This window comes from Pan troglodytes, chromosome 9 (assembly GCF_028858775.2).
Source record: "Pan troglodytes isolate AG18354 chromosome 9, NHGRI_mPanTro3-v2.0_pri, whole genome shotgun sequence".
Classification (NCBI taxonomy): domain Eukaryota; kingdom Metazoa; phylum Chordata; class Mammalia; order Primates; family Hominidae; genus Pan; species Pan troglodytes.
Genome location: NC_072407.2, coordinates 2,323,085 through 2,395,173, shown reverse-complemented (window position 1 = coordinate 2,395,173; position 72,089 = coordinate 2,323,085).

Here is a 72,089-nt window from a genome sequence, read left to right as displayed (position 1 = left end):
GTTTATACAGATGGCGGTGTAGGTATTTCCATGTTTATAGAGATAGCCAGGGAGATATTTCCATGTTTATAAAGATAGCGGTGTAGACATTTCCATGTTCATAGAGATAGCGGTGTAGATATTTCCACATTTATACAGATAGCCGTGTAGATATTTCCATGTTTATACATGTACAGGTGTAGATATTTCCATGTTTATGCCGATCTCGGTGAAGATATTTCCATCTTTTTACAGATGGCAGTGTAGATATTTCTGTGTTCATAGAGATGGCGGTGTAGATAATTCCATATTTATATAGACGGCGGTGTAGTTATTTCCATGTTTATACAGATGTCGGTGTAGTTATTTTCATGTTTATAGGGATGCCGGTGTAGATATTTACATGTATATACAGATAGCGGTGTAGACATTTCCATGTTTATAGAGATAGCGGTGTAGATATTTCCATGTTTACAGAGATAGTGGTGTAGATATTTCCATCTTTGTACAGATTGCAGTGTAGATATTTCCGTCTTTACACAGATAGCGGTGTACATATTTCCATGTATACACAGATAGCTGTTTAGGTATTTCCATGTTTACACAGATAGTGTTGTAGGTATTTCCATGTTTATACAGATAGCGGTGTAGATATTTCCATATTTATAGAGATTGTGGTGTAGATATTTCCATATTTATACAGATAGCGGTGTAGATATTTCCATGTTTATACCGATAGCGGTGTAGATATTTCCATGTTTATACCGATAGCCGTGGAAATATTTCCATATTTATACAGATAGCGGTGAAGATATTTCCATGTTTATACAGATGGCGGTGTAGATATTTCCATGTTTATACAGATAGCGGTGTGGCTATTTCCATTTTTATACAGATAGCGATGCAGATATTTCCATGTTTATAGAGATGGCTGTGTAGATATTTCCATGTTTACACAGATGGCAGTGTAGATATTTCCATGTTTATAGAGATAGTGTTGTAGATATTTCCACGTTTATACAGATGACTGTGTATATATTTCCATGTTTATACAGATGGCGTTGTAGACATTTCCATGTTTATACAGATAGCCATGTAGATACTTCCATGTTTATACAGAAAGCGGTGAAGGAATTTCCATGTTTATAGAGATAACGGTGTAGATATTTCCATGTTTATGCACATGGCAGTGTAGATATTTCCATGTGTATACAGATGGCAGTGAAGATATTTCCATGTTTATACAGATGGAGGTGTAGATATTTCCAAGTTTATACAGATAGCGGTGTAGATATTTCCATGTTTCTACAGATAGCTGTGTAGGTATTTCCACGTTTATAGAGATAGCGGTGTAGATATTTCCATGTTTATACAGATAGCCACGTGGTTATTTCCATGTTTTTACAGATAGCAGTGTAGATATTTCCATGTTAATAGAGATGGCTGTGTAGATATTTCCAAGTTTATACAGATGGCAGTGTAGATATTTCCATGTTTATACAGATCGTGGTGTAGATCTTTCCATCTTTGCACAGATTGCGGTGTAGATATTTCCATGTTTAAACGGATAGAGTTGTAGATATGTCCATGTTTATACAGATAGCGGTGTAGATATTTCTATGTTAATAACGATAGCGGTGTAGATGTTTCCATCTTTATACAGATAGTGGTGTAGATATTTCCATGTTTATACAGATGGCGGTGTAGGTATTTCCATGTTTATAGAGATAGCGGTGTAGATATTTCCATGTTTATACCGATGTCAGTGTAGATGTTTCCATGTGTATAGAGACGGCAGTGTAGATATTTCCATGTTTATACAGATGGCCGTGTACATATTTCCATGTGTATACAGATGGCAGTGTAGGTATTTCCATGTTTATACAGATGGATGTGTAGATATTTCCATGTTTATGCAGATGACAGTGTAGATATTTCCATGTTTTTACAGATGGCGGTGTAGATATTTCCATGTTTATACAGGGAGCGGTGTGGCTATTTCCATGTCTATACAGATAGCAGTGTAGATATTTCCATGTTTAAAGAGATGGCTGTGCAGATATTTCCGTGTTAACACCGGTGGCCATGTAAATATTCCATGTTTATACAGATAGTGGTGTAGATATTTCCATGTTTATACTGATGACTGTGTAGGTATTTCCTTGTTTATACAGATGGCGGTGTAGGTATTTCCATGTTTATAGAGATAGCCAGGGAGATATTTCCATGTTTATAAAGATAGCGGTGTAGACATTTCCATGTTCATAGAGATAGCGGTGTAGATATTTCCACATTTATACAGATAGCCGTGTAGATATTTCCATGTTTATACATGTACAGGTGTAGATATTTCCATGTTTATGCCGATCTCGGTGAAGATATTTCCATCTTTTTACAGATGGCAGTGTAGATATTTCTGTGTTCATAGAGATGGCGGTGTAGATAATTCCATATTTATATAGACAGCGGTGTAGTTATTTCCATGTTTATGCTGATGGCGGTGTAGATATTTCCATGTTTATAGAGATGGCCGTGTAGATATTTCTAAGTTTGTAGAGATAGCATTGTAGATATTTACATGTTTATACAGATGGCAGTGTAGATATTTCCATGTTTATAGAGTTGGTGGTGTAGATATTTCCATGTATATACAGATGACTGTGTAGATATTTCCATGTTTATACAGATGGCGGTGTAGATATTTCCATATTTATAGAGATAGCCTTGTAAATATTTCCATGTTTATACAGATAGCGGTGTAGATATTTCCATGTTTATACAGATAGCGGTGCAGATAATTCCATGTTTATAGGGATAGCGTTGTAGATATTTCCATCTTTGAACAGATTTCAGTGTAGCTATTTCCATCTTTCTACAGAAAACGGTGTAGATATTTCCATGTTTACACAGATATCGGTGTAGATATTTCCAAGTTTACACAGATAGCTGTGTAGATATTTCCATGTTTAAACTAATAGTTTTGTAGATATTTCCATATTTATAGAGATAGCAGAGTAGTTATTTCCATGTTTATACAGACAGCGGTATAGATAATTCCATGTTGATACAGATAGCGGTGTTCACATTTCCATGTTTATACAGACAGTGGTGGAGATATTTCCTTGTTTATACAGATCGCGGTGTAGATATTTCCATGTTTATACAGATAGCGGTGTAAGTATTTCCATATTTATACAGGAAGCGGTGTAGATATTTCCATGTTTATACAGATCGTGGTGTAGATATTTCCATCTTTCCACAGGTGGCAGTGTAGATATTTCCATATTTATACAAATGACGGTGTACATATTTCCATGTTTATACAGATAGCGGTGTAGATATTTCCATGTTCATGAGAATGGCGTTGTAGACATTTCCTTGTTTATAGACATGGCGGTGTAGATATTTCTATGCTTACAGATAAAGCCATGTAGATATTTCCATGTGTATAGAGATGGCGGTGTAGGTATTTCCATGTTTATAGAGATAGTGGTGAAGGTATTTCCATGTTCATACAGATAGAGGTGTAGATATTTCCATGTTTATACAGATAGCGGTGTTGGTATTTCCATGTTTATACAGATAGCGGTGTAGATATTTCCATGTTTATACAGATAGCGGTGTAGATATTTCCATGTTTACAGAGATAGCCGTGTAGATATTTCCATCTTTGCAAAGATTGCGGTGTAGGTATTTCCATGTTTATACAGATAGCGGTGTAGATATTTCCATGTTTACAGAGATAGCCGTGTAGATATTTCCATCTTTGCAAAGATTGCGGTGTAGGTATTTCCATGTTTACACAGATAGCGGTGTGGATATTTCCAAGTTTACACGGATAGCTCTGTAGATATTTCCATGTTTACACAGATAGCATTGTAGATATTTCCATGTTTATACAGATAGCGGTGTAGATATTTCCATGTATATACAGCTCCCGGTGTAGATATTTCCGTCTTTATACAGATGACAGTGATGATATTTCCATGTTTATACAGATTCCGGTGTAGATATTTCCATGTTTATACAGATACCGGTGTAGATATTTCCATGTTTAAACAGATTGCAGTGTAGATATTTCTATGTTTATACAGATAGCGGTGTAGATATTTCCATGTTTGTACAGATGGCGGTGTTGGTATTTCCATCGGTACACAGATTGCCGTGTAGATATTTCCATCTTTATACAGACGGCATTGCAGATATTTCCATGGATATGCAGATGGCGGTGTAGATATTTCCATGTTTATACAGATAACGGTGTTGGTATTTCGATGTTTATACAGGTAGCGGTGTAGATATTTCCATGTTTATACAGCTCGCGGTGTAGATATTTCCATGTTTATACAGATAGCGGTGTAGATATTTCCATGTCTATAGAGATATCAGTGTAGGTATTTCCATATTTATAAAGATTGCGGTGTAGATATTTCCATCTTTATACAGATGGTGGTGTAGATATTTCCATGTTTACAGAGATAGCAATGTAGATATTTCCATGTTTATACAGATTGCGGTGTAGTTATTTCCAAGTTGATACAGATAGCGGTGTAGATATTTCCACGTTTATACAGGTAGCGGTGTAGAAATTCCCATGTTTATACAGATGTCTGTTTAGATATTTCCATGTTTATGCAGATGGCGGTGTAGACATTTCCATGTTTATAGAGATGGCGGTGTAGTTATTTCTATGTTTATAGAGATAGCGGTATAAATATTTCCATGTTTACAGAGATGGTGGTGTAAGTATTTTCATGTTTATAGAGATAGCGGTGTAGATATTTCCATGTTTATACAGATAACGGTGTTGGTATTTCCATGTTTATACAGATAGCGGTGTAGATATTTCCATGTTTATACAGCTCACGGTGTAGATATTTCCATCTTTATACAGATGGCAGTGTAGATATTTCCATGTTTATACAGATAGCAGTGTAGATATTTCCATGTCTATAGAGATAGCAGTGTAGGTATTTTCATATTTATAAAGATTGCGGTGTAGGTATTTCCATCTTTATACAGATGGTGGTGTAGATATTTCCATGTTTATACAGATGGCAGTGAAGATAATTCCATGTTTATACAGATAGTGGTGTAGATATTCCCATGTTTATACAGACGGCGGTGTAGATACATCCATGTTTCAGAAGATGGCGTTGTAGATATTTTCGTGTTTATAGAGATGGCGGTGTAGATATTTCCATGTTTATACAGATGTGTGTGTAGATATTTCCAAGTTTATGCAGATGGCGGTGTAGATATTTCCATGTTTATAGAGATGGCGGTGTAGTTATTTCTATGTTTATAGAGATAGCGGTGTAAATATTTCCATGTTTATAGAGACCGTGGTGTAAGTATTTTCATGTTTATAGAGATAGCGCTGTAGATATTTCCATGTTTATACAGATAGCGGTGTGGCTATTGCCATTTTTATACAGATCGCGATGTAGTTATTTCCATGTTTATAGAGATGGCTGTGTAGATATTTCCATGTTTATACAGATGGCAGTGTAGATATTTCCATGTTTATAGAGATAGTGTTGTAGATATTTCCATGTTTATACAGATGACTGTGTATATATTTCCATGTTTATACAGATGGCATTGTAGACGTTTCCATGTTTATACAGATAGCCATGTAGATACTTCCATGTTTATATAGAAAGCGGTGAAGGAATTTCCATGTTTATAGAGATAACGGTGTAGATATTTCCATGTTTATGCACATGGCAGTGTAGATATTTCCATGTGTATACAGATGGCAGTGAAGGTATTTCCATGTTTATACAGATGGAGGTGTAGATATTTCCAAGTTTATACAGATAGCGGTGTAGGTATTTCCATGTTTCTACAGATAGCTGTGTAGGTATTTCCACGTTTATAGAGATAGCGGTGTAGATATTTCCATGTTTATACAGATAGCCGCGTGGTTATTTCCATGTTTTTACAGATAGCAGTGTAGATATTTCCATGTTAATAGAGATGGCTGCGTAGATATTTCCAAGTTTATACAGATGGCAGTGTAGATATTTCCATGTTTATACAGATCGTGGTGTAGATCTTTCCATCTTTGCACAGATTGCGGTGTAGATATTTCCATGTTTAAACGGATAGAGTTGTAGATATGTCCATGTTTATACAGATAGCGGTGTAGATATTTCTATGTTAATAACGATAGCGGTGTAGATGTTTCCATCTTTATACAGATAGTGGTGTAGATATTTCCATGTTTATACAGATGGCGGTGTAGGTATTTCCATGTTTATAGAGATAGCGGTGTAGATATTTCCATGTTTATACCGATGTCAGTGTAGATGTTTCCATGTGTATAGAGACGGCAGTGTAGATATTTCCATGTTTATACAGATGGCCGTGTACATATTTCCATGTGTGTACAGATGGCAGTGTAGGTATTTCCATGTTTATACAGATGGATGTGTAGATATTTCCATGTTTATGCAGATGACAGTGTAGATATTTCCATGTTTTTACAGATGGCGGTGTAGATATTTCCATGTTTATACAGGGAGTGGTGTGGCTATTTCCATGTCTATACAGATAGCAGTGTAGATATTTCCATGTTTAAAGAGATGGCTGTGCAGATATTTCCGTGTTAACACCGGTGGCCATGTAAATATTCCATGTTTATACAGATAGTGGTGTAGATATTTCCATGTTTATACTGATGACTGTGTAGGTATTTCCTTGTTTATACAGATGGCGGTGTAGGTATTTCCATGTTTATAGAGATAGCCAGGGAGATATTTTCATGTTTATAAAGATAGCGGTGTAGACTTTTCCATGTTCATAGAGATAGCGGTGTAGATATTTCCACATTTATACAGATAGCTGTGTAGATATTTCCATGTTTATACATGTACAGGTGTAGATATTTCCATGTTTATGCCGATCTCGGTGAAGATATTTCCATCTTTTTACAGATGGCAGTGTAGATATTTCTGTGTTCATAGAGATGGCGGTGTAGATAATTCCATATTTATATAGACGGCGGTGTAGTTATTTCCATGTTTATACAGATGTCGGTGTAGATATTTTCATGTTTATAGGGATGCCGGTGTAGATATTTACATGTATATACAGACAGCGGTGTAGACATTTCCATGTTTATAGAGATAGCGTTGTAGATATTTCCATGTTTACAGAGATAGTGGTGTAGATATTTCCATCTTTGTACAGATTGCAGTGTAGATATTTCCGTCTTTACACAGATAGCGGTGTACATATTTCCATGTATACACAGATAGCTGTTTAGGTATTTCCATGTTTACACAGATAGTGTTGTAGATATTTCCATGTTTATACAGATAGCGGTGTAGATATTTCCATATTTATAGAGATTGTGGTGTAGATATTTCCATATTTATACAGATAGCGGTGTAGATATTTCCATGTTTATACCGATAGCGGTGTAGATATTTCCATGTTTATACCGATAGCCGTGGAAATATTTCCATATTTATACAGATAGCGGTGAAGATATTTCCATGTTTATACAGATGGCGGTGTAGATATTTCCATGTTTATACAGATAGCGGTGTGGCTATTTCCATTTTTATACAGATAGCGATGTAGATATTTCCATGTTTATAGAGATGGCTGTGTAGATATTTCCATGTTTATACAGATGGCAGTGTAGATATTTCCATGTTTATAGAGATAGTGTTGTAGATATTTCCATGTTTATACAGATGACTGTGTATATATTTCCATGTTTATACAGATGGCGTTGTAGACATTTCCATGTTTATACAGATAGCCATGTAGATACTTCCATGTTTATACAGAAAGCGGTGAAGGAATTTCCATGTTTATAGAGATAACGGTGTAGATATTTCCATGTTTATGCACATGGCAGTGTAGATATTTCCATGTGTATACAGATGGCAGTGAAGGTATTTCCATGTTTATACAGATGGAGGTGTAGATATTTCCAAGTTTATACAGATAGCGGTGTAGATATTACCATGTTTCTACAGATAGCTGTGTAGGTATTTCCACGTTTATAGAGATAGCGGTGTAGATATTTCCATGTTTATACAGATAGCCGCGTGGTTATTTCCATGTTTTTACAGATAGCAGTGTAGATATTTCCATGTTAATAGAGACGGCTGTGTAGATATTTCCAAGTTTATACAGATGGCAGTGTAGATATTTCCATGTTTATACAGATCGTGGTGTAGATCTTTCCATCTTTGCACAGATTGCGGTGTAGATATTTCCATGTTTAAACGGATAGAGTTGTAGATATGTCCATGTTTATACAGATAGCGGTGTAGATATTTCTATGTTAATAACGATAGCGGTGTAGATGTTTCCATCTTTATACAGATAGTGGTGTAGATATTTCCATGTTTATACAGATGGCAGTGTAGGTATTTCCATGTTTATAGAGATAGCGGTGTAGATATTTCCATGTTTATACCGATGTCAGTGTAGATGTTTCCATGTGTATAGAGACGGCAGTGTAGATATTTCCATGTTTATACAGATGGCCGTGTACATATTTCCATGTGTATACAGATGGCAGTGTAGGTATTTCCATGTTTATACAGATGGATGTGTAGATATTTCCATGTTTATGCAGATGACAGTGTAGATATTTCCATGTTTAAAGAGATGGCTGTGCAGATATTTCCGTGTTAACACCGGTGGCCATGTAAATATTCCATGTTTATACAGATAGTGGTGTAGATATTTCCAGGTTTATACTGATGACTGTGTAGGTATTTCCTTGTTTATACAGATGGCGGTGTAGGTATTTCCATGTTTATAGAGATAGCCAGGGAGATATTTCCATGTTTATAAAGATAGCGGTGTAGACATTTCCATGTTCATAGAGACAGCCGTGTAGATATTTCCACATTTATACAGATAGCCGTGTAGATATTTCCATGTTTATACATGTACAGGTGTAGATATTTCCATGTTTATGCCGATCTCGGTGAAGATATTTCCATCTTTTTACAGATGGCAGTGTAGATATTTCTGTGTTCATAGAGTTGGCGGTGTAGATAATTCCATATTTACATAGACGGCGGTGTAGTTATTTCCATGTTTATGCTGATGGCGGTGTAGATATTTCCATGTTTATAGAGATGGCCGTGTAGATATTTCTAAGTTTGTAGAGATAGCATTGTAGATATTTACATGTTTATACAGATGGCAGTGTAGATATTTCCATGTTTATAGAGATGGTGGTGTAGATATTTCCATGTATATACAGATGACTGTGTAGATATTTCCATGTTTATACAGATGGCGGTGTAGATATTTCCATATTTATAGAGATAGCCTTGTAAATATTTCCATGTTTATACAGATAGCGGTGTAGATATTTCCATGTTTATACAGATAGCGGTGCAGATAATTCCATGTTTATAGGGATAGCGTTGTAGATATTTCCATCTTTGAACAGATTTCAGTGTAGCTATTTCCATCTTTCCACAGAAAGCGGTGTAGATATTTCCATGTTTACACAGATATCGGTGTAGATATTTCCAAGTTTACACAGATAGCTGTGTAGATATTTCCATGTTTAAACTAATAGTTTTGTAGATATTTCCATATTTATAGAGATAGCAGAGTAGTTATTTCCATGTTTATACAGACAGCGGTATAGATAATTCCATGTTGATACAGATAGCGGTGTTCACATTTCCATGTTTATACAGACAGTGGTGGAGATATTTCCTTGTTTATACAGATCGCGGTGTAGATATTTCCATGTTTATACAGATAGCGGTGTAGGTATTTCCATATTTATACAGGAAGCGGTGTAGATATTTCCATGTTTATACAGATCGTGGTGTAGATATTTCCATCTTTCCACAGGTGGCAGTGTAGATATTTCCATATTTATACAAATGACGGTGTACATATTTCCATGTTTATACAGATAGCGGTGTAGATATTTCCATGTTCATGAGAATGGCGTTGTAGACATTTCCTTGTTTATAGACATGGCGGTGTAGATATTTCTATGCTTACAGATAAAGCCATGTAGATATTTCCATGTGTATAGAGATGGCGGTGTAGGTATTTCCATGTTTATAGAGATAGTGGTGAAGGTATTTCCATGTTCATACAGATAGCGGTGTAGATATTTCCATGTTTATACAGATAGCGGTGTTGGTATTTCCATGTTTATACAGATAGCGGTGTAGATATTTCCATGTTTATACAGATAGCGGTGTAGATATTTCCATGTTTACAGAGATAGCCGTGTAGATATTTCCATCTTTGCAAAGATTGCGGTGTAGGTATTTCCATGTTTACACAGATAGCGGTGTGGATATTTCCAAGTTTACACGGATAGCTCTGTAGATATTTCCATGTTTACACAGATAGCATTGTAGATATTTCCATGTTTATACAGATAGCGGTGTAGATATTTCCATGTATATACAGCTCCCGGTGTAGATATTTCCGTCTTTATACAGATGACAGTGATGATATTTCCATGTTTATACAGATTCCGGTGTAGATATTTCCATGTTTATACAGATACCGGTGTAGATATTTCCATGTTTAAACAGATTGCAGTGTAGATATTTCTATGTTTATACAGATAGCGGTGTAGATATTTCCATGTTTGTACAGATGGCGGTGTTGGTATTTCCATCGGTACACAGATTGCCGTGTAGATATTTCCATCTTTATACAGACGGCATTGCAGATATTTCCATGGATATGCAGATGGCGGTGTAGATATTTCCATGTTTATACAGATAACGGTGTTGGTATTTCGATGTTTATACAGGTAGCGGTGTAGATATTTCCATGTTTATACAGCTCGCGGTGTAGATATTTCCATGTTTATACAGATAGCGGTGTAGATATTTCCATGTCTATAGAGATATCAGTGTAGGTATTTCCATATTTATAAAGATTGCGGTGTAGATATTTCCATCTTTATACAGATGGTGGTGTAGATATTTCCATGTTTACAGAGATAGCAATGTAGATATTTCCATGTTTATACAGATTGCGGTGTAGTTATTTCCAAGTTGATACAGATAGCGGTGTAGATATTTCCACGTTTATACAGGTAGCGGTGTAGAAATTCCCATGTTTATACAGATGTCTGTTTAGATATTTCCATGTTTATGCAGATGGCGGTGTAGACATTTCCATGTTTATAGAGATGGCGGTGTAGTTATTTCTATGTTTATAGAGATAGCGGTATAAATATTTCCATGTTTACAGAGATGGTGGTGTAAGTATTTTCATGTTTATAGAGATAGCGGTGTAGATATTTCCATGTTTATACAGATAACGGTGTTGGTATTTCCATGTTTATACAGATAGCGGTGTAGATATTTCCATGTTTATACAGCTCACGGTGTAGATATTTCCATCTTTATACAGATGGCAGTGTAGATATTTCCATGTTTATACAGATAGCAGTGTAGATATTTCCATGTCTATAGAGATAGCAGTGTAGGTATTTTCATATTTATAAAGATTGCGGTGTAGGTATTTCCATCTTTATACAGATGGTGGTGTAGATATTTCCATGTTTATACAGATGGCAGTGAAGATAATTCCATGTTTATACAGATAGTGGTGTAGATATTCCCATGTTTATACAGACGGCGGTGTAGATACATCCATGTTTCAGAAGATGGCGTTGTAGATATTTTCGTGTTTATAGAGATGGCGGTGTAGATATTTCCATGTTTATACAGATGTCTGTGTAGATATTTCCAAGTTTATGCAGATGGCGGTGTAGATATTTCCATGTTTATAGAGATGGCGGTGTAGTTATTTCTATGTATATAGAGATAGCGGTGTAAATATTTCCATGTTTATAGAGACCGTGGTGTAAGTATTTTCATGTTTATAGAGATAGCGCTGTAGATATTTCCATGTTTATACAGATAGCGGTGTTGGTATTTCCATGTTTATAGAGATACCGGTGTAGATATTTCCATGTTTACAGAGATAGTGGTGTAGATATTTCCATCTTTGTACAGATGGCAGTGTAGATATTTCCGTCTTTACACAGATAGCGGTGTACATATTTCCATGTATACACAGATAGCTGTTTAGGTATTTACATGTTTACACAGATAGTGTTGTAGATATTTCCATGTTTATACAGATAGCGGTGTAGATATTTCCATATTTATAGAGATTGCGGTGTAGATATTTCCATATTTATACAGATAGCGGTGTAGATATTTCCATGTTTATACCGATAGCGGTGTAGATATTTCCATGTTTATACCGATAGCCGTGGAAATATTTCCATATTTATACAGATAGCGGTGAAGATATTTCCATGTTTATACAGATGGCGGTGTAGATATTTCCATGTTTATACAGATAGCGGTGTGGCTCTTTCCATTTTTATACAGATAGCGATGTAGATATTTCCATGTTTATAGAGATGGCTGTGTAGATATTTCCATGTTTATGCAGATGACAGTGTAGATATTTCCATGTTTAAAGAGATGGCTGTGCAGATATTTCCGTGTTAACACCGGTGGCCATGTAAATATTCCATGTTTATACAGATAGTGGTGTAGATATTTCCAGGTTTATACTGATGACTGTGTAGGTATTTCCTTGTTTATACAGATGGCGGTGTAGGTATTTCCATGTTTATAGAGATAGCCAGGGAGATATTTCCATGTTTATAAAGATAGCGGTGTAGACATTTCCATGTTCATAGAGATAGCGGTGTAGATATTTCCACATTTATACAGATAGCCGTGTAGATATTTCCATGTTTATACATGTACAGGTGTAGATATTTCCATGTTTATGCCGATCTCGGTGAAGATATTTCCATCTTTTTACAGATGGCAGTGTAGATATTTCTGTGTTCATAGAGTTGGCGGTGTAGATAATTCCATATTTATATAGACGGCGGTGTAGTTATTTCCATGTTTATGCTGATGGCGGTGTAGATATTTCCATGTTTATAGAGATGGCCGTGTAGATATTTCTAAGTTTGTAGAGATAGCATTGTAGATATTTACATGTTTATACAGATGGCAGTGTAGATATTTCCATGTTTATAGAGATGGTGGTGTAGATATTTCCATGTATATACAGATGACTGTGTAGATATTTCCATGTTTATACAGATGGCGGTGTAGATATTTCCATATTTATAGAGATAGCCTTGTAAATATTTCCATGTTTATACAGATAGCGGTGTAGATATTTCCATGTTTATACAGATAGCGGTGCAGATAATTCCATGTTTATAGGGATAGCGTTGTAGATATTTCCATCTTTGAACAGATTTCAGTGTAGCTATTTCCATCTTTCCACAGAAAGCGGTGTAGATATTTCCATGTTTACACAGATATCGGTGTAGATATTTCCAAGTTTACACAGATAGCTGTGTAGATATTTCCATGTTTAAACTAATAGTTTTGTAGATATTTCCATATTTATAGAGATAGCAGAGTAGTTATTTCCATGTTTATACAGACAGCGGTATAGATAATTCCATGTTGATACAGATAGCGGTGTTCACATTTCCATGTTTATACAGACAGTGGTGGAGATATTTCCTTGTTTATACAGATCGCGGTGTAGATATTTCCATGTTTATACAGATAGCGGTGTAGGTATTTCCATATTTATACAGGAAGCGGTGTAGATATTTCCATGTTTATACAGATCGTGGTGTAGATATTTCCATCTTTCCACAGGTGGCAGTGTAGATATTTCCATATTTATACAAATGATGGTGTACATATTTCCATGTTTATACAGATAGCGGTGTAGATATTTCCATGTTCATGAGAATGGCGTTGTAGACATTTCCTTGTTTATAGACATGGCGGTGTAGATATTTCTATGCTTACAGATAAAGCCATGTAGATATTTCCATGTGTATAGAGATGGCGGTGTAGGTATTTCCATGTTTATAGAGATAGTGGTGAAGGTATTTCCATGTTCATACAGATAGCGGTGTAGATATTTCCATGTTTATACAGATAGCGGTGTTGGTATTTCCATGTTTATACAGATAGCGGTGTAGATATTTCCATGTTTATACAGATAGCGGTGTAGATATTTCCATGTTTACAGAGATAGCCGTGTAGATATTTCCATCTTTGCAAAGATTGCGGTGTAGGTATTTCCATGTTTACACAGATAGCGGTGTGGATATTTCCAAGTTTACACGGATAGCTCTGTAGATATTTCCATGTTTACACAGATAGCATTGTAGATATTTCCATGTTTATACAGATAGCGGTGTATATATTTCCATGTATATACAGCTCCCGGTGTAGATATTTCCATCTTTATACAGATGACAGTGATGATATTTCCATGTTTATACAGATTCCGGTGTAGATATTTCCATGTTTATACAGATACCGGTGTAGATATTTCCATGTTTAAACAGATTGCAGTGTAGATATTTCTATGTTTATACAGATAGCGGTGTAGATATTTCCATGTTTGTACAGATGGCGGTGTTGGTATTTCCATCGGTACACAGATTGCCGTGTAGATATTTCCATCTTTATACAGATGGCATTGCAGATATTTCCATGGATATGCAGATGGCGGTGTAGATATTTCCATGTTTATACAGATAAAGGTGTTGGTATTTCGATGTTTATACAGGTAGCGGTGTAGATATTTCCATGTTTATACAGCTCGCGGTGTAGATATTTCCATGTTTATACAGATAGCGGTGTAGATATTTCCATGTCTATAGAGATATCAGTGTAGGTATTTCCATATTTATAAAGATTGCGGTGTAGATATTTCCATCTTTATACAGATGGTGGTGTAGATATTTCCATGTTTACAGAGATAGCAATGTAGATATTTCCATGTTTATACAGATTGCGGTGTAGTTATTTCCAAGTTGATACAGATAGCGGTGTAGATATTTCCACGTTTATACAGGTAGCGGTGTAGAAATTCCCATGTTTATACAGATGTCTGTTTAGATATTTCCATGTTTATGAAGATGGCGGTGTAGACATTTCCATGTTTATAGAGATGGCGGTGTAGTTATTTCTATGTTTATAGAGATAGCGGTATAAATATTTCCATGTTTACAGAGATGGTGGTGTAAGTATTTTCATGTTTATAGAGACAGCGGTGTAGATATTTCCATGTTTATACAGATAACGGTGTTGGTATTTCCATGTTTATACAGATAGCGGTGTAGATATTTCCATGTTTACAGAGATAGCCGTGTAGATATTTCCATCTTTGCAAAGATTGCGGTGTAGGTATTTCCATGTTTACACAGATAGCGGTGTGGATATTTCCAAGTTTACACGGATAGCTCTGTAGATATTTCCATGTTTACACAGATAGCATTGTAGATATTTCCATGTTTATACAGATAGCGGTGTAGATATTTCCATGTATATACAGCTCCCGGTGTAGATATTTCCGTCTTTATACAGATGACAGTGATGATATTTCCATGTTTATACAGATTCCGGTGTAGATATTTCCATGTTTATACAGATACCGGTGTAGATATTTCCATGTTTAAACAGATTGCAGTGTAGATATTTCTATGTTTATACAGATAGCGGTGTAGATATTTCCATGTTTGTACAGATGGCGGTGTTGGTATTTCCATCGGTACACAGATTGCCGTGTAGATATTTCCATCTTTATACAGACGGCATTGCAGATATTTCCATGGATATGCAGATGGCGGTGTAGATATTTCCATGTTTATACAGATAACGGTGTTGGTATTTCGATGTTTATACAGGTAGCGGTGTAGATATTTCCATGTTTATACAGCTCGCGGTGTAGATATTTCCATGTTTATACAGATAGCGGTGTAGATATTTCCATGTCTATAGAGATATCAGTGTAGGTATTTCCATATTTATAAAGATTGCGGTGTAGATATTTCCATCTTTATACAGATGGTGGTGTAGATATTTCCATGTTTACAGAGATAGCAATGTAGATATTTCCATGTTTATACAGATTGCGGTGTAGTTATTTCCAAGTTGATACAGATAGCGGTGTAGATATTTCCACGTTTATACAGGTAGCGGTGTAGAAATTCCCATGTTTATACAGATGTCTGTTTAGATATTTCCATGTTTATGCAGATGGCGGTGTAGACATTTCCATGTTTATAGAGATGGCGGTGTAGTTATTTCTATGTTTATAGAGATAGCGGTATAAATATTTCCATGTTTACAGAGATGGTGGTGTAAGTATTTTCATGTTTATAGAGATAGCGGTGTAGATATTTCCATGTTTATACAGATAACGGTGTTGGTATTTCCATGTTTATACAGATAGCGGTGTAGATATTTCCATGTTTATACAGCTCACGGTGTAGATATTTCCATCTTTATACAGATGGCAGTGTAGATATTTCCATGTTTATACAGATAGCAGTGTAGATATTTCCATGTCTATAGAGATAGCAGTGTAGGTATTTTCATATTTATAAAGATTGCGGTGTAGGTATTTCCATCTTTATACAGATGGTGGTGTAGATATTTCCATGTTTATACAGATGGCAGTGAAGATAATTCCATGTTTATACAGATAGTGGTGTAGATATTCCCATGTTTATACAGACGGCGGTGTAGATACATCCATGTTTCAGAAGATGGCGTTGTAGATATTTTCGTGTTTATAGAGATGGCGGTGTAGATATTTCCATGTTTATACAGATGTCTGTGTAGATATTTCCAAGTTTATGCAGATGGCGGTGTAGATATTTCCATGTTTATAGAGATGGCGGTGTAGTTATTTCTATGTATATAGAGATAGCGGTGTAAATATTTCCATGTTTATAGAGACCGTGGTGTAAGTATTTTCATGTTTATAGAGATAGCGCTGTAGATATTTCCATGTTTATACAGATAGCGGTGTTGGTATTTCCATGTTTATAGAGATACCGGTGTAGATATTTCCATGTTTACAGAGATAGTGGTGTAGATATTTCCATCTTTGTACAGATGGCAGTGTAGATATTTCCGTCTTTACACAGATAGCGGTGTACATATTTCCATGTATACACAGATAGCTGTTTAGGTATTTACATGTTTACACAGATAGTGTTGTAGATATTTCCATGTTTATACAGATAGCGGTGTAGATATTTCCATATTTATAGAGATTGCGGTGTAGATATTTCCATATTTATACAGATAGCGGTGTAGATATTTCCATGTTTATACCGATAGCGGTGTAGATATTTCCATGTTTATACCGATAGCCGTGGAAATATTTCCATATTTATACAGATAGCGGTGAAGATATTTCCATGTTTATACAGATGGCGGTGTAGATATTTCCATGTTTATACAGATAGCGGTGTGGCTCTTTCCATTTTTATACAGATAGCGATGTAGATATTTCCATGTTTATAGAGATGGCTGTGTAGATATTTCCATGTTTATGCAGATGACAGTGTAGATATTTCCATGTTTAAAGAGATGGCTGTGCAGATATTTCCGTGTTAACACCGGTGGCCATGTAAATATTCCATGTTTATACAGATAGTGGTGTAGATATTTCCAGGTTTATACTGATGACTGTGTAGGTATTTCCTTGTTTATACAGATGGCGGTGTAGGTATTTCCATGTTTATAGAGATAGCCAGGGAGATATTTCCATGTTTATAAAGATAGCGGTGTAGACATTTCCATGTTCATAGAGATAGCGGTGTAGATATTTCCACATTTATACAGATAGCCGTGTAGATATTTCCATGTTTATACATGTACAGGTGTAGATATTTCCATGTTTATGCCGATCTCGGTGAAGATATTTCCATCTTTTTACAGATGGCAGTGTAGATATTTCTGTGTTCATAGAGTTGGCGGTGTAGATAATTCCATATTTATATAGACGGCGGTGTAGTTATTTCCATGTTTATGCTGATGGCGGTGTAGATATTTCCATGTTTATAGAGATGGCCGTGTAGATATTTCTAAGTTTGTAGAGATAGCATTGTAGATATTTACATGTTTATACAGATGGCAGTGTAGATATTTCCATGTTTATAGAGATGGTGGTGTAGATATTTCCATGTATATACAGATGACTGTGTAGATATTTCCATGTTTATACAGATGGCGGTGTAGATATTTCCATATTTATAGAGATAGCCTTGTAAATATTTCCATGTTTATACAGATAGCGGTGTAGATATTTCCATGTTTATACAGATAGCGGTGCAGATAATTCCATGTTTATAGGGATAGCGTTGTAGATATTTCCATCTTTGAACAGATTTCAGTGTAGCTATTTCCATCTTTCCACAGAAAGCGGTGTAGATATTTCCATGTTTACACAGATATCGGTGTAGATATTTCCAAGTTTACACAGATAGCTGTGTAGATATTTCCATGTTTAAACTAATAGTTTTGTAGATATTTCCATATTTATAGAGATAGCAGAGTAGTTATTTCCATGTTTATACAGACAGCGGTATAGATAATTCCATGTTGATACAGATAGCGGTGTTCACATTTCCATGTTTATACAGACAGTGGTGGAGATATTTCCTTGTTTATACAGATCGCGGTGTAGATATTTCCATGTTTATACAGATAGCGGTGTAGGTATTTCCATATTTATACAGGAAGCGGTGTAGATATTTCCATGTTTATACAGATCGTGGTGTAGATATTTCCATCTTTCCACAGGTGGCAGTGTAGATATTTCCATATTTATACAAATGATGGTGTACATATTTCCATGTTTATACAGATAGCGGTGTAGATATTTCCATGTTCATGAGAATGGCGTTGTAGACATTTCCTTGTTTATAGACATGGCGGTGTAGATATTTCTATGCTTACAGATAAAGCCATGTAGATATTTCCATGTGTATAGAGATGGCGGTGTAGGTATTTCCATGTTTATAGAGATAGTGGTGAAGGTATTTCCATGTTCATACAGATAGCGGTGTAGATATTTCCATGTTTATACAGATAGCGGTGTTGGTATTTCCATGTTTATACAGATAGCGGTGTAGATATTTCCATGTTTATACAGATAGCGGTGTAGATATTTCCATGTTTACAGAGATAGCCGTGTAGATATTTCCATCTTTGCAAAGATTGCGGTGTAGGTATTTCCATGTTTACACAGATAGCGGTGTGGATATTTCCAAGTTTACACGGATAGCTCTGTAGATATTTCCATGTTTACACAGATAGCATTGTAGATATTTCCATGTTTATACAGATAGCGGTGTATATATTTCCATGTATATACAGCTCCCGGTGTAGATATTTCCATCTTTATACAGATGACAGTGATGATATTTCCATGTTTATACAGATTCCGGTGTAGATATTTCCATGTTTATACAGATACCGGTGTAGATATTTCCATGTTTAAACAGATTGCAGTGTAGATATTTCTATGTTTATACAGATAGCGGTGTAGATATTTCCATGTTTGTACAGATGGCGGTGTTGGTATTTCCATCGGTACACAGATTGCCGTGTAGATATTTCCATCTTTATACAGATGGCATTGCAGATATTTCCATGGATATGCAGATGGCGGTGTAGATATTTCCATGTTTATACAGATAAAGGTGTTGGTATTTCGATGTTTATACAGGTAGCGGTGTAGATATTTCCATGTTTATACAGCTCGCGGTGTAGATATTTCCATGTTTATACAGATAGCGGTGTAGATATTTCCATGTCTATAGAGATATCAATGTAGGTATTTCCATATTTATAAAGATTGCGGTGTAGATATTTCCATCTTTATACAGATGGTGGTGTAGATATTTCCATGTTTACAGAGATAGCAATGTAGATATTTCCATGTTTATACAGATTGCGGTGTAGTTATTTCCAAGTTGATACAGATAGCGGTGTAGATATTTCCACGTTTATACAGGTAGCGGTGTAGAAATTCCCATGTTTATACAGATGTCTGTTTAGATATTTCCATGTTTATGAAGATGGCGGTGTAGACATTTCCATGTTTATAGAGATGGCGGTGTAGTTATTTCTATGTTTATAGAGATAGCGGTATAAATATTTCCATGTTTACAGAGATGGTGGTGTAAGTATTTTCATGTTTATAGAGACAGCGGTGTAGATATTTCCATGTTTATACAGATAACGGTGTTGGTATTTCCATGTTTATACAGATAGCGGTGTAGATATTTCCATGTTTACAGAGATAGCCGTGTAGATATTTCCATCTTTGCAAAGATTGCGGTGTAGGTATTTCCATGTTTACACAGATAGCGGTGTGGATATTTCCAAGTTTACATGGATAGCTCTGTAGATATTTCCATGTTTACACAGATAGCATTGTAGATATTTCCATGTTTATACAGATAGCGGTGTAGATATTTCCATGTATATACAGCTCCCGGTGTAGATATTTCCGTCTTTATACAGATGACAGTGATGATATTTCCATGTTTATACAGATTCCGGTGTAGATATTTCCATGTTTATACAGATACCGGTGTAGATATTTCCATGTTTAAACAGATTGCAGTGTAGATATTTCTATGTTTATACAGATAGCGGTGTAGATATTTCCATGTTTGTACAGATGGCGGTGTTGGTATTTCCATCGGTACACAGATTGCCGTGTAGATATTTCCATCTTTATACAGACGGCATTGCAGATATTTCCATGGATATGCAGATGGCGGTGTAGATATTTCCATGTTTATACAGATAACGGTGTTGGTATTTCGATGTTTATACAGGTAGCGGTGTAGATATTTCCATGTTTATACAGCTCGCGGTGTAGATATTTCCATGTTTATACAGATAGCGGTGTAGATATTTCCATGTCTATAGAGATATCAGTGTAGGTATTTCCATATTTATAAAGATTGCGGTGTAGATATTTCCATCTTTATACAGATGGTGGTGTAGATATTTCCATGTTTACAGAGATAGCAATGTAGATATTTCCATGTTTATACAGATTGCGGTGTAGTTATTTCCAAGTTGATACAGATAGCGGTGTAGATATTTCCACATTTATACAGGTAGCGGTGTAGAAATTCCCATGTTTATACAGATGTCTGTTTAGATATTTCCATGTTTATGCAGATGGCGGTGTAGACATTTCCATGTTTATAGAGATGGCGGTGTAGTTATTTCTATGTTTATAGAGATAGCGGTATAAATATTTCCATGTTTACAGAGATGGTGGTGTAAGTATTTTCATGTTTATAGAGATAGCGGTGTAGATATTTCCATGTTTATACAGATAACGGTGTTGGTATTTCCATGTTTATACAGATAGCGGTGTAGATATTTCCATGTTTATACAGCTCACGGTGTAGATATTTCCATCTTTATACAGATGGCAGTGTAGATATTTCCATGTTTATACAGATAGCAGTGTAGATATTTCCATGTCTATAGAGATAGCAGTGTAGGTATTTTCATATTTATAAAGATTGCGGTGTAGGTATTTCCATCTTTATACAGATGGTGGTGTAGATATTTCCATGTTTATACAGATGGCAGTGAAGATAATTCCATGTTTATACAGATAGTGGTGTAGATATTCCCATGTTTATACAGACGGCGGTGTAGATACATCCATGTTTCAGAAGATGGCGTTGTAGATATTTTCGTGTTTATAGAGATGGCGGTGTAGATATTTCCATGTTTATACAGATGTCTGTGTAGATATTTCCAAGTTTATGCAGATGGCGGTGTAGATATTTCCATGTTTATAGAGATGGCGGTGTAGTTATTTCTATGTATATAGAGATAGCGGTGTAAATATTTCCATGTTTATAGAGACCGTGGTGTAAGTATTTTCATGTTTATAGAGATAGCGCTGTAGATATTTCCATGTTTATACAGATAGCGGTGTTGGTATTTCCATGTTTATAGAGATACCGGTGTAGATATTTCCATGTTTACAGAGATAGTGGTGTAGATATTTCCATCTTTGTACAGATGGCAGTGTAGATATTTCCGTCTTTACACAGATAGCGGTGTACATATTTCCATGTATACACAGATAGCTGTTTAGGTATTTACATGTTTACACAGATAGTGTTGTAGATATTTCCATGTTTATACAGATAGCGGTGTAGATATTTCCATATTTATAGAGATTGCGGTGTAGATATTTCCATATTTATACAGATAGCGGTGTAGATATTTCCATGTTTATACCGATAGCGGTGTAGATATTTCCATGTTTATACCGATAGCCGTGGAAATATTTCCATATTTATACAGATAGCGGTGAAGATATTTCCATGTTTATACAGATGGCGGTGTAGATATTTCCATGTTTATACAGATAGCGGTGTGGCTCTTTCCATTTTTATACAGATAGCGATGTAGATATTTCCATGTTTATAGAGATGGCTGTGTAGATATTTCCATGTTTATGCAGATGACAGTGTAGATATTTCCATGTTTAAAGAGATGGCTGTGCAGATATTTCCGTGTTAACACCGGTGGCCATGTAAATATTCCATGTTTATACAGATAGTGGTGTAGATATTTCCAGGTTTATACTGATGACTGTGTAGGTATTTCCTTGTTTATACAGATGGCGGTGTAGGTATTTCCATGTTTATAGAGATAGCCAGGGAGATATTTCCATGTTTATAAAGATAGCGGTGTAGACATTTCCATGTTCATAGAGATAGCGGTGTAGATATTTCCACATTTATACAGATAGCCGTGTAGATATTTCCATGTTTATACATGTACAGGTGTAGATATTTCCATGTTTATGCCGATCTCGGTGAAGATATTTCCATCTTTTTACAGATGGCAGTGTAGATATTTCTGTGTTCATAGAGTTGGCGGTGTAGATAATTCCATATTTATATAGACGGCGGTGTAGTTATTTCCATGTTTATGCTGATGGCGGTGTAGATATTTCCATGTTTATAGAGATGGCCGTGTAGATATTTCTAAGTTTGTAGAGATAGCATTGTAGATATTTACATGTTTATACAGATGGCAGTGTAGATATTTCCATGTTTATAGAGATGGTGGTGTAGATATTTCCATGTATATACAGATGACTGTGTAGATATTTCCATGTTTATACAGATGGCGGTGTAGATATTTCCATATTTATAGAGATAGCCTTGTAAATATTTCCATGTTTATACAGATAGCGGTGTAGATATTTCCATGTTTATACAGATAGCGGTGCAGATAATTCCATGTTTATAGGGATAGCGTTGTAGATATTTCCATCTTTGAACAGATTTCAGTGTAGCTATTTCCATCTTTCCACAGAAAGCGGTGTAGATATTTCCATGTTTACACAGATATCGGTGTAGATATTTCCAAGTTTACACAGATAGCTGTGTAGATATTTCCATGTTTAAACTAATAGTTTTGTAGATATTTCCATATTTATAGAGATAGCAGAGTAGTTATTTCCATGTTTATACAGACAGCGGTATAGATAATTCCATGTTGATACAGATAGCGGTGTTCACATTTCCATGTTTATACAGACAGTGGTGGAGATATTTCCTTGTTTATACAGATCGCGGTGTAGATATTTCCATGTTTATACAGATAGCGGTGTAGGTATTTCCATATTTATACAGGAAGCGGTGTAGATATTTCCATGTTTATACAGATCGTGGTGTAGATATTTCCATCTTTCCACAGGTGGCAGTGTAGATATTTCCATATTTATACAAATGATGGTGTACATATTTCCATGTTTATACAGATAGCGGTGTAGATATTTCCATGTTCATGAGAATGGCGTTGTAGACATTTCCTTGTTTATAGACATGGCGGTGTAGATATTTCTATGCTTACAGATAAAGCCATGTAGATATTTCCATGTGTATAGAGATGGCGGTGTAGGTATTTCCATGTTTATAGAGATAGTGGTGAAGGTATTTCCATGTTCATACAGATAGCGGTGTAGATATTTCCATGTTTATACAGATAGCGGTGTTGGTATTTCCATGTTTATACAGATAGCGGTGTAGATATTTCCATGTTTATACAGATAGCGGTGTAGATATTTCCATGTTTACAGAGATAGCCGTGTAGATATTTCCATCTTTGCAAAGATTGCGGTGTAGGTATTTCCATGTTTACACAGATAGCGGTGTGGATATTTCCAAGTTTACACGGATAGCTCTGTAGATATTTCCATGTTTACACAGATAGCATTGTAGATATTTCCATGTTTATACAGATAGCGGTGTAGATATTTCCATGTATATACAGCTCCCGGTGTAGATATTTCCATCTTTATACAGATGACAGTGATGATATTTCCATGTTTATACAGATTCCGGTGTAGATATTTCCATGTTTATACAGATACCGGTGTAGATATTTCCATGTTTAAACAGATTGCAGTGTAGATATTTCTATGTTTATACAGATAGCGGTGTAGATATTTCCATGTTTGTACAGATGGCGGTGTTGGTATTTCCATCGGTACACAGATTGCCGTGTAGATATTTCCATCTTTATACAGATGGCATTGCAGATATTTCCATGGATATGCAGATGGCGGTGTAGATATTTCCATGTTTATACAGATAAAGGTGTTGGTATTTCGATGTTTATACAGGTAGCGGTGTAGATATTTCCATGTTTATACAGCTCGCGGTGTAGATATTTCCATGTTTATACAGATAGCGGTGTAGATATTTCCATGTCTATAGAGATATCAGTGTAGGTATTTCCATATTTATAAAGATTGCGGTGTAGATATTTCCATCTTTATACAGATGGTGGTGTAGATATTTCCATGTTTACAGAGATAGCAATGTAGATATTTCCATGTTTATACAGATTGCGGTGTAGTTATTTCCAAGTTGATACAGATAGCGGTGTAGATATTTCCACGTTTATACAGGTAGCGGTGTAGAAATTCCCATGTTTATACAGATGTCTGTTTAGATATTTCCATGTTTATGAAGATGGCGGTGTAGACATTTCCATGTTTATAGAGATGGCGGTGTAGTTATTTCTATGTTTATAGAGATAGCGGTATAAATATTTCCATGTTTACAGAGATGGTGGTGTAAGTATTTTCATGTTTATAGAGACAGCGGTGTAGATATTTCCATGTTTATACAGATAACGGTGTTGGTATTTCCATGTTTATACAGATAGCGGTGTAGATATTTCCATGTTTATACAGCTCACGGTGTAGATATTTCCATCTTTATACAGATGGCAGTGTAGATATTTCCATGTTTATACAGATAGCAGTGTAGATATTTCCATGTCTATAGAGATAGCAGTGTAGGTATTTTCATATTTATAAAGATTGCGGTGTAGGTATTTCCATCTTTATACAGATGGTGGTGTAGATATTTCCATGTTTATACAGATGGCAGTGAAGATAATTCCATGTTTATACAGATAGTGGTGTAGATATTCCCATGTTTATACAGACGGCGGTGTAGATACATCCATGTTTCAGAAGATGGCGTTGTAGATATTTTCGTGTTTATAGAGATGGCGGTGTAGATATTTCCATGTTTATACAGATGTCTGTGTAGATATTTCCAAGTTTATGCAGATGGCGGTGTAGATATTTCCATGTTTATAGAGATGGCGGTGTAGTTATTTCTATGTATATAGAGATAGCGGTGTAAATATTTCCATGTTTATAGAGACCGTGGTGTAAGTATTTTCATGTTTATAGAGATAGCGCTGTAGATATTTCCATGTTTATACAGATAGCGGTGTTGGTATTTCCATGTTTATAGAGATACCGGTGTAGATATTTCCATGTTTACAGAGATAGTGGTGTAGATATTTCCATCTTTGTACAGATGGCAGTGTAGATATTTCCGTCTTTACACAGATAGCGGTGTACATATTTCCATGTATACACAGATAGCTGTTTAGGTATTTACATGTTTACACAGATAGTGTTGTAGATATTTCCATGTTTATACAGATAGCGGTGTAGATATTTCCATATTTATAGAGATTGTGGTGTAGATATTTCCATATTTATACAGATAGCGGTGTAGATATTTCCATGTTTATACCGATAGCGGTGTAGATATTTCCATGTTTATACCGATAGCCGTGGAAATATTTCCATATTTATACAGATAGCGGTGAAGATATTTCCATGTTTATACAGATGGCGGTGTAGATATTTCCATGTTTATACAGATAGCGGTGTGGCTATTGCCATTTTTATACAGATCGCGATGTAGATATTTCCATGTTTATAGAGATGGCTGTGTAGATATTTCCATGTTTATACAGATGGCAGTGTAGATATTTCCATGTTTATAGAGATAGTGTTGTAGATATTTCCATGTTTATACAGATGACTGTGTATATATTTCCATGTTTATAAAGATGGCATTGTAGACGTTTCCATGTTTATACAGATAGCCATGTAGATACTTCCATGTTTATACAGAAAGCGGTGAAGGAATTTCCATGTTTATAGAGATAACGGTGTAGATATTTCCATGTTTATGCACATGGCAGTGTAGATATTTCCATGTGTATACAGATGGCAGTGAAGGTATTTCCATGTTTATACAGATGGAGGTGTAGATATTTCCAAGTTTATACAGATAGCGGTGTAGGTATTTCCATGTTTATAGAGATAGCGGTGTAGATATTTCCATGTCTACACTCATAGCGGCGTAGGTAATTCCATATTTATACACATTGCGGTGTAGATATTTCCATGTTTTTACAGATGGCGGTGTAGATATTTCCATGTTTATACAGATAGCAGTGAAGATATTTCCATGTTTACACAGATAGTGGTGTAGATATTTCCATGTTTTTACAGATGGCGGTGTAGATACATCCATGTCTCTGAAGATGGCGGTGTTGATGTTTTCATGTTTATAGAGATGGCGGTGTAGATATTTCCATGTTTATACAGATGACTGAGTAGGTATTTCCGTCTTTATACAGATGGCGGTGAAGATATTTCCATGTTTATACAGATAGCGGTGTAGATATTTCCAACTTTATACAGATAATGGTGTAGATATTTCCATGTTTATACAGATATCGGTTTAGATATTTCCATGTTTATACAGATAGCTGTGTTGTTATTTCCATGTTTATACAGATAGCGGTGTAGATTGTTCCATGTTTATGGAGATGGCGATGTAAATATTTTCATGTTTACAGAGATGGTGGTGTAGATATTTCCATGTTTATACAGATGACTGTGTAGATATTTCCATGTGTATACAGATGGTGGAGTAGATAATCCCATGTTTATACAGATAAAGGTGGAGATATTTCCTTGTTTATGCAGATCGTGGTGTAGATATTTCTATGTTTATAAAGAAAGCCGTGTAGATATTTCCATGTTTATACAGGTAGCAATGTACATATATCCATGTTTATACAGATGGCGGTGTAGAAATTTCCACGTTTATATCGACAGCGGTGTAGATATTTCCATGTTCATTCAGAAGGCGGTGTAGATATTTCCATGTTTACAGAGATTGCGGTGTAGATATTTCTATGTTCATAGAGTTTGCGGTGTAGGTATTTCCATGTGTATAGAGATAGGGGTGTAGGTATTTCCATGTTTATAGAGATACTGGTGTAGATATTTCCATGTTTATTCAGATAGCGTAGAAGTTATTTCCATGTTTATACAGATGGCGGTGTAGATAGTTTCATGTTTATGGAGATGGCCGTGTAGATATTTTCACGTTTATAGAGATGGCGGTGCAGTTATTTCCATGTTTATAGAGAGAGCGGTGTAGATATTTCCATGTTTATACAGATGGCGGTTTAGATATTTCCATGCTTATACAGATGGCAGTGTTGATATATCCATGTTTATACAGATAGCGTTGGAGATATTTCCATATTTATAAAGATAGCGTTGTAGATATTTCCATGTTTATACAGATAACGGTGTAGATATATCCATGTTTATACAGAAAGCGGTGTAGATATTTCCATGTTTATACAGATAGTGGTGTTGGTATTTCCATGTTTATACAACTAGCATTGTAGATATTTCCATCTTTATACAGCTTGCTGTGTTGTTATTTCCATCTTTATAGAGATGGCAGTGTAGATAATTCCATGTTTTTACAGATAGCGGTGTAGATACTTCCGTGTTTATACAGATGGTGGTGAAGATATTTCCATGTTTATGGAGATCAAGGTGCAGATATTTTCAGGTTTATAGAGATGGCGGTGTAGATATTTCCACGTATATAGAGATGGCGGTGTAGATATTTCCATGTTTATAGAGATAGCGGTGTAGGTATTTCCATGTTTATAGAGATGGCGGTGAGGATATTTCCATGTCAATGCAGATGGCTGTGTAGATATTTCCATGTGCATACAGATGGCAGTGTAGATATTTCCATGTTTAAGTAGATGGTGGTGTTGATATTTCCATGTTTATAGAGATGACTGTGTAGATATTTCCATGTTTATACAGATGGTGGTGTAGGTATTTCCATGTTTATAGAGATAGTGGTGTAGATATTTCCATGTTTATACAGATAGCGGAGTAGGTATTTCCATGTTTATGGAGATAGCGGTGCAGATATTTCCATATATATACAGATAGCTTTGTAGATATTTCTATGTTTATACTGATCGCGGTGTAGATATTTCCGTGTTTATAGAGATGGCGGTGTAGATATTTCCATGTTTATACAGATATCGGTGAAGATATTTCCATGTTTATACATATAGTGATGTAGATATTACCTTGTTTACACAGATAGCGGTGCAGATATTACCATCTTTGAACTGATTGCGGTGTGGATATTTCCATGTTTATTCAGATAGCGTTGTAGATATTTCCATGTTTACAGAGATAATTCTGTAGAGATTTCCATGTTTACACAGATAGCTTTATAGATATTTCAATGTTTATAGAGATAGTGGTTTAGGTATTTCCATGTTTATACAGATAGCTGTGCTGTTATTCCCATGTTTATACAGATAGCGGTGTAGATTGTTCCATGTTTTTGGAGATGGCGGTGTAGATATTTTCATGTTTATAGAGATGGTGGTGTAGATATTTCCATTTTTATAGAGATGACTGTGCAGATATTTCCATGTTTATACAGATGGCGTTGTAGTTATTTCCATGTTTATACAGATAGCGGTGGAGATATTTCCTTGTTTATAGAGATCGTGTTGTAGATGTTTCTATGTTTATACAGAGACCCTTGTAGTTATTTCCATGTTTATACAGGTAGTGGTGTTCATATTTCCATGTTTATACAGATCGTGGTGTAGATATTTCCATTTTCCTCAGATGGCAGTTTAGATATTTCCATGTTTATACAGATGGCGGTGTAGATATTTCCATGTTCATTCAGAAGGCGGTGTAGATATTTCCATGTTTACAGAGACGGCGGTGTTGATGTTTCAATGTTTATAGAGATATCGGTGTTAATATTTCCATGTGTATAGAGATGGTGGTGTAGGTATTTCCATGTTTATTATGACAGTGGTGTAGATATTTCCATGTTTATTCAGATAGTGGTGTAGGTATTTCCATGTTTATACAGATGTCGGTGTAGATAGTTCCATGTTTATGGAGATGGCCATGTAGGTATTTCCATGTTTATACAGAGAGCGGTGTAGATATTTCCATGTGTATAGAGATAGTGGTGTAGATATTTTCATATTTATACAGATAGCGGAGTAGATATTTCCATGTTTATACAGATAGTTGTGTAGATATTTCCATGTTTATACAGATAGCTGTGTAGTTATATCCATGTTTATACACATGGTGGTGTAGATATTTCCATGATTATTCAGATAGCGGTGTAGATATTTCCTTGTTTATACAGAGAGTGGTGTAGATATTTCCATGTTTACAGAGATAGAGGTGTAGATATTTCCATATTTACAAAGATTGCGGTGTAGATATTTCCATCTTCAAACAGATTGCGGTGTACATATTTCCATGTTTAAACAGACAGCTATGTATATTTTTCCATGTTTACACAGATAGTGTTGTAGATATTTCCATGTTTATACAGATTGCGGTGTAGATATTTACATGTTCATAAAGATAGCGGTGTAGATATTTCCATGTTTATACAGATAGCGGTGTAGATATTTCCATGTTTATACAGACAGCGTTCTAGATATTTCCATGTTTATACAGAGAGTGGTGGAGATATTTCCATGTTTATACAGATGGCGATGTAGACAGATCCATGTTTCAGAAGATGGCGGTGTAGACATTTCCATGTTTATAGAGATGGTGGTGTAGATATTTCCATATGTTTAGAGATAGCGGTGTAGATATTTCCAAGTTTATACAGATAGCGGTGTAGATGTTTCCATGTTTATACAGATAGCGGTTTAGATACTTCCATGTTTATACAGATGACTGCATAGATATTTCCATGTTTTTACAGATGGCTCTGTAGATATTTCCATGTTTATACAGACAGCGGTGTGGTTATTTCCTTGTTTAAACACATAGCGATGTAGATATTTCCATGTTTATAGAGATGGCTATGTAGATATTTCCATGTTTATACAGATGGTTGTGTAGATATTTCCATGTTTATACAGATAGGGGTGTGGGTATTTCCATGTATATAGAGATAGCTGTGTAGATATTTCCAAGTTTATACAGATGGCTGTGTAGATATTTCAATGTGTATACAGATGGTAGTGTAGATATTTTCATGTCTATACAGATGGAGGTGTAGATACTTCCATGTTAACAGATGGCTGTGTAGATATTTCCATGATTTTACAGATGGCGGTGTAGATATTTTCAGGTTTAGACAGATAGCGGTGTGGCTATTTCCATGTTTATACAGATAGCGATGTAGATATTTCCATGTTTATAGAGATGGCTGTGTAGATATTTCCATATTTATACGGATGGCACTGTAGATATTTCCATGTTTATACAGATAGTGGAGAAGATATTTCCATGTTTATACAGCGACTGTGTAGGTATTTCCATGTTTATACAGTTGGCGGTGTAGATATTTCCATGTATATAGAGATAGCGATGAAGATATTTCCATATTTTTACAGATAGCAGTGCAGACATTTCCATGTTTATAGAGATGACGGTGTAGATATTTCCATATGTATACAGATAGCGGTGTAGATATTTCCAAGTTTGTACAGATAACGGTGTAGATATTTCCATGTTTATACAGAGAGCGGTGGAGATATTTCCATGTTTATACTGATAGCGGTGTAGGTATTTCCATGTTTATAGAGATAGCGGTGTAGGCATTTCCATGTTTATAGAGATAGCGGTGGAGATATTTCCATGTTTATACAGATAGCGGTAGAGATATTTCCATGTTTATAGAGATTGTGGTGTACATATTTCCAAGTTTATATAGATAGCGGTGTAGATATTTCCATTGTTTATACAGATAGCAGTGTATGTGTTTCCATGTTTATGGAGACAGCGGTGTAGATATTTCCATGTTTATACAGATGGCTGTGTGGATATTTCCATGTGAATACAGATGGCAGTGTAGATGTTTCCATGTTTACACAGATGGAGGTGTAGATATTTCTATGTTTATACGGATGGCTTTGTAGATATTTCCATGTTTTTATAGATGGCGGTGTAGATATTTCCATGTTTACAAAGATAGCGATGTGGCTATTTCCATGTTTATACAGATAGCGATGTAGATATTTCCAGGTTTATAGAGATGGCTGTGTAAATATTCCCATGTTTATAGAGATGGCGGTGTAGATATATCCATGTTTATACAGATAGTGGTGTAGATATTTCCATGTTTATACACAAGGCGATGAAGATATTTCCATGTATATAATGATAGCCATGTAGATATTTCCATGTTTATACAGATTGCGGTGTAGACATTTCCATGTTTATAGAGATGGCGGTGTAGATATTTCCATATGTATACAGATAGCAGTGTAGATATTTAAAAGTTTAAACAGATAGCAGTGTAGATATTTCCATGTTTATACAGATAGCATGTAGGTATTTCCATGTTTATACTGATAGCGGTGGAGATATTTCCATGTTTATACAGATAGCGGTGGATATATTTCCATGTTTATAGAGATAGCGGTGCGGCTATTTCCATGTTTATACAGATGGCAGTGTAGATATTTCCATGTTAATACAGATAGTGATGTAGATATTTCTATGTTTATAGAGATAGCGGTGCAGATATTTCCATGTTTATACAGATAGCGGTGCAGATATTTCCATGTTTATACAGATAGCGATGTAGATATTTCCATGTTTATACAGATAGCGGTGAAGATATTTCCATGTTTATACAGATAACGATGGAGATATTTCCATGTTTATACAGATGGCGGTGTAGATATTTCCAAGGTCATACAGATGGCGGTGTAGATATTTCCATGTTTATACAGACTGCTTTGTAGATATTTCCATGTTTATACTGATAGCAGTGTAGATATTTCCATGTTTATACTGATGGCTGTGTAGATATTTCCATGTGTATACAGATGTCGGTGTAGATATTTCTATGTTTATACAGATGGAGGTGTAGATATTTCCAAGTTTATAAAGGTGACTGTGTAGATATTTTCATTTTTTTCCAGATGGCGATGTAGATAATTCCATGTTTATACAGATAGCGGTGAGGCTATTTCCATGTTTATACAGATAGCGATGTAGATATTTCCATGTTTATAGAGATGGCTGTTCAGGAATTTCCATGTTTATACAGATAGTGGTGTAGGTATTTCCATGTTTATTCAGATGACTGTGTAGGTATTTCCATTTTTATACAGATGGCGGTGTAGATATGTCCATGTTTATAGAGATAGCCATATAGATACTTCCATGTTTATGTAGATAGCCATGTAGACATTTCCATGTTTATAGTGGTAGCGGTGTAGATATTTCCATATTTATACAGATAGCGGTGTAGATATCTCCAAGTTTATAAAGAAAGCGGTGTAGATATTTCCATGTTTATACAGTTAGCGGTGTACGTATTTCCCTGTGAATACAGATGGCAGTGTAGTTGATTCCATGTTTATACAGTTGGAGGTGTAGATATTACTATGTTTATACAGATGACTGTATAGATATTTCCATGTTTTTACAGATGGCAGTGTAGATATTTCCATGTTTATACAGATAGAGATGTGGCTATTTCCATGTTTATACAGATAGCGATGTAGATATTTCCATGTTTTTACAGATGGCAGTGTAGATATTTCCATGTTTATATAGATGGCAGTGTAGATATTTCCATGTTTATAGACATAGAGGTGTAGGTATTTCCATATATATACAGAGAGCGGTGTAGATATTTCCAAGTTTATACTGATAGTGGTGTAGGTATTCCCATGTTTATAGAGATAGCGGTGTAGATATTTCCATGTTTATACCGATGGCTGTGTAGATATTTCCATGTTTATACAGATAGCGGTGTAGTTATTTCCATGTTTAAGCAGACGTTGGTGTACATACTTCCATGTTTATACAGATGGCGGTGTAGTTAGTTCCATGTTTATGTAGATGGCGGTGTAGATATTGTCATGTTTATAGAGATGGCAGTGTAGATATTTCCATGTTTATAGAGATGGCGGTGTAGATATTTCCATGTTTATACAGATAGCAGTGTAGATAATTCCGTCTTTATACAGATGGCGGTGTAGATAGTTTCATGTTTATAGAGATGGCGGTGAAGATATTTTCATGTTTATAGAGATGGCCGTGTGGATATTTCCATGTTTATAGACATGGCGGTGTAGATATTTACATATTTATAGAGATGGCGGTGTAGGTATTTCCATGTTTATAGAGATGGCGGTGTAGATATTTCCATGTTTATACAGATGGCTGTGTAGATATTTCCTTGTTTATACAGATGGCAGTGTAGATATTTCCATGTTTAAAGAGATGGAGGTGTAGATATTTCCATGTTTGTACAGATAACTGTGTAGATATTTCCATGTTAATAGAGATGGCGGTGGAGATATTTCCATGTTTACACAGATAGCGTTGTTGATATTTACATCTTTGCACAGATTGCGGTGTAGATATTTCCATGTTTATTTAGGAAGCGGTGTAGATATTTCCATGTTTACACAGATAGCTCTGTAGATATTTCCATGTTTACTCACATAGCGTTGCAGATGTTTCCATGGTTATAGAAATAGCGGTTTAGATATTTCCTTATTTATACAGATAGCGGTGTAGATATTTCCATGTTTATACAGATAGCAGTGTAGATATTTCCATGTTTATATAGATGGCGGTGAAGATGTTTCCATGTTTATACAGACGATGGGGTAGATATTTCCATGTTTATACAGATAGCGGTGTAGATATTTCCATGTTTATACAGATAACGTTGCAGATACTTCCGTGTTCACAAAGATGGCGGTGTAGATATTTCCATGTTTATACAGATGGCGCTGTAGATATTTCTATGTTTATAGAGATATCGGTGTGGATATTTCCATGTGTATAGAGATGGCAGTGTAGGTATTTCCATGTTTGTAGAGATAGTGGTGTAGATATTTCCATCTTTATACAGATAGCGGTGTATATATTTCCATGTTTATAGAGATAGCGGTGTTGGTATTTCCATGTTTATACAGATAGCGGGGTAGATATGTCCATGTTTATACTGCTCGCCGTGTAGATATTTCCATCTTTATTGAGATGGCAGTGGAGATATTTCTAAGTATATACAGATAGCAGTGTAGATATTTCCGTGTTCATACAGATGGCAGTGTAGTTAGATCCATGTTTATGTAGATGGCGGTGTAGATATTTTCATGTTTATAGAGATGGCAGTGTAGATATTTCCAAGTTTATAGAGATGGTGGTGTAGATATTTCCATGTTTATGCAGATAGTGGTGTAGATATTTCCGTATTTATACAGATGTCCGTGTATATAGTTCCATGTTTATGGAGATGGCGGTGTAGATATTTTCAGGTTTATAGAGATGGCCTTGTGGATAATTCCATGTTTATAGAGGTGGCGGGGTAGATATTTCCATATTTATAGTGATGGCGGTGTATGTATTTACATGTTTATAGAGATGGCGGTGTAGATATTTCCATGTTTATACAGATGGCTGTGTTGATACTTCCTTGTTTATAAGGATGGCCGTGTAGATATTTCCATGTTTAAAGAGATTGTGGTGTAGATATTTCCATGTCTATACAGATGACTGTGTAGATAATTCCATGGTTATACAATCGGCGGTGTAGATATTTACATGCTTATAGAGATAGTGGTGTAAATTTTTCCATGTTTACACTGATAGTAGTGTAGATATTTCCTTCTTTGCACAGATTGTGGTGTAGATATTTCCATGTTTATTCAGATAGCTGTGTAGATATTTCCATGTTTACACACATAGCTCTGTAGATATTTCCATGTTCACACAGATAGCGTTGTAATTATTTCCATGTTTATAGAGATAGCGGTTTAGATATTTCCATGTTTATACAGATACCGGTGTAGATATTTCCATGTTTATACAGGTGGCAGTGTAGATGTTTCCACGTTTATACAGATAGCGGTGTAGATATTTCCATGTTTATACAGATAACGGAGTTGGTATTTCCATGTTCACGAAGATGGCGGTGTAGATATTTCCATGTTTATAGAGATGGCGCTGTAGATATTTCCATGTTTATACAGTTGACTGTGTAGATATTTCCATGTTTATAAAGATGGTGGTGTAGGCATTTCCATGCTTATAGAGATAGTGGTGTAGATATTTCCATGTTTATACAGACAGCGGTGTAGATATTCCCATGTTTATACAGGTAGCGGTGCAGAAATTTCCATGTTTATACAGATCGTGGTGTAGATATTTCCATCATTCTACAGATCGCGAGGTATATATTTCCATGTTTATACAGATGGCGGTGTTGCTCTTTCCATTTTTGTAGAAATGGCAGTAAAGATATTTCCATGTTTATGCAAATGGTGGTGTAGGTATTTCCATGTTTGAAGAGATGCCATTGTAGATATTTCTATGTTTATAGAGATAGCGGTGTAGATATTTCCTTGTTTATAGAGATGGCGGTGTAAGCATTTCCATGTTTAAAGAGATAGCGGTGTAGATATTTCCATGTTTGTACAAATAACATTGTAGATATTTCCATGTTTATACAGATAGTGTTGTTGGTATTTCCATGTTTATACAGATAGCGGCATAGATATTTTCATGTTTCTACAGTTCCCGGCATAGATATTTCCATCTTTATATAGATGGCAGTGTAGATATTTCCATGTTTATACAGATAGCAGTGTAGCTATTTCCATGTTTCTACAGATGGCGGTGCAGATAGTTCCATGTTTATTTAGATGGCGGTGCAGATATTTTCATGTTTATAGTGATGGCGGTGTAGATAATTCCAAGTTTATAGAGAGAACGGTGTAGATATATCCAAGTTTATACAGATGGCTATGTAGATATTTCCATGTGTATACAGATGGTAGGGTAGATATTTCCATGTTTATACAGATGGAGGTGTAGATATTTCCATGTTTATACAGATGACTGTGTAGATTTTTCTATGTTTTTCCAGATGGTTGTGTAGATATTTCCATGATTATACAGATAGCATCGTGGCTATTTCCATGTTTATACAGATAGCGGTGAACATGTTTCCTTGTTTATAAAGATAGCAGTGTAGATATTTCCATGTTTATAGAGATAGCGGTGGAGATATTTCCATGTTTATGTAGATAGCGATGTAGATATTTCCATGTATATACAGATAGTGGTGTAGATATTTCCATGTTTGTACAGAAAACGGTGTAGATATTTCCATGTTTATACTAATAGAGGTGTAGATATTTCCATGTTAATACAGATGTCGGTGGAGATATTTTCATGTTAATAAAGATGGCGGTGTAGATATTTCAATGTTTATAGTGATGGCAGTGTAGATATTTCCAAGTTTACACAGATAGCGGTGCAGTTATTTCCATGATTATACAGATAGCGGTGTAGATATTTCCATGTTTATACAGATTGTGGTGTGGCTATTTCCCTGCTTATACAGATAGCAGTGTAGATATTTCCAAGTTTATTCAGATATCGGTGTAGATATTTCCATGTTTATAGAGATAGCCATGTAGTTATTTCCATGTTTATACAGATAGCGGTGTAGACATTTCCACGTTTATAGAGGTAGCGATGTATATATTTCCATATTTATACAGATAGCCGTGTAGATATTTCCAAGTTTATTCAGATGGCGGTGTAGATATTTCCATGTTTATACAGAGAGCGGTGTAGATATTTACATGTTTATAGAGATGGCTGTGTAGATATTTCCAGGTTTATACAGATGGCAGGGTAGATATTTCCATGTTTATACAGATAGTCGTGTAGATAATTCCATGTTTATACAGATGACTGTGTAGGTATTTCCATGTTTATAAAGATGGCGGTCTAGATATTTCCATGTTTATAGAGATTGCCATGTAGATACTTCCATATTTACACAGATAGCGGTGTAGATATTTCCATGTTTATACAGATTGCGGTGTAGATATTTCCATGTTTATACAGATAGCCGTGTAGTTATTTCCATGTTTATTCAGAAGACTTTGTATATATTTCCATGTTTATACAGATGGCGGTGTAGATATTTCCATGTTTTTAGGTATAGCGGTGTAGATATTTCCATGTTTATACAGATGGCTGTGTAGATATTTCCATGTTTATAGAGATTGCGGTGTAGATATATCCATATTTATACAGATAGCCGTGTAGATATTTCCAAGTTTATTCAGATGGCGGTGTAGATATTTCCATGTTTATACAGAGAGCAGTGTAGATATTTCCATGTTTATAGAGATAGCGGTGTAGATATTTACATGTTTATACGGATAGCGGTAGAGTTATTTCCATGTTTATACAGATAGCGGTGGAGATATTTCCATGTTTATACAAATGGCGGTGTAGAGATTTCCAAGTTCATACTGATGGTGGTGTAGATATTTCCATGTTTATACAGATAGCGGTGTAGTTATTTCCATGTTTATACAGATAGCGGTGTAGGTATTTCCAAATATATAGAGAAAGCGGTGTAGATATTTCCATGTTTATACAGATAGCGGTGTAGCTATTTCCAAATATATAGAGAAAGCGGTGTAGATATTTCCATGTTTATACAGATTGAGCTGTAGATATTTTCATGTTTATACAGATGACTGTGTAGATATTTCCATGTTTTTTCAGATGGCGGTGTAGACATTTCCATGTTTATACAGATAGCGGTGTGGTTATTTCCATGTTTATACAGATAGCGATATAGATATTTCCATGTTTATACAGATGACTGTGTAGGTATTTCCATGTTTATACAGATGGCGGTGTAGATATTACCATGTATATAGAGATAGCCATGTAGATATTTCCATGTTTATACAGATAGCGGTGTAGACATTTCCATGTTTATAGAGAAGGCTGTGTAGATATTTCCATATGTATACAGATTGCGGTGTAGATATTTCCAAGTTAATACAGATAGCGGTGTATATATTTCCATGTTTACAGATAGCGGTGGAGATATTTCCGTGTTTATACAGACAGTGGTGGAGATATTTCCATGTTTACACAGATGGCTGTGTCGATATTTCCAAGTGTATACAGATGGCAGTGTAGATATTTCCATGTTTATACACATGACTGTGTAGGTATTTCCATGTTTATGCAGATGGCGTTGTTTATATTACCATGTATATGGAGATAGCCATGTACATATTTCCATGTTTATACAGATTGCAGTGTAGATATTTCCATGTTTATACAGATGGCTGTGTAGATATTTCCATGTTTATAGAGATAGCGGTGTAGATATTTCCATGTTTATTCACATGGAGGTGTAGATATTTCCGTGTTTATACAGATGACTGTGTAGATATTTCCATGTATTTACAGATGGCGGTGTAGATATATCCATGTGTATACAGATAGCGGTGTGGTTATTTCCATGTTTATACAGATAGCGATGTAGGTATTTCCAGGTTTAAAGAGATGGCTGTGTAGATATTTCCATGTTTATACAGATGGCAGTGTAGATATTTCCATGTTTATACAGATAGTAGTGTTGATATTTCCATGTTTATACAGATGATTGTGTAGGAAATTCCATGTTTATACATATGTTGGTGTAGATATTACCATGTATATAGAGATAGCCATGTAGATATTTCCATGTTTATGCAGATAGCGGTGTAGTCATTTCCATCTTTATAGAGATGGCGGTGTAGATATTTCCTTATGTATACAGATAGCAGTGTAGTTATTTCCAAGTTTATACAGATAGCGGTGTAGATATATCCATGTTTAGAGATAGCGGAGGAGATATTTGCATGTTTATACAGATAGCAGTGGAAATATTTCCATGTTTATACAGGAATCGGTGGATATATTTCCATGTTTATAGAGATGGCAGTGTAGATATTTCCAAGTTTATACAGATAGCGGTGTAGATATTTCCATGTTTATACAGATATCGGTGTAGATATTTCCATGTATATACAGATAGCGGTGTACATATTTCCATGTTCATAGAGATAACAGTGAAGATATTTCCAAGTTTATACAGATGTGTGTGTAGATATTTAAATGTGTATACAGATGTCAGTGCAGATATTTCCATGTTTATACACTTGGAGGTGTAGATACTTCCATGTTTATACAGATGACTGTGTAGATAATTCCATGTTTTTACAGATTGCGGTGTAGACATTTCCGTGTTTATACAGATAGCAGTGTGGCTATTTCCATGTTTATACAGATAGCGATGTAGATATTCCCATGTTTATAGAGATGGCTGTGTAGATATTTCCATGTTTATACAGATGGCAGTGTAGATATTTCCATGTATATGCAGATAGTGGTGAAGTGATTTCAATGTATATAGAGATAGCAGTGTATTTACTTCCATGTTTATACAGATGGCTCTGTAGATATTTGCACGTGTATACAGAAGGCATTGTAGGTATTTCCATGTTTATACTGATGACTGTGTAGGTATTTCCGTGTTTATACAGATGGCGGTGTAGGTATTACCATGTATATAGAGATACTCATGAAGTAATTTCCATGTTTATACAGATAGCGGTGTAGATATTTCCATGTTTATGGAGATGGCGGTTTAGATATTTCGATATGTATACTGATAGCAGTGTAGATATTTCCAAGTTTATGCAGATAGCGTTGTAGATATTTCCATATTTATACAGATAGCAGTGTAGATATTTCCATGTTTATACAGATAGCTGTGTAGATATTTCCATGTTTATAGAGAAAGCGGTGTAGGTATTTCCATATTTATACAAAAAGCTGTGTAGATAATTCCATGTTTATTCAGGTAGCAGTGTACATATTTCCATGTTTATACAGATAGCAGTGTGGCTATTTCCATGTTTATACAGATGGCAGTGTAGATATTTCCATGTTTATACAGAAAGCGATGTAGATATTTCCATGTTTATACAGATAGCGGTGTAGGTACTTCTCTGTTTATACAGATAGCGGTGTAGATATTTCCATGTTTTTAGAGAAAGCGGTGTAGATATTTACATGTTTATACAGATAGCGGTGCAGGTATTTCCATGTTTATACAGATAGCTGTGGAGATATTTACATGTTTATACAGATGGCGGTGTAGAGATTTCCAAGTTCATACAGATGGCGGTGTAGATATTTCCATGTTTATACAGATATCGCTGTAGGTATTTCCATGTTTTTACAGATAGCGGTGTAGGTATTTCCAAATATATAGAGGTAGCAGTGTAGATATTTCCACGTTTATACAGATGGCTGTGTAGATATCTCCATGTGTATACAGAAGCAGGGTAGGTATTTCCATGTTTATACAGTTTGAGGTGTAGATATTTCCATGTGTATACAGATGGCAGTGTAGGTATTTCCATGTTTATACAGATGGATTTGTAGATATTTCCATCTTTATACAGATGACTGTGTAGATATTACCATGTTTTTGCAGATGGCAGTGTAGATATTTCCATGTTTATGCAGATAGCGGTGTGACTATTTCCATGTTTATACAGATAGCGATGTAGTTATTTCCAGGTTTATAGAGAAGGCTGTGTAGATATTTCGATGTTTATACAGATGGCAATGTAGATATTTCCATGTTTATACAGATAGTGGTGTAGATATTTCCATGTTTATACAGACGACTGTGTAGGTATTTCCATGTTTATACAGATGGCGGTGTATATATTACCATGTCTATAGAGATAGCCATGTCGGTATTTTCATGTTTATGCAGATGGAGGTGTTGATACTTCCAAGTTTATACAGATGACGGTGTAGATATTTCCATGTTTTTACAGATGGCGGTGAAGATATTTCCATGTTTATACAGATTGTTGTGTGAATATTTCCATGTTTATACAGATAGCGATGTAGGTATTTCCATGTTTATAGAGATGGTTGTGTAGATATTTCCATGTTATAACAGATGGCGGTGTAGATATTTCCGTGTTTATAGAGATACCCATGTAGATATTTCCATGTTTTTACAGATAGCAGTGTAGACATTTCCATGTTTATACAGATAGTTGTGTAGATATTTCCATATTTATACAGATAGCGTTGTAGATATTTCCATGTTTATACAGATAGCGGTGTAGATATTTCCATGTTTATACAGATAGCGGTGGAGACATTTCCATCTTTATACAGATAGCGGTGGATATATTTCCATGTTCATAGTGATGGCGGTGTAGATATTTCCACGTTTATACAGATAGCGGTGTAGATATTTCCATGTTTATACAGTTAGCGGTGTAGATATTTCCATGTTTATACAGGTAGCGGTGTAGTTATTTCCATGTTCATAGACATAGCGTTGTAGACATTTAAAAGTTTATACAGATGGCTGTGTAGATATTTCCAAGTGTATACAGTTAGCAGTGTAGATATTTCCATGTTTATACAGACGGAGGTGTAGATACTTCCATCTTTATACAGATGGCGGTGTAGATATTTCCATGTTTATATAGGTAGCACTGTGGTTATTTCCATGTTTATACAGAGAGCGATGTAGATATTTCCATGTTTATAGAGATGACTGTGTAGGTATTCCATGTTTATACAGACAGTGGTGTAGATATTTCCATGTTTATAGAGATACCCATGAAGATTTTCCATGATTATATAGATAGCGGTGTAGACATTTTCATGTTTATAGAGATAGCGGTGTAGATATTTCCATATTTATACACAAAGCGTTTTAGATATTTCCATGTTTATACTGATAGCGGTGTAGATACTTCCTTGTTTATAAAGATAGCGGTGTAGTTATTTCCATGTTTATGTAGATGGTGGTGTATATATTTCCAAGATTATACAGATGGCGGTGTAGATATTTCCATGTTTCTACTGATGGTGGTGCAAATATTTCCATGTTTATAGACATAGCGGTGTAGATATTTCCATATGTATGTACATAGCCGTGTAGATATTTACATGTTTATTCAGATGGCGGTGTAGATACTTCCATGTTTATACACATAGCGGTGTGGCTATTTCCATGTTTATACAGATGGCAGTGTAGATATTTCCATGTTTATGCAGATTGCGATGTAGATATTTCCATGTTTATACAGATAGCTGTGTAGATATTTCCATGTTTATACAAATAGCGGTGGAGATATTTCCATGCTTATACAGATAGCGGTGGAGATATTTCCATGTTTATACCGATAGCGGTGGATATATTTCTATGTTTATAGAGATGGCGGTGTAGATATTTCCAAGGTTATAGAGATAGCGGTGTAGATATTTCCATGTTTATACAGATAGCAGTGTAGATATTTCCATGTTTGTACCGATGGCGGTGTTGATATTTCCATGTTTATAGAGATAGCGGTGTAGATATTTCCAGGTTTACACAGATGGCTGTGTAGATATTTCCATGTGTAAGCAGATGGCAGTGTAGATATTTCCATGTTTATACAGATGGAGGTGTAGATACTTCCGTGTTTATACAGATGACTGTGCAGATATTTCCATGTTTTTACAGATGGCGGTATAGATATTTCCATGTTTATACAGACAGCGTTGTGGCTATTTCCATGTTTATACAGATAGCGATGTAGATATTTCCAGGTTTATAGAGATGGCTGTGTAGATATTTCCATGTTTATACAGATGGCAGTGTAGATATTTCCATGTTTATACAGATAGTGGTGTAGGTATTTCCAAGTTTATACAGATGACGGTGTAGGTATTTCCATTTTTATACAGATGGCGGTGTAGATATTTCCATGTTTATAGAGATAGCCATGTAGATATTTCCATGTTTATACAGATAGCGGTGTAGACATTTCCATGTTCATAGAGTTGGCGGTGTAGATATTTCCATATGTATACAGATACCGGTGTGGCTATTTCCATGTTTATACAGATAGCGATGTAGATATTTCCATGTTTATAGAGATGGCTGTGTAGATATTTCCATGTTTATGCAGATAGCGGTGTAGAGATTTCCATATTTATAGAGATAACGGTGTAGATATTTCTATATTTATACTGATAGCGGTGTAGATATTTCCATGTTTATACTGATAGCTGTGTAGATAATTCCATGTTTATTCAGATGGCGGTGTAGATACTTCCATGTTTATACAGATAGCGGTGTGGCTATTTCCATGTTTATACAGATGGCAGTGTAGGTATTTCCATGTTTATGCAGATAGCGATGTAGATATTTCCATGTTTATACAGGTAGCGGTGTAGTTATTTCCATGTTTATACAGAAAGCGGTGGAGATATTTCCATGTTTATACAGATAGCGGTGTAGTTATTTCCAGGTTTATAGAGATAGCTGTGTAGATATTTCCATGTTTATGCAGATAGCGGTGTAGATATTTCCATGTTTATACAGATAGCGGTGTAGGTATTTCCATGATCAAAGAGATAGCGGTGTAGATATTTCTGGGTTCATACAGTTGTCTGTGTAGATATTTCCATGTGTATACAGATGGTAGTGCAGATATTTCCATGTTTATACAGTTGGAGGTGTAGATAATTCCATGTTTATACAGATGACTATGTAGGTATTTCCATGTTTTTACAGATGGCGGTGTAGATATTTCCATGTTTATACAGATAGCGGGGTGGCTCTTTCCTTGTTTATACAGATATCGATGTAGATATTTCCAGGTTTAGAAATAAGGCTGTGTAGTTATTTCCATGTTTATACTGATGCCAGTGCGGTGTAGATAATCCCATGTTTATAGAGACGGCGGAGTAAATATATCCGTGTTTGCACAGATAGCGGTGTAGATATTTCCAGCTTTAAAGTGATAGCGGTGTTGATATTTCCATTTTTAGACAGATAGCGGTGTAGATATTTCCATGTTTACACCGATAGCGGTGTAGATATTTCCATGTTTACACAGATTTCATTGTAGATATTCTCATGTTAATACAGATAGCGGTGTAGATATTTCCATGTTTATACATTTAGCGCTGTTGGTATTTCCATGTTAATACAGATAGCGGTGTAGATATTTCCATGTTTATACAGCTCGCCATGTAGATGTTTCCATTTTTATACAGATGGTGGTGTAGATATATCCACGTTTATACAAATGGCGGTGTAAATATTTCCTTGTTTATGCAGATGGCGGTGTAGAGAGTTCTATATTTATGGAGATGGCAGTGTAGGTATTTTCATGTTTATAGAGATGGCGGTGTAGATATATCCATGTTTATAGAGATGGCGATGTAGATATTTCCATGTTTATAGAGATAGCGGTGTAGATATTTTCATGTTTCTACTGATAGTGCTGTAGATATTTCCATGTTTATAGAGATAGCGGTGTAGATATTTCCATATTTATATAGATAGCAGTGTAGATATTTCCATGTTTATAGAGATAGCGGTGTAGATATTTCCATGTTTATACCCATAGCGGTGTAGATATTTCCAGTTTATACAGATCACGGTGTAGATATTTCCATGTTCATACTGATAGCGTTGTAAATATTTCCATGTTTACAGATAGTAGTGTAGATATTTGTAAGTTAATACAGATCACGGTGTAGATATTTCCATCTATTTACAGTTGGCAGTTTATATATTTCCAGGTTTATACACATGGAGGTGTAGATATTTCCATGTTTATACAGAAAGCGGTGTTGTTATTTCAATGTTTATACAGATAGCGGTGTAGATATTTCCATCTAAATGCAGCTCGCGGTGTAGATATTTACGTCTTTATACAGATGGCAGTGTAGATATTTCCATGTTTATACAGATGGCGGTGTAGTTAGTTCCATGTTTATGAAGACGGCACAGCAGATACTTTCATGTTTATATAAATGGCGGTGTAGATTTTTCAATGTTTATACAGATAGCGGTGTTGGTATTTCTATATTAATACAGATAGGGCTGTAGATATTTCCATGTTTATACAGCTCGCCGTGTGGATATTTCCATTTTTAAACAGATGGCGATGTAGATATTTCCACGTTTATACAGACGGCGGTGTAGGTATTTCCAAGTTTATACAGATGGCTGTGTAGATAGTTCTATGTTTATGGAGATGGCAGTGTAGTTATTTTCATGTTTATAGAGATGGCGGTGTAGATATTTCCATGTTTATAGAGATAGAGGTGTATATATTTCCATGTTTATAGAGATAGTGGTGTGGGTATTTCCATGTTTATAGAGATAGCGGTGTAGATATTTCCATGTTTACAGATGGCTGTGTAGATATTTCCATGTGTATACAGATGGCATTGTCGATATTTGCATGTTGATGCAGATGGTGGTGTAGATATTTCCATGTTTGTACTGATGACTGTGTAAATATTTCCATGTTTTTACAGATGGCGGTGTGGATATTTCCATGTTTATACAGATGGCAGTGTAGATATTTCCATGTTTATACAGGTGGTGGTGTAGATATTTCCATGTTTATACAGATGGCAGTGTGGATATTTCCATGTTTATGGAGATGGCAGTGTAGATAATTTCATGTTCATAGCAATGGCGTTGTTGATATTTACATGTTTATAGAGATGGCGGTGTAGATATTTCCATGTTTATTGAGATGGTGGTGTAGATATTTCCGTGGTTATACAGATGGCAGTGTTGATATTTCCATCTTTATACAGATGGTGGTGTACATATTTCCATGTTTATACAGATGAGTTTGTTGATATTTCCATGTTTTTACAGACGACGGTGTAGACATTTCCAAGTTTATATAGATAGCGGTGTAGATATTTCCATGTTTACACAGATAGCGGTGTAGATATTTCCAAATTTACACTGATAGCGGTGTAGGTATTTCCATCTTTACACAGATAGCCGTGTAGATATTTCCATGTTTACACAGATATCTGTGTAGATATTTCCATATTTACACAGATAGTGTTGTAGATATTTCCATGTTTACACAGATGACTCTGTAGATATTTCCATGTTTTTACAGATGGCAGTGTAAATATTTCCATGTTTATACTCATAGCGGTGCAGATATTTCCATGTTTATACAGATAGCGCTGTAGATATTTCCATGTTTATACAGAAGGCTGTGTAGGTATTTCCATGTTTATACAGATAGCGGTGTAGATATTTCCATGTTTATACAGATAGCGGTGTAGGTCCTTCAATGTTTATACAGATCGTGGTGTAGATATTTCCATGTTTATACAGATAACGGTGTAGATATTTCCATGTTTATACAGATGGCGTTGTAGATATTTCCATGTTTATGCAGATGGCGGTGTTGATACTTCCATGTTTATACTGATGGGAGTGTTGATATTTCCATGTTTATACAGATGGCTGTGTATGTATTTCCATGTTGATACAGAGGGTGGTGTTGATATATCCATATTTATACAGATGGCTGTGTAGATATTTCCATGTTCATACAGATGGCGGTGTAGATATTTCCATGGTTATGCAGATGGCAGTGTAGATATTTCCATGTTCATAGAGATGGCGGCGTAGATATCTCCATGTTAATAGAGATGGCAGTGTAGATATTTCCAAGTTTATAGAGATAGTGGTGTAGATATTTCTACATTTATACAGATAGCGGTGTAGACATTTCCATGTTTACACAGATAGCAGTGTAGATATTTCCATGTTTATATACATTGCGGTGTAGATATCTCCATGTATATACATATCATGGTGTAGATATTTCCATGTTCATACACATAGTGTTGTAAATATTTCCATCTCTTTAGAGATGGCAGTGTAGATATTTCCATGTTTACACAGATGGCGGTGTAGATATCTCCATGTTCATATAGATGGCCGTGTAGATATTTCCTTGTTTATGTAGATGGCGGTGTAGATAATTCCATGTTTATATAGATGGCAGTGTATATATTTCCATGTTTATATAGATAGCGGTGTAGATATTTCCATGTTTATATAGATGGCGGTGTAGTTTCTTCCCTGTTTATGTAGATGGCGGTGTAGATATTTACATGTTAATAGAGATGGCGGTGTATATATTTCCATGTTTATGCAGATAGCGGGGTAGGTATTTCGATGTTTATGGAGATAGCGGTGTTTGTTTTTCCATGTTTATAGAGATAGCGGTGTAGATATTTCCATGTTTACACAGATAGCGGTGTAGATATTTCCATGTTAATACAGATAGCAGTGTAGGTATTTCCATGTTTATACAGATAGCGGTGTAGTTATTTCCATGTTCATAGAGATAGTGGTGTAGATATTTACATGTTTCTAGAGATAGTGGTGTGGATATTTCCATGTTTATACACATGGCAGTGTAGATATTTACATGTTTATACAGAGGGCCCTGTAGATATTTCCATATTTATACAATAGGTGGTGTAGATATTTCCATGTTTATACAGATGTTGGTGTAGATATTTCCAAGTTTATACAGACGACTGTGTAGGTATTTCAATTTTTATACAGATGGCAGTGCAGATATTTCCACGTTTTTAGAGATAGCGGTGTAGATATTTCCATGTTTATACAGATAGCGGTGTTGCTATTTCCATGTTTATACAGATAGCGGAGTTGGTATTTCCATGTTCATTGTGATAGTGGTGTATATATTTACATGTTTAGAGAGATAGTGGTGTCGATATTTCCATGTTTATACAGCTGGCAGTGTAGATATTTCCATGTTTATACAGAGGGCTCTGTAGATATTTCCATATTTATTCAATAGGCGATGTAGATATTTCCATGTTTATACAGATGATGGTGTAGATATTTCCAAGGTTATACAGACGACTGTGTAGGTATTTCCACGTTTATACAGATAGCTGTGTAGATATTTCCATGTTTTTAGAGATAGCGGTGTAGATATTTCCATGTTTATAGAGATGGCTGTGTAGATATTTCCATGTGTATACAGATGGCAGTGCAGATATTTCCATGTTTATACAGACGGTGGTGTAGATATTTCCATGTTTATACAGATAGTGGTGTAGGTATTTCCATGTTTATACAGATAGTGGTGTAGATATTTCCAGATTTATACTGATAGCGGTGTAAATATTTCCATGTTTACAGATAGCGGTGTATATATTTCCATGTTTACAGATAGCGGTGTAGATATTTCATGTTCATGCAGATACCGGTGTAGACAATTCCATGTATATAGAGATAGCGGTGTAGATATTTTCATATTTATACGGATAGCGGTGTAGATTTTTCCATGTTTATACAGATAGCGGTGTAGACATTTCCAAGTTTATACAGATAGCGGTGTAGATATTTCCATGTTTATACAGATAGTGTTGTAGATATTTCCATGTTTATACAGATGACTGTGTAGGTATTTCCATGTTTATACAGATGGCGTTGTAGATATTTGCATGTTTATACAGATACTAGTGAAGATATTACCATGTTTATACAGAGAGCGGTGTAGATATTTCCATGTTTATTCTGGTAGCGGCGGAGATATTTCCATATTTATACAGAGAGTGGTGGAGATATTTCCATGTTTATACAGATGGCGGTGTAGATATTTCCAAGTTTATTCGGATAGCGGTGTAAATATTTCTATGTTTTTAATGTTAGAGGTGTAGATATTTCCATGTTTATACAGATAGCGGTGTAGTTGTTTCCGTGTTTATGCAGATAGCGTTGGAGATATTTCCATGATTATACAGATAGCGGTGTAGATGTTTCCACGTTTATAGAGATAGTGGTGTAGATATTTCCATATTTATACATAAAGAGGGGTAAAATTTTTCCATGTTTATTCAGATGGCGGTGTAAATATTTTCAAGTTTATACAGATGGCGGTGTAGATATTTCCAAGTTTATAGAGATAGCAGTGTAGATATTTCCATGTTTACACAGATCTTGGTACCGTTATTTCCATCTTTCTACAGATGGCGGTGTAGATATTTCCATGTTTATACAGATGGAGGTGTAGATATTCCCATGTTTATACAGATGACAGTGCAGATAGTTCCATGTTTATGGAGATGGCGGTGTTGTTATTTTCATGTTTATAGAGATGGCGTTGTAGATATTTCCATGTTTTTAAAGATTGCAGTGTAGATATTTCCATGTTTATAGAGATTTCGATGTAGGTATTTCCATGTGTATAGAGATAGCTGTGCAGATGTTTCCATGATAATATTGATGGCTGTGTAGTTATTTCCATGTGTATACAGATGGCAGTGTAGATATTTCAATATTTTTAGAGATGGTCGTGTAGATATTTCTATGTATATACAGATGACTTTGTAGATATTTTCATGTTTATACAGATGGCGGTGTAGATATTTCCATGTTTATAGAGATAGCGGTGTAGATATTTGCATGTTTATACAGTTAGCGGTGCAGATATTTCCATATTTATAGAGATAGCGTTGAAGATATTTCCATCTTTGCACAGATTGCGGTGTAGATATTTCCATCCTTACACAAATAGCGGTGTAGATATTTCCATGTTTACATAGACAGTTGTGTAGATATTTCCTTGTTTATACTGATAGTGGTGTATATGTTTCCGTGTTTATACAGATAGCGGTGTAGATATTTCCATGTTTACACAGATAGCGGTGTAGATATTTCCATGTTTGTACAGATAGCGGTGTAGATATTTCCATGTTTACACAGATGGCGGTGTAGATGTTTCCATGTTTATACAGATAGCTGTGGAGATGTTTCCATGTATATACAGATAGCGGTGTAGATATTTCCATGTTTATGGAGATGGCGGTGTAGATATTTCCAAGTTTATATAGATAGCGTTGTAGATATTTCCATGTTCATACAGATTGCGGTGTAGGTATTTCCATGTTTATACAGATAGCGGTGGAGTTATTTCCATGTTTATACTGATGGCGATGTACATATTTCAAAGTTGATAGAGATAGAAGTGGAGATAAATACATGTTTATACTGATAGCGGTGTAGATATTTCCATGTTTACACAGATTGCGGTGTAGGTATTCCTTGTTTATAGATATAGCGGTGTAGATATTTCCATGTTTATACAGATGGCTTTGTAGATATTTCCATGTGTATACAGATGGCAGTGTAGATATTACCATTTTTAAAAAGATTGTGGTGTAGATATTTCCATGTTTATACTGATGACTGTGTAGGTATTTCCATGTTTATACAGATGGCGGTGTAGATATTTCCATGTTTATAGAGATAGCCATGTAGATATTTCTATGTTCATACAGAGAGCGGTGTAGATATTTCCATGTTTGTACAGATAGCGGTGAAGATATTTCCATGTTTATACAGATCGTGGTGCAGATATTTCCATGTTTATACAGATAGCGGTGTAGATATTTCCATGTTTATACAAATGGCAGTGTAGCTATTTCAAAGTTTATAGAGATAGCGGTGTAGATGTTTCCATGTTTGTACAGATAGCAGTGTAGGTATTTCCATGTTTATAGAGTTAGCAGTGTAGATATTTCCATGTTTATACAGAGAGCAGTTTAGATATTTCCATGTGTATTCAGATGGCAGTGGAGATATTTCCATGTATATACAGATGGAGGTGAAGATATTTCCATGTTTATACAGATGACAGTGTTGATATTTCCATGTTTATACTGATGACAGTGTAGGTATTTCCATGTTTATAGAGATGGCGGTGTAGATATTTCCATATTTGCACAGATTGCGGTGTAATTATTTCCTTCTTTACACAGAAAGCGTTGTGCATATTTCCATGTTTACACAGATAACTGTGTAGATATTTCCATGTTTACACACATAGTGTTGTAGATATTTCCATGTTTATAAAGGTAGCGGTGTAGATATTTCCATGTTTATACAGATAGCTGTGGAGATGTTTCCATGTTCATACAGATATCGGTGTAGATATTTCCATGTTCATACAGAAAGCGGTTTATATATTACCATGCTTATACACATAGCGGTGTAGGTATTTCCATGTTTATAGAGATAGCGGTGTAGATATTTCCATGATTATACAGAGGGAAGTGTAGGTATTTCCATGTGTATACAGATGGCAGGGTAGATATTTCCATCTTTATACAGATGGAGGTGTAGATATTTCTATGTTTATACAGATGACAGTATAGATATTTCCATGTTTTTACAGATGGCGGTGTATTTATTTCCATGTTTATACAGATAGCGGTGTAGATATTTCCATGTTTATAGAGATGGCTGTGTAGCTGTTTCCATGTTTATACAGATGGCATTGTAGATATTTCCATGTTTATACAGAAACTTGTGTAGATATTTCCATGTTTATACTGATGGCAGTGTAGATATTTCCCTGTTTATACAGATAGCAGTGTAGATATTTCCATGTTTATACGGATAGCCATGTAGATATTTGCATGTTTTTGTTTTGTTTTGTTTTGTTTTGTTTTGTTTTACTTTTTATTTTTTATTATACTTTAAGTTTTAGGGTACATGTGCACATTGTGCAGGTTAGTTACATATGTATACATGTGCCATGCTGGTGTGCTGCACCCACTAACTCGTCATCTAGCATTAGGTATATCTCCCAATGCTATCCCTCCCCCCTCCCCCCTCCCCCCTCCCCACCACAGTCCCCAGAGTATGATATTCCCCTTCCTGTGTCCATGTGATCTCATGGAATACTATGCAGCCATAAAAAATGATGAGTTCATATCCTTTGTAGGGACATGGATGAAATTGGAAACCATCATTCTCAGTAAACTATCGCAAGAACAAAAAACCAAACACCGCATATTCTCACTCATAGGTGGGAATTGAACAATGAGATATTTGCATGTTTATACAGATCGTGGTGTGGATATTTCCATGTTTACACAGATGGCAGTGCAGATAGTTCGATATTTATGGAGATGGCGGTGTAGATATTTTCATGTTTATAGAGATGGCGGTGTAGATATTTCCATGTTTATAGAGATTTCAGTGTAGATATTTCCATCTTTATAGAGATTGTGATGTAGGTATTTCTAGGTGTATAGAGATAGCTGTGCAGATGTTTCCATGATTATGTTGATGGCTATGTAGGTATTTCCATGTGTATACAGATGGCAGTGTAGATATTTCAATATTTATAGAGATGGTCGTGTAGATATTTCTATGTATATACAGATGACTGTGTAGATATTTCCATGTTTATACAGATGGCGGTGAAGATATATCCATGTTTATAGAGATAGCGTTGAAGATATTTCCATCTTTGCACAGATTGCGGTGTAGATATTTCCATTCTTACACAGATAGCGGAGTAGACATTTCCATGTTTACACAGATAGTTGTGTAGATATTTCCATGTTTATACTGATAGCGGTGTATATATTTCCATGTTTACACAGATAGCGGTGTAGATATTTCCATGTTTACACAGATAGCGGTGTAAAATATTTCCATGTTTATTCAGATGGCAGTGTAGATATTTCCATGTTTATACTGATAGCGGTGTACATATTTCCATGATTATACAGATAGCGGTGTAGATATTTCGATGTTTATACAGATAGCGGTGTAGATATTTCCATGTTTATAGACATAGCGGTTTCGCTCTTTCCATGTTTATACACATAGCGGTGTAAATATTTCCATGTTTACAGAGATAGCAGTGTAGATATTTCCATGTTTATACAGATGGCAGTGTAGTTATTTCCATGTTTGTACTGATAGTGGTGATGATATTTCCATCTTCATACAGATGACTCTGTAGGAATTTCCATGTTTATAAAGATCGTGGTGTAGATATTTCCATGATTATAGAGATAGCCGTGTAGGTATTTCAATGTTTATACAGATACCGGTGTAGAAATTTCCATGTTTATAGCGATAGGCAAGTAAATATTTCCATGTTTATACAGATAGCGGTGTAGAAACTTTCATGTTCATAGATATAGTATTGTAGTTATTTCCACATTTATACAGATAGCTGTTTAGGTATTTCCATCTTTATACAGGTAGAGGTGTAGATATTTCCATGTTTATGCAGATCTCAGTGTAGATATTTCCATGTGTATACAGATGGCGGTGGAGATATTTCCATGTTTTTACAGATAGCGGTGGAGATATTTCCATGTTTATACAGATAGCGATGTAGATATTTCCATGTTTACACAGATAGCAGTGTAGGTATTTCTAAGTTTACACAGATAGCGGTGTAGATATTTCCATGTTTATACAGATAGCGGTGTAGATATTTCAATGTTTACACAGATAGCGGTGGAGATATTTCCATGTTTATACAGACAGCGGTGGAGATATTTCCATGTTTATAGAGATAGCGGTATAGATGTTTCCAAGTTTATACAGATAGCGGTGTGGCTATTTCCATGTTTATACAGATAGCGGTGTAGATATTTCCTTGTTTACAGAGATGGCTGTGTAGATATTTACATGTTTATGTAGATGACAGTGTAGATATTTCCATGTTTATACAGATAGTGGTGTAGATATTTCCATGTTTACACAGATGACTGTGTAGGTATTTCCATGTTTATACAGATGGCGGTGTAGATATTTCCATGTTTATAGAGATAGCGGTGTGGATATTTCCATGTTGATATAGACGGCAGTGTAGATATTTACATGTTTATAGAGAAAGCGGTGTAAATATTTCCACATTTGTATAGATAGCTGTGTAGATGTTTCCATGTTTATTCAGATGGCGGTGTATATATTTCCATGATTATACAGATAGCGGTGTGGCTATTTCCATGTTTATAAGATTGCAGTGTAGATATTTCCATGTTTTTACAGATAGTGGTGTAGATATTTCCATGTTTATACACATAGCGGTGCCGATATTTCCATGTTTATACCAATAGTGGTGTTGGTATTTCCATGTTTGTACAGATAGCAGTGTAGATATTTCCATGTTTACACAGATGGCGTTGTAGATAGTTCCCTGTTTATGAAGACGGCGGTGTATTTATTTCATGTTTATACAGATAGCGGTGCAGATACTTCCATGTTTACAGAGATAACGGTGTAGATATATCCATCTTTGCACAGATTGTGGTGTAGATATCTCGATCTTTAGACAGATAGCGGTGTAGATATTTCCATGTTTACACAGATAACTGTGTAGAAATTTCTATGTCTACACAGATAGCGTTGAAGGTATTTCCATGTTTATACAGATAGCGGTATAGATATTTCCATGTGTATACAGAGAGCGGTGTAGAAGTTTCCATATTTATACAGATAGCGGTGGAGATATTTCCATGGTTATAGAGATAGCGGTGTAGATTTTTCCAAATTTATAGAGATAGCGGTGTAGATATTTCCATATTTATACAGAGAGCGGTGTAGATATTTCCATGTTTATTCAGATTGCGGTGTAGATATTTACATGTTTATACAGATGGCGGTGTAGATATTTCCATGTTTATACTGATGGCTGTGTAGATATTTCCATGTTTATACAGATAGCGGTGTAGATATTAACATGTTTACTAAGACAGCGGTGTAGATATTTCCATCTTTGCACCGATTGCGGTGTAGATATTTCCATCTTTACACAGATAGAGGTGTAGATATTTCCATCATGGCACAGACTGCTGTGTAGACATTTCCACCTTTACACAGATAGCGGTGTGGATATTTACATGTTTACACAGATGGCAGTGTAGTTATTTCCATGTTTACACAGATAGCGTTGTAGATATTTGCAAGTTTATACAGATAGCGGTGTAGATGTTTCCATGTTTATACAGATAGCGGTGTAGATATTTCCATGTTTATGCAGATAGTGGTGTTGATATTTCCATGTTTACACAGATAGCAGTGTAGATATTTCCATGTTTACACAGATAGCGTTGTAGATATTTGCATGTTTATACAGATAGCGGTGTAGATGTTTCCATGTTTATACAGATAGCGGTGTAGATATTTCCATGTTTATACAGATAGTGGTGTAGATTTTTCCATGTTTATACACATAGCGGTGTAGGTATTTCCATGTTTATACAGATAGCGGTGAAGATATTTCCATGTTTATGGAGATAGCGGTGTAGAAATTTCCATGTTTATACAGATAGCGGTGTAGATATTTCCATGTATATACAGATAGTGGTGTAGATATTTCCATGTTTATACACATAACGTTGTAGGTATTTCCATGTTTATACAGATAGCGGTGAAGATATTTCCATGTTTATGGAGATAGCGGTGTAGATATTTCCATGTTTATACAGATGGCTGTGTAGATATTTCCATGTCTATAGAGATGGCGCTGTAGATATTTCCATGTTTATGAAGATGGAGGTGTAGATATTTCCATGTTTATACAGATGACTCTGTAGATATTTCCATGTTTTTACAGATGTTGGTGTGGATATTTCCATGTATATGGAGATAGCGGTGTGGCTATTTCCATGTTTATACAGATAGCGGTGTAGATATTTCCATGTTTATAGAGATGGCACTGTAGATATTTCCAGGTGTATATAGATGGCCGTGTAGATATTTCCATGCTTATACTGATGGCATTGTAGATATTTCCATGTTTATACAGATAGTGGTGTAGGTATTTCCATGTTTATATAGATGACCGTCTAGGTATTTCCATGTTTATATAGATGGCGGTGCAGATATTTCCATATTTATAGAGATAGCCATGTAGATATTTCCATGTTTATACAGATAGCGGTGTAGACATTTCCATGTTTATTGAGATAGGCATGTAGATATTTCCATGTTTATACAGATAGCGGTGTAGACATTTCCATGTTTATTGAGATAGGCATGTAGATATTTCCATGTTTATACAGATAGCGTTGTAGACACCTCCATGTTCATATAGATAGCGGCGCAGATATTTCAATATTTATACACATAGCGGTGTAGATATTTAAATGTTTATACAGGTAGAGGTGTAGATATTTTCAAGTTTATGCAGGTATCGGTGTAGATATTTCCATCTTTCTACAGATGGCAGTGTAGATATTTCTGTGTTTATAGAGATGACGGTGTAGATATTTCGATGTTTATACAGATGGTGGTGTAGTTATTTCCATGTTTATGCTAATGGCGGTGTAGATATTTCCATGTTTATACAGATGGCGTTATAGATATTTCTATGTTTATAGAGATAGCGATCTAGATAATTCCATCTTTATGGAGATGGCGTTGTAGTTATTTCCATGTTTATAGAGATAGTTATGTAGATATTTCCATGTTTATACAAATAGCAGTGGAGATATTTCCATGTTTATACAGAGGACTGTGTAGATATTTCCATGTTTATAGAGATTGCGGTGTAGATATTTCCATTTTTATATAGATGGCAGTGTAGATATTTCCATATTTATACAGGTAGCAATGCAGATATTTCCATGATTACACAGACGGCGCTGTAGATAGTTCCATGTTTATAGAGATTGCGGTGTAGGTATTTCCATGTGTATAGAGATAGCGGTGCAGATGTTTCCATGTTTATACTGATGGCTGTGTAGATATTTCCATGTGTGTACAGATGGCAGTGTAGATATTTCCACGTTTATAGAGATGGTGGTGTAGATATTTCCATGTTTATAGAGATAGCGGTGTACATATTTCCATGTTTATACAGATAGCAGTGAAGTTATTTCCATGTTTATACAGATAGCGTTGTAGATATTTCCATCTTTGCACAGACTGTGGTGTAGATATTTACATCTTTACACAGATAGCGGTGTAGATATTTCCATGTTCACACAGATAGCTGTGTAGATATTTCCATGTTTACACAGATACCATTCCAGTTATTCCATGTTTATTGAAATAGGGGTGTAGATATTTCCATGTTTATGCAGATAGCGGTGTAGATGTTTCCATGTTTATACAGATAACGGTGTAGCTATTTCCATGTTTACAGAGATAGCGGTGTAGATATTTCCATATTTGCACAGATTGCAGTGTAGATATTTCCACTTGACACAGATAGCGGTGTTCATATTTCCATGTTTACACAGATAGCTGTGTAGATATTTCCATGTTTATACAGATAGCGGTGTAGGTATTTACACGTTTACAGAGATAGCGGTGTAGATATTTCCATGTTTACTGAGACACCGGTGTTGATATTTCCATATTTGCACAGATTGCGGTGTAGATATTTCCATTTTTACACAGATAGCGGCGTACATATATCCATGCTTACACAGAATGCTGTGTAGATATTTCCATGTTCACACAGATAGTGTTGTAGTTATTTCCATGTTTATACAGATAGCGGCATAGATATTTCCATGTTTATTAAGATAGCGGTGTAGATATTTCCATGTTTATAGAGATAGTGATGGAGTTATTTCCATGTTTATACAGATAGCGATATAAATATTTCCCTGTTTATACAGATAGCGGTGTAGATATTACCATGTTTATACAGATGGCTGTGTGGATATTTCCATTTGTATACAGATTGCAGTGTAGATATTTCCATGTTTATACAGGTGGAGTTGTAGATATTTTTATGTTTATACAGATGAATGTGTAGATATTTCCATGTTTATAGAGATGGCTGTGAAGATATTTCCAAGTTTATACAGAAAGCGGTGTAGACATTTCGATGTTTACAGAGATAGCGGTGTAGATATTTCCATGTTTACACAGACGGTGCTGTAGATAGTTCCATGTTTATAGAGATTGCGGTGTAGGTATTTCCATGTGTACAGAGGTAGCGGTGCAGATGTTTCCAAGTTTATACTGATGGCTGTATAGATATTTCCATGTGTATACAGATGGAAGTGTAGATATTTCCATGTTTATAGAGATGGTGGTGTAGATATTTCCATTTATATACAGAAGACTGTGTAGATATTTCCATGTTTATACAGATGGCTGAGTAGATATTTCCATGTGTCTACAGATTGCAGGGTAGATATTTCCATGTTTATACAGATGGAGCTGTAGATATTTCCATGTTCATACAGATGACTGTGTAGATATTTCGATGTTTTTACATATGGCGGTGTAGATATATCCATGTTTATACAGATAGCGGTGTGGCTATTTCCAAGTTTTTACAGATATCGGTGCAGATATTTCCATGTTTATAGAGATGGCTGTGTAGATATTTCCATGTTTATACAGATGGCATTGTAGATATATCCATGTTTATACAGATGGCACTGTTGATATTTCCATGTTTATACAGATAGTGGTAAAGATATTTCCATGATTATACAGATGACTGTGTAGGTATTTCTATGTTTACAGAGATGGCGGTGTAGACATTCCCATGTTTATAGAGATAGCCATGTAGATATTTCCATGTTTATACAGATAGCGGTGTAGATATTTCCATGTTTATACAGATAGCGGTGTAGATATTTCCATGTTTATACAGATAGCGGTGGAGATATTTCCAAGTTTATAGAGATAGCGGTGGAGATATTTCCGTGTTTATACATATGGCGGTGTAGATATTTCAAAGTTTATACAGATAGTGGTGTAGATATTTCCATGTTTATACAGATAGCGGTGTAGATATTTCCATGTTTATACAGATTGTGGTGTAGGTATTTCCATGTTTATAGAGATAGCGGTGTGGATATGTCCATGTATATACAGATTACGGTGTAGATATTTCCGTGTTTATACAGATAACTATGGAGATATTTCCATGTTTATACAGATAGCAGTGGAGATATTTCCATGTTTGTACAGATGGCGGTGTAGATAGTTCCAAGTTTATAAACATAGCGGTGTAGATATTTCCAAGTTTATACAGATCGCAGTGTAGATATTTCCATGTTTATACAGATAGTGGTGTAGATAATTCCATGTTTATACAGATGACTGTGTAGGTATTTTCATGTTTATACAGATGTCGTTGTAGATATTTCCATGTTTATAGAGATAGCCATGCAGGTATTTTCATGTTTATACAGATGTCGTTTTAGATATTTCCATGTTCATAGAGATAGCCATGTAGATATTTCCATGTTTATAAGAATAACGGTGTAGACATTTCCATGTTTATAGAGATAGCGGTGTAGATATTTCCATATTTATACAGATAGCTGTGTAGATATTTCTATGTTTATACAGATAGCGGTGTATATATTTCCATGTATATACAGATAGCGGTGTAGATATTTCCATGTTTATACAGAAAGCGGTTTAGACAATTCCATGTTTATAGAGATTACGGTGTAGATATTTCCATGTTTACAGAGATAGTGGTGTAGATATTTCCATATTTGCACAGATTTCGGTGCAGATATTTCTATGTTTACAAAGATAGCGGTGTACATATTTCCATGTTTACACAGATAGCTGTGTAGATATTTCCATGTTTATACAGATAGTGGTGTAGATAATTCCATGTTTATACAGATGACTGTGTAGGTATTTTCATGTTTATACAGATGTCGTTGTAGATATTTCCATGTTTATAGAGATAGCCATTCAGGTATTTTCATGTTTATACAGATGTCGTTTTAGATATTTCCATGTTCATAGAGATAGCCATGTAGATATTTCCATGTTTATAAGAATAACGGTGTAGACATTTCCATGTTTATAGAGATAGCGGTGTAGATATTTCCATATTTATACAGATAGCTGTGTAGATATTTCTATGTTTATACAGATAGCGGTGTATATATTTCCATGTATATACAGATAGCGGTGTAGATATTTCCATGTTTATACAGAAAGCGGTTTAGACAATTCCATGTTTATAGAGATTACGGTGTACATATTTCCATGTTTACAGAGATAGTGGTGTAGATATTTCCATATTTGCACAGATTTCGGTGCAGATATTTCTATGTTTACAAAGATAGCGGTGTACATATTTCCATGTTTACACAGATAGCTGTGTAGATATTTCCATGTTTACAGAGATAGCATTGTAGATATTTCCATGTTTATAAACTTAGCTGCGTAGATATTTCCATGTTTACAAAGATAGCGGTGTAGATATATCCATGTTTATAGAGATAGCGGTGGAGATATATCCATGTTTATACATATAGCGATGTAGATATTTCCATGTTTATACAGATAGCGGTGTGGTTATTTCCATGTATATACAGATAGCGGTGTAGCTATTTCCATGTTTATACAAATAGCGGTGTAGATATTTCCATGTTTATACAGATAGCGGTGTAGATATTTCCTTGTTTATATAGATAGCGATGGAGATATTTCCATGTTTATACAGATGGCGGTGGAGATATTTCCAAGTTTATACAGATAGCGGTGTGGATATTTCCATGTTTATACAGATAGCGGTGTAGATATTTCCATGTTTATAGAGATGGATGTGTAGATATTTCCATGTTCATACAGATAGCGGTGTACATATTTCCATGTTTATAGAGATGGATGTGTAGATATTTCCGTGTTTATATAGATGGCTGTGTAGATATTTCCATGTTTATACAGACGGTAGTGTAGGTATTTCCATGTATATACAGATAGTCGTGTAGATATTTCCACGTTTATACAGATGACTGTGTAGCTATTTCCATGTTTATACAGATGGCGGTGTAGATATTTCCATGGTTATAGACATAGCCATGTAGATATTTCCATGTTTATACAGATAGCGGTGTAGACATTTCGATATTTATGGAGATAGCGGTGTAGATATTTCCATAATTATACAGATAGTGGTGTAGATATTTCCATGTTTATACAGATAACCGTATAGGTATTTCCATGTTTATACAGATAGCGGTGTAGATATTTCCATGTTTACAGAGATAGCGGTGTAGATATTTCCATATTTGAACAGATAGCGGTGTAGATATTTCCACCTTTACAAAGATAGCGGTGTACTATTTCCATGTTTACACAGATAGCTGTGTAGATATTTCGATTTTTACACAGATAGTGTTGTAGATATTTCCATGTTTACAGGTAGCTGTGTAGATATTTCCATGTTTATAAAGATAGCACTATAGATATTTCAATGTTTATAGAGATAGCGGTGGAGATATTTCCATGTTTATACAGATAGCGATGTAAATATTTCCATGTTTATACAGATAGTGGTGTAGATACTTCCATGTTTATACAGGTAGCGGTGTAGATATTTCCAGGTTTATACAGATAGCGGTGTAGATATTTCCATGTTTATACAGATAGCTGTGTAGATATTTCCATGTTTACACAGATAGCGGTGTAGATATTTCCATATTTGCACAGATTGCGGTGTATATATTTCCATCTTTACAAAGATAGCGGTATAACTATTTCCATGTTTACACAGATAGCTGTGTAGATATTTCCATGTTTATACAGATAGACATGTAAGTATTTCCATGTTTATAGAGATACCGGTGTAGATATTTCCATGTTTATACAGATGGCAGGGTTGACATTTCCACGTGTATACAGATGGCAGTGTAGATATTTCCATCTTCATACAGATGGAGTTGTAGATATTTCCATGTTTATACAGATGACTGTGTAGATATTTCCGTGTTTTTACAGATGGCGGTGGAGATATTTCCATGTTTATACAGATAGCCGTGTACATATTTCCATGTTTATACAGATAGTGGTGTTGGTATTTCCATGTTTATACAGATAGCGGTGTAGATATTTCCACGTTTATGCAGGTAGAGATGTAGATATTTTAATGTTTATACAGGTCGCGGTGTAGATATTTCCATCTTTCTACAGATGGCAGTGTAGATATTTCTATGTTTATACAGAGGGCGGTGTAGATATTGCCATGTTTATACAGATGTCGTTGTAAATATTTCCATATTTATGCAGATAGCGGTGTAGATATTTCCATGTTTATACAGATGGCGGTGGAGATATTTCTAAGTTTATAGAGATAGCGTTGTAGATAATTCCATGTTTAAAGAGATGACTGTGTAGCTATTTCCATGTTTATACCGATAGTGTTGAAGATGTTTCCATGTTTATAGAGATAGCGGTGTAGATATTTCCGTGTTTATACCGATAGCGAAGTACATATTTCCATGTTTATAGAGATAGCGGTGTAGATATTTCCATGTTTATACAGATGACTGTGTAGATATTTCCATGTTTATACAGATGGCTGTGTAGATATTTCCACGTTTATAGAGATGGTGGTGTAGATTTTTCCATGTTTATACAGATGACTGTGTAGATATTTCCATGTTTATACAGATGGCGGTGTAGATATTTCCATGTTTATAGAGATAGCGGTGTAGATATTTCCATATTTATGCAGATATCCGTGTAGATATTTCCATGTTTATCCAGATGGTGATGTAGATATTTCCATGTTTATACGGATGGCGGTGTAAGTATTTCCATGTTTACACAGATAGCGGTGTAAATATTTCCATGCTTATACAGATAGCAGTGTAGATATTTCCATGTTCACAGAGATAGCGGTGTCGCTATTTCCATCTTTGCACAGATTGCCGTATAAATATTTCCATGTTAACAGAGATATCGGTGTAGATATTTCCATCTTTGCACAGATTGCGGTGTAGATATCTCCATCTTTACAGAGATAGCGGTGTCAATATTTCCATGTTTACTCAGATAGCAGTGTAGATATTTCCATGTTTGTAAAGATAGCGGTGTAGATATTTCCATCTTTGCACATACTGCAGTGTAGATATCTCCATTTTACAGAGATAGCGTTGTAGATATTTCCATGTTGATACAGACAGCGGTGGCGATATTTCCATGTTTATAAAGATTATGGTGGAGATATTTCCATGTTTATACAGACGGCGGTGTAGATATTTCCATGTTTACACAGATAGAGGTGTAGATATTTCCAGGTATATAGAGATAGCGTTGTAGATATTTCCATGTTTACAGAGATAGCGGTGTAGATATTTCCTTTTTTGCACAGATTGCGGTGTAGATATTTCCATCTTTACACAGATAGCGGTGTAGATAGTTCCATATTTACAGATATAGCGGTGTAGATATATCCATATTTGCACAGATTGTGGTGTAGATATATCCATCTTAACACAGATAGCGGTGTAGATATTTCCATGTTTACACAGATAGTTGTGAAGATATTTCTATGTTTGTTCAGATCGTGGTGTAGATACTTCCATGTTTATACAGATAGCGGTGTAGATATTTCCATGTTTATACAGGTAGCGGTGTAGGTATTTCCATGTTTATAGAGATCGCAGTGTAGATATTTCCATCTTTTTACACATGGCTGCATAGATATTTCTATGTTTATTCAGATGGCGGTATAGATATTTCCTGGTTTATACAGATGGCGGTGTAGATATTTCCATGTTTATCCAGATGACGTTGTAGATATTTCCATGTTTATAGAGATGGCGGTGTTGATATTTCTATGTTTATAGAGATAGCGGTGTAGATAATTCCATCTTTATAGAGATGGTGTTGTAGGTATTTCCATGTTTATGGGTATAGTGGTGTAGATATTTCCATGTTTATACAGATAGCGATGTAGATATTTCCACGTTTTTACAGATGGCAGTGTATACATTTCCATATATATACAGATGGCATTGTAGATATTTCCATGTTTATACAGATAGCGGTGTAGATATTTCCATGTTTATACAGATGGCTGTGTAGATAATTCCATATTTATGGAGATGGCAGTGTGTATATTTTTATGCTTATAGAGATGGCTGTGTAGATATTTCCATGTTTATAGAGATAGTAGTGTAGATATTTCCATGTATATGCATATGGCTGTGTTGATATTTCCATGTGTATACAGATGGCTGTGTAGATATTTCCATGTTTATAGAGATAGTGTTGTAGATATTTCCATGTTTATACAGATGACTGTGTAGATATTTCCATGTTTATACAGATGGCGGTGTAATTATTACCATGTTTATACAGATGGCGGTGTTGAGATTTCCATTTTTATACAGATAGCGGTGTAGATATTTCCAAGTTTATACAGATAGCATTGTAGATATTTCCATGTTTGCAGAGATAGCGGTATAGATATTTCCATCTTTGCACAGATTGCGGAGTAGAAATTTCTAACTTTACAAAGTTAGCGGTGTGGATATTTCCATGCTTACAAAGATAGCTTTGTAGATATTCCTATGTTTACACACATAGCGTTGTAGGTATTTCCATGTTTATACTGATAACGGTGGGGATGTTTCCATGTTTATACAGATAGCGATGTAGATGTTTCCATATTTATACATATAGCGGTGTAGATATTTCCATGTTTATACACATAGCGGTGTTGATATTTCCATGTTTATACAGATAACAGTGGAGATATTTCCATGTTTATACAGATGGCGGTGTTGATATTTCCATGTTCATAGACATAGCGGTGTATGTATTTACAACTTTATACTGATAGAATTGCAGATATTTCCATGTTTATACAGATAACGGTTTATATATTTCCATGTTTATACAGATGACACTGTAGATATTTCCATGTTTATACAGATAGCGGCGTAGATATTTCTATGTTTACAGAGATAGCGGTGTAGATATTTCCATCTTTTCATGGATTATGTTGTAGATATTTCCATCTGTACAAAGATAGCGGTGTAGATATTTCCATGTTTACAGAGAAAGCTGTGTAGATATTTCCATGTTTACACAGAGAGTGTTGTAGATATTTCCATGTTTATACAGATAGCGGTGCAGAGATTTCCATGTTTATAAAGATATCGGTGTAGTTATTTCCATGTTTATACAGATAGTGGTGTAGATATTTCCAAGTTTATACAGATAACGATGTAGATAATTCCATGTTTTTAGAGATGTCGGTGTAGATATTTCTATGTTTATAGAGATAGCGGTGTAGATAATTCCATGTTTATAGAGATGGCTGTGTAGGTATTTCCAGGTTTAAGGTTATAGTGGTGTATGTGTTTCCATGTTTATACAGATGGCGGTGTAGATATTTCCATGTTTATACAGATAGCGGTGTTGGTATTTCCATGTTTATACAGATAGCGGTGTAGATATTTCCAAGTTAATACAGTTTGCGTTGTAGTTATTTCCATCTTTATACAGATGGCAGTGTACATATTTCCATGTTTATACAGATAGCGGTGTAGATATTTCCATGTTTACACCAATGGCGGTGTAGATAGTTCCATGTTTATGGACATGGCGGTGTAGATATTTTCATGTTTATAGAGATGGCGGTTTACATACATCCATGTTTTTCAAGATTGCGGTGTAGATATTTCCATCTTTATAGAGATAGCGGTGTAGTTATTTCCTTGTGTATAGAGATAGCGGTGTAGATATTTCCATGTTTATACTGATGGCTGTGTAGATATTGCGATGTGTATACAGACGGCAGTGTAGATATTTCCATGTTGATAGAGCTGGTGGTGTAGATATTTCCATGTTTATAAGGACAGCGGTGCAGATATTTCCATGTTTATAGAGATAGCGCTGTAGATATTTCCATGTTTATTCAGATAACGGTGTAAATATTACCATGTTTATACAGATGACGGTGTAGATATTTCCATGTTCATGCAGATGCGGTGTAGATATTTCCATGTTTACACAGATTGCGGTGTAGATATTTCCATGTTTATACAGATAGCGGTGTAGATATTTCCATGTTTACGCAGATTGCGGTGTAGATATTTCCATGTTTATACATATAGCGGTGTAGATATTTCCAAGTTTACAGATATAGCGGTAAAGATATTTCCATCTTTGCACAGATTGCGGTGTAGATATTGCAAACTTTACACAGATAGCGGTGTAAATATTTCCAAGTTTACACAGATACCTGTGTCGATATTTCCATGTTTACAGAGATATCACTGTAGATATTTCAATGTTTACACAGATAGCGGTGTAGTTATTTACATGTTGATACAGATAGCGGTGTAGATATTTTCAGGGTTATACAGATAGTGGTGTAGATATTTCCACGTTTTATAGATAGGTGTGTAGATATTTCCCTGTTTACACAGATAGCGCTGTAAATATTTCCATGTTTACACAGATGGCATTGTAGATATTTCCATGCTTACACAGATTGCGGTGTATATATTTCCAAGTTTACACAGATAGCTGTGTAGATATTTCCATGTTTACTCAGATAGCGTTGTAGATATTTCATTGTTTATAGAGATAGCGGTGTAGGTATTTCCATGTTTTTAAAGATACCGGTGTAGGTATTTCCGTGTTTATAAAGATAGCGGTGGAGATATTTCCATGTTTATACAGATAGCAGTGTAAAAATTTCCATGTTTATACAGATAGTGGTGTAGTTATTTCCATGTTTATACAGACAGCGGTGTAGATATTCCTATGTTTATAGAGACTGCGGTGTAGATATTTCCATCTTCGCACAGATTGCTGTGTAGATATTTCCATGTTTATACAGATTGCGGTGTAGTTATTTCCATGTTGATACAGATAGCGGTGTAGATATTTCCATGTTTATACAGGCAGCGGTGTAGAAATTCCCATGTTTATACAGATCGCTTTGTAGATATTTCCATCTTTCTACAGATGTCAGTGTAGATATTTCCAAGTTTATACAGATGTCTGTGTATATATTTCCATGTTTATGCAGATGGCGGTGTAGATATTTCCATGTTTATAGAGATGGCGGTGTAGTTATTTCTATGTTTATAGAGATAGCGGTGTAAATATTTCCATGTTTATAGAGATGGTGGTGTAAGTATTTTCATGTTTATAGAGATAGCGTTGTGGATATTTCCATGTTTATACAGATAGCGGTGTTGTTACTTCCATGTTTATACAGATAGCGGTGTATATATTTCCAGGTTTATACAGCTCACGGTGTAGATATTTCCATCTTTATACAGATGGGAGTGGAGATATTTCCACGTTTATACAGATAGCGGTATAGATATTTCCATGTCTATAGAGATAGCGGTGTAGATATTTCCATATTTATAGAGATAGCGGTGAAGATATTTCCATCTTTCTACAGATGGCAGTGTAGATATTTCCATGTTTATACAGATGGCGGTGTAGATATTTCCATATTTATACAGATGACTCTGTAGATATTTCCATGTGTATAGAGATGGTATTGTAGGTATTTCCATGTTTATACAGATGGTGGTGTAGATATTTCCATGTTTATTCAGATGATTGTGTAGATATTTCCATGTTTTTACAGATGGCAGTGTAGATATTTCTATGTTTATAGAGATGGCGCTGTAGATATTTCCATGTTTATACAGATAATGGTGGAGATATTTCCATGTTTATACAGACAGCAGTGGAGATATTTCCATGTTTATACACATACAGGTGTTCATATTTCCATGTTTATACAGACAGCAGTGAAGTTATTTCCATGTTTATACAGATAACGGTGCAGATATTTCCATGTTTATACAGATGCCTATGCAGATATCTCCATATTTATACAGAGGGCAGTGTAGATATTTCTATGTTTATACAGATGGCAGTGTAGATATTTCCATGTTCCTACACATGTCTGTGTAGGTATTTCCATGTTTATACAGATGGCTTTGTAGATATTTCCATGTTTATAGAGATAGCAGTGCAGATATTTCCATGTTTATACAGATAGAGGTGTAAATATTTCCATGTTTATACAGATCGTGGTGTTGATATTTCCAAGTTTATACAGATTCCGGTGTAGATATTTCCATGTTTATACAGACCGCAGTGTAGATATTTCCATGTTTATAGAGATAGCAGTGTAGATATTTCCAAGTTTGTACAGATGGCGGTGATGATGTTTCCATCTATACACAGATTGCCGTGTAGGTATTTCCATGTTTATACAGATGGCATTGTAGATATTTCCATGTTTATACAGTTGGTGGTGTAGATATTTCCATGTTTACACAGAAGACTGTATAGGTATTTCCATGTTTATACAGATGGCGGTGTAGATATTTCCATGTTTATAGAGATATCGGTGTAGATATTTCCATATTTATACAGATAACGGTGTAGAAATTTCCATGTTTATACAGCTAGCGGTGTAAATATTTCCATGTTTATACAGATCACGGTGTAGATATTTCCTTGTTTATACAAATAGCGGTGTAGTTATTTCCATGTTTATACAGATAACGGTGTAGATATTTCCATGTATATACAGATGGCTGTGGAGATATTTCCATGTTTATACAGATGGCTTTGTAGATATTTCCATGTTTATTCAGATGACTTTGTAGGTATTTCCATGTTTATTCAGATGACTTTGTAGGTATTTCCATGTTTATACAGAAGGTGGTGTAGATATTTCCATGTTTACAGAGATAGCTGTGTAGATATTTCCATGTTTATACAGATAGCGGTGTAGATATTTCCATTTTTATACAGATCACGGTGTAGATATTTCCATGTTTATACAGATCGCGGTGTAGATATTTCCATGTTTATACAGATAGCGGTGTAGATATTTACATGTTTTTACAGATATCGGTGTAGATATTTCCATGTTTACACAGATTGCGGTGTATATATTTCCATCTTTCTACAGATGGCATTGTAGATATTTCCATGTTTATACAGATGGCGGTGTAGATATTTCCATGTTTATATAGACGGTGGTGTAGATATTACCATGTTTATACAGATAGCGGTGTAGATATTTCCATGTTTATACAGATCATGGTGAAGATATTTCCATGTTTATACAGATCGCGGTGTAGTTATTTCCATGTTTATACAGATCGCGGTGTAGATATTTCCATGATTATACAGATAGTGGTGTAGATATTTCCATGTTTATACAGATAGCGGTGTAGATATTTCCATGTTTATAGAGATAGCGGTGTAGGTATTTCCATGTTTATAGACATAGTGGTGTAGATATTTCCATGTTTATATAGATGGCTTGGTAGATATTTCCATGTATATATCAATAGCGGTGTTGGTATTTCCACGTTTATACAGATAGCGATGTAGATGTTTCCATGTTTATACAGCTCGTGGTGCAGATATTTATATCTTTATACAGATGGCATTGTAGATATTTCTTTATTCACACTGATGGCGGTGTAGATGTTTCCATGTTTATACAGATGGCGGAGTAGTTAGTTCCATGTTTATGGAGATGGCAGTGTAGATATTTTCATGTTTATAGAGATGGCGGTGTAGATATTTCCATGTTTATAGAGATAGCAGTGTAGATATTTACATGTTTATACAGATGGCGGTGTAGATATTTCCATGTGTATACAGATGGCATTGTAGGTATTTCCATGTTTATACAGATGACTGTATAGGTATTTCCATGTTTTTACAGATGGCAGTGCAGATATTTCCATGTTTATAGAGATAGCGGTGTAGATAGTTCCATGTTTGTATAGATGGAGGTGTTGATATTTCCATCTATACACAGATGGCTGTGTAGATATTTCCATATTTATACAGAGAGCGGTGTAGATATTTCCATATTTTCACAGATGGTGGTGTAGATATTTCCGTGTTTATACACATGGCGGAGTAGATACTTCCATCTTTATGGAGATGGCAGTGTAGATATGTTCATGTTTATAGAGATGGCGGTGTAGATATTTCCATATTTATAGAGATAGCGGTGTAGATATTAACATCTTTCTGCAGATGGCAGTGTAGATATTTCCATGTTTTTACAGATGGCGGTGTAGATATTTCCATATTTATACAGATGTCTGTGTAGATATTTCCATGTGTATACAGATGGTATTGTAGGTATTTCCATGTTTATACAGATCGTGGTGTAGATATTTCCATGTTTATTGCGATGTCTGTTTAGATATTTCCATATTTTTACAGATGGCAGTGTAGATATTTCAATGTTTATAGAGATGGCGCTGTAGATATTTCCATGTTTATACAGATAACGGTGGAGATATTTCCATGTTTATACAGACAGCAGTGGAGATATTTCCATGTTTATACACACAGCGCTGTAGATATTTCCATGTTTATACAGACAGCGGTGTAGGTATTTCCATTTTTATACAGATAGCGGTGCACATATTTCCATGTTTATACAGATGCCTATGCAGATATCTCCATATTTATACAGAGGGCTGTGTAGATATTTCTATGTTTATACAGATGGCAGTGTAGATATTTCCATGTTCCTACACATGACTGTGTAGGTATTTCCATGTTTATACAGTTGGCTTTGTAGATATTTCCATATCTATAGAGATAGCAGTGCAGATATTTCCAAGTTTACTCAGGTAGCGGTGAATATATTTCCATGTTTATACAGATCGTGGTGTAGATATTTCCATGTTTATACAGATACCGGTGTAGATATTTCCATGTTTATACAGACCGCAGTGTAGATATTTCCATGTTTATAGAGATAGCAGTGTAGATATTTCCAAGTTTGTACAGATGGCGGTGCTGATGTTTCCATCTATACACAGATTGCCGTGTTGGTATTTCCATGTGTATACAGATGGCATTGTAGATATTTCCATGTTTATACAGATGGTGGTGTAGATATTTCCATGTTTACACAGATGACTGTATAGGTATTTCCATGTTTATACAGATGGCGGTGTAGATATTTCCATGTTTATAGAGATATCGGTGTAGATATTTCCATATTTTTACAGATAACGGTGTAGAAATTTCCATGTTTATACAGCTAGCGGTGTAAATATTTCCATGTTTATACAGATCACGGTGTAGATATTTCCTTGATTATACAAATAGCGGTGTAGTTATTTCCATGTTTATACAGATAACGGTGTAGATATTTCCATGTATATACAGATGGCTGTGGAGATATTTCCATGTTTATACAGATGGTTTGTAGATATTTCCATGTTTATTCAGAAGACTTTGTAGGTATTTCCATGTTTATACAGATGGCGGTGTAGATATTTGCATGTTTATAGAGATAGCTGTGTAGATATTCCCATGTTTATAGAGATAGCGGTGTAGATACTTCCATGTTTATACAGATCTCGGTGTAGATATTTCCATGTTTATACAGATCGCAGTGTAGGTATTTCCATGTTTATACACATAGCGGTGTAGATATTTTATTGTTTTTGCAGATATCGGTATAGATATTTCCATGTTTACACAGATTGCGGTGTAGATATTTCCATCTTTCTACAGATTGCATTGTAGATATTTCCATGTTTATACAGATGGCGGTGTAGATATTTCCATGTTTATATAGATGGTGGTGTAGATATTACCATATTTATACAGATAGCGGTGTAGATATTTCCCTGTTTATACAGATCATGGTGACGATATTTCCATGTTTATAGAGATCGCGGTGTAGATATTTCCATGTTTATACAGATGGCTGTGTAGATATTTCCATGTTTATACAGATGGCTTTGTAGATATTTCCATGTTTATACAGATGACTTTGTAGGTATTTCCATGTTTATACAGATGGCGGTGTAGATATTTCCATGTTTATATAGATGGTGGTGTAGATATTACCATGTTTATACAGATAGTGGTGTAGATATTTCCATGTTTATACAGATCATGGTGAAGATATTTCCATGTTTATACAGATCGCGGTGTAGATATTTCCATGTTTATACAGATCGCGGTGTAGATATTTCCATGTTTATACAGATAGCGGTGTAGATATTTCCATGTTTTTACAGATATCGGTGTAGATATTTCCATGTTTACACAGATTGCGGTGTATATATTTCCATCTTTCTACAGATGGCATTGTAGATATTTCCATGTTTATACAGATGGCGGTGTAGATATTTCCATGTTTATATAGATGGTGGTGTAGATATTACCATGTTTATACAGATAGTGGTGTAGATATTTCCATGTTTATACAGATCATGGTGAAGATATTTCCATGTTTATACAGATCGCGGTGTAG